This window comes from Rhinoderma darwinii, chromosome 2 (assembly GCF_050947455.1).
Source record: "Rhinoderma darwinii isolate aRhiDar2 chromosome 2, aRhiDar2.hap1, whole genome shotgun sequence".
NCBI classification, from domain to species: domain Eukaryota; kingdom Metazoa; phylum Chordata; class Amphibia; order Anura; family Rhinodermatidae; genus Rhinoderma; species Rhinoderma darwinii.
This window is the reverse complement of record NC_134688.1, coordinates 77,749,983-77,822,071: the sequence shown is the minus strand read 5'-3', so window position 1 is coordinate 77,822,071 and position 72,089 is coordinate 77,749,983. Positions and strand designations below refer to the sequence as shown.

Genomic DNA, 72,089 nt, shown 5'->3' with positions numbered 1-72,089 from the left:
TGGCAGAGCGGGGAGATACCTCCCTGCTCTGCCGTACTGTTCAGTGGCGTCCCGCTGTAGCAGCCATAGCGGCTGCCAGCGGAGCCTCCGGCCATGGTGGAGGCCCGTGCCGGCGGGCGACACGGGCCCCCTCATGCCGCGGGCCCCGTAGCAGCCGCTACGGCTGCTACGGCGGTAGTTACGCCACTGCTCAGTACATATATACAACACCCAAAAAAATCTCAGTGTTATGACTGCGGACCTCTGTCGCTCCCCCTGTGATGAACGACCACGACCGCAACTTCCTGGCCAACTCCCCAGAGACCACGGCTGGCGCGGCCTTCCCTTCCTGGATTGTGCGAGGAGTGCCTTAAAGGGCCAGCGTGCGCACTTCCTAAAAGTTTTCTATCCTACCCCAGTGCACCCTGGATTATAAAAAGGTCTCTGCCCTTCCACTCCTTGCTTGAGCGTTGTTTGTACTTTTCCCATGTTTGTATTGCAAAGGGTCCCTTAGTATTTTCCTGCTTAATCCCAGAGTTCCCGTTCCCTGCATCCTATTTCCTGTATCCCTTGCTGTTTCCTAACTGTGCCTGCCTTTTATCAGAGTCGTGTGGTACCGCCGGCTGGATATGCCACGTCTGTGTGTCATCTACCATTCCTGGTGCCATCCGCTTCCACTGGCACAACCTGCCACACCTAGCCCTATCTGAGCCGGAGCCCACGGCCTAGTGGGTCCACATACGGATGTAGCCATCTTTAACTTGACTCTGATAACTTGTTGCAGCGTGATATCACACAAAAATAACCATTGAGAAGTCATTGAAAAGGTCAAGATAAGGGATCTCTCCACTGTGTATTTAATGCGTTATTAGTCAAGCTAAAGTCAGCTACATATGTTCCCTAGATTGTGACAGTACGCTCAGGCCATGGAACCCGCTGGCCAGCCTAAGACCACAGTTCAGGTCATACAGACGGATATGCGTGACCTATATGCACGTCAGCAATTACTAAGGGGTGGACCCCAATAGTATATATTGTGTCTATATGCACGTCAGGAACAACTCGTCGTGGCTGTAAACTCCATCATCGCCCGACTGGATCAACTCCATGTTCCTTCCCCAGAGACTGCTGCCGATCCACTGCCTAATACTCCTACTGTCTGTTTTCCGGATCCACAGTTGCACTGCCTCTTTTTCCTCGCTATGACTGCGTGCTCACCATTTCTCCTCTGATGAGGCCAAGGTAGCGTTCATTATTTCCCTCCTCGCTGGCAAGTCCCTCGCATGGGCGAACCCCATCCTGGAATGACAGGGGCCCAAATTTTCGGACTTAGCCCTGTTCTTACAGACTTTTTGTGACGTGTTCAAGAAGCCGGGTCGAACATCCTTAGCAGCAGCCACTCTGCTAACCCTCAAGCAAGGGGGTCCACAGCAGGAGAGTATGCCATCTCCTTCCGTACCCTGGCAGCAGAGTTGTCATGGAACAATGAAGCATTGGTGGCGACCTATGGCATGGACTGTCCTCACACACCATGGACGAGCTGGCAGCCCGCGACCTCCCACCTACCTTGGATGCCCATATCCTGTTGGCTACCCGGGTCAACATGAGGATCCAGGAACGCGATGAGGAGGTTCGGTGGAGAGACGTTTTCACAGATTAGCACCATCGTTCCAGAGACCACTACTGCCCCCTCTTGTTGCTCTACCTGAGGAACCAATGCAGGTAGACAGAGTCAAGTTGTCCGAGCAGGAGAAACAGCGCTGACGCTCTTCAGGTCTGTGTTTGTATTGCGGCCTTAAAGGCCCTTTCGTGCGCCAATGTCCACAAAAGCCGGGAAACTCCAGTTCCTAGAGAGGCAACTCTAGGTGGGATGATGCCAAACATCAAAACCTCTTCCAAATTATCTATTCCTGTGACCATCATCTCGGGAGAGACATCACACTTCTCCTCTGCCTATTTTGACTCCAGGGCAGCTGCAGATTTCATCCAGCAGGATTTAGTAGACCGACTACATCTACCCACAGTTCTTCTAGTGAGATCCCTTGCTGTTGCTTCTGTAAATGGACTACCATTGCCCGATCCTATTGTGGCTATCATGAAACCACTTACGTTACAAATCGGACTCCTTCACTCAGAACAGATCAACTTCCTCGTCCTGCCTAAAGCCATCAACCCGGTTCTGCTGGGTCTGCCTTGGCTTCGTCTACACGCCCAGGTCCTTCACTGGAGTTCTGGAGAGGTCCCCCAATGGGGGCCAAGATGCCTTAGCCGCTGCCTGCAACAGGTCCGCCCTGTTTTGCCTCCACTGCCTCAGTCACTCTCCGATCTACCATCTCATTAAGCCAGTTTTGAGGACATCTTCAGTAAGAGCAGGTAGATAAAAACAGTGGGAACCAGGTGGGATCCACTGTAAAAAAGAGACACCATACAGGCGCAATACTTTTTTGAGAAAAAATATATATATAATTAATTGTCTAAAACAATAGATCATAATAAAACATACATAAAAAAGAGAGATAGAGGGTCTCTTGAGGTACAACGCGTTTAGTGGAAAGAGAACCACTTTATCAAGTAAACATGAGACCATAAAGTTTTTTCCAGAGAACCCCTTTAATGACCACCGTGAAAAGGCGTATTGTCATTAAGGGGTTAAATTCGCAGTGTTGGACGGTCATCTCCAGTTTACTGTTGTATCATTATTATACCGAAATTTATATTATATAATATAATATAATAATATATTATATAATATATATATTATTATATTATACCTGTTAGGAGATGATGTCACCCCCAGATGAAGGCTGTGCCGAAACGTGCGTCGTGGTTGGCGCCATCCCGGTTGTGTCATATAGATGGGTATATATTGAGGCATGTTATTTCATATGCTGTACTCTTTTGAACATGTGTTGCACCTATCCTAGGACCATCACTACTTGTATTTAGCTTCTTGTCCATGTCCTTGTCCATCCTGCAGTATTGTAAAGACAATTTATATTATATATGGTATATATATCCTTATTTCATATATTGCTTAGCACTATACACTTTATAAATAAGATGTATCCGTATTGTTATGGGCATGTGTTCACCCTGTGTATTTCACTCCGGAGATGTTGCTATATCTATTGTGTGACACTTTTTATTCATTTGTCCTCTATATTTAATAACGTTTTTTGATATTTTTCAAAAGCATCACTATTGGTGCTTGGTGCCATTATTGTTTAGGTCAGGTTTGCCCCCTGCCGCTAGGGGCTGTGGGGTAACACAGCAGGAGGCGTGTGCAGATGCCTGAGGGACTCAGTGGTGTGCCTGCTGAACATGGTGGGCGGTTCCCTGGTGAAGGGTGCGGGTCCATCCCAGGTTTTCGCGTGGGCGGTCCTGTAAAACATTTTCCCTTGTTAACCCTCTTCCGGTGAGTTATGAGGTGGTTGCGGTCTCAGTCCAGACTGAGACACCTAATTAGGTAAACAGGGATAACTTGGCTGTGTATGTCTGCTTCGAGGGATCGGTGCCCATCTTAAGCAGGAGGTCAGGAAACAAATAGGAGAAGTTCTATCTGGATCAGGGGAAGAGGGGTTAGAGCATAAAAGAAGGAGGAGGAGAAAAGGCGTTATCTCCTGATTCCGCAAATGTTTACCAATAGGTTAATATGGTGAACGTTTTCATTTCGATTCTAGCTAGAGTGATTTGCGAAAAGACCCCGGAGCACTGCTCGGCCCTTTTATGTTTTATGGATTCTATTGGGGAAGCATATAGGGTGTATAAGGGCCTGGTATGGCTCCGTTATGATAAAGAAGTCACAGTACAGCTGACACTAAGCTTTATGCAGAACATAATGGAATGTCAAAAACAGCAAAAAAAATCAAGAGAATCAAAAGAAATGTAATAAAACAACACCAGTCCCAAGTGAATATAATTCGTAATGTTGTAGGGGGGTAAGGGAATGATAATGCTGGGAACTCTCTCTGTTATACTCTACTTAAACCCTATACACACACAAGAAACAGAGTATAGAGCCAAGTGTATATGAAAAGAATAACAAATTTTATTAAATACATATAAAAACATACATGTTAAAAAGGTACATGAGTGGAGAGACTCTATATGATATGAACACAGGTAAGTAGGAAAACCAAGTGTATGGTGTGTTTAAAGTCCTTATATTAAGGACATATGAATAGGGCAGTGTGCTATCGTATATAACGTTAGTTGTTTGAGTGTGAGCTGTTTTGTTAAGGACAGAAGTGTCCAAAGGGTGTTTTCTAGAGTAAAATACTCCCAACATTAATAACTCAGATAGCCTTACCCATAATAGTAGTCCTGGTAGCCTGGATACCTGTGTGTAGAACAATAAGATGTCATTTTTTATCAAAATTTCTTATTTTCACAGGAAACAAAATACCCCATTTTGTTGCCCAATTTGTCCTTGGTGCGGCAATACCCCATTTGTGGTGATAAACTGCCGTTTGGGCCCATGGGAGGGCTCAGAAGGAAAGGACCACCATTTGGCCTACTGGAGTTTTTCTGGTGCTAAGTCATGTATGCAGAAGCCCCTGAGGTACCAGTACAGTTGGAAACACTGAGAAGTGACCCCATTTTAAAAACTACACCCCTTAAGACATTCATCTAGAGGTGTAGTGAGCCTTTTGACCCCACAGGTACTGTGTAAAAGATAATGCGCAGCAGATGGGGCAGAGTGAGATTTGCAATTTTCTATATAAATATGGCATGTCCGTGCCCAATATAGTGTGCCCAGCATGTGCCACTGGAGATATACACACCATAAGATGTAATGTGGGTTCTCCCGGGTACGGCAATACCCTACATGTGGCTGTTATTAGCTGCCTGGGCACACGGCAGGGCTCAGAAGGGAAAGATGAGGGGCATAGGCTGTGCGGAGTGTATCAGGGTAAATTAAAAATTAAGGGATGTATGATAAATTCGAAAACAATCTTTCATACAGAGCCCTGGTTTTTCGGGACACGTGTCGCATTCGTATATTGTTTACCTCCTTATCCCCCTCTTTGAGCAGACTCTGCACCTCTTTTGACTTTTTCCCTTCTTGCCAGTTTGGGGAACTTCTCCTGGAAAGTGTTGCCCTGGTACGATGCGTGTGGCCTCGCTTCCGGAAGTACTGGATGCTCCCTATTCTTGGTACTAAAGATTAGGTTCTTGATAATCACCTCTTGAAATTCCAGGAAAGTTCCCGTCTGGCCTGCACATCGACGTAGCACATACGCATTGTACAATGCCAACTGTATGATGTGCACGGCCAGCTTCTTATACCACACCCTCGATTTCCGCATGGCGCTGTAGGGCTTAAGGACTTGATCTGACAAGTCAACCCCTCTCATGTACCTATTGTAGTCCAGGATGCAGTCTGGTTTGGGGGTCTCTATACTGGTACCTCGTACAGGTACATGGGTACTGGTGTGGCCATGTATTGTTGTTAATACAAGGACATCTCTCTTGTCCTTGTACTTGACACACAATATGTTGCTGCTAGATTGTGCCCTGCTCTCACCCCTTCTGAGTGTTTGCCCAAGCAGAATCTTAGGGAGGCCTCTCAGATTTTTTCTAGCAGTGCCGCATGCCGCAGGACTTCTGGAAGTGAGGCACTTGAAGAGTGGGACGCTGGTATAAAAATTATCCAAGTAGAGGTGGTAACCCTGGTCCAGCAGTGGGTGCACCAAATCCCACACAATTTTTGCATTAATTCCCAGTAAGGGGGGGCATTCTGGGGGCTGAATACTGCTGTCCTTCCCTTCATACATCCTAAATTTGTAGGTATACCCTGATGCACTCTTGCACAGCTTATACATCTTTACGCCATACCTTGCCCTCTTACTCGGCAGGTACTGGCGGAATTGAAGCCTCCCTTTAAAATGTACCAGGGACTCATCAATAGAAATACACTTCTCGGGGGTGTATGCTTGGGCAAACCGAGCACTGAAATGGTCTAATAGGGGTCTCAGTTTGTACAAACGGTCAAAACTGGGGTGTAACGTCCGTGGCTGCGGGCTGTCAGCTCCAGCCTCCCGCTGACAGCCGCAGCCACGAGTCGGCAAGCGCTGGCCCCAGCCTCCTCCTCAGGAGATGCCAGCGCTTGCATCCACTCACCTTCGCCGGAACCCGCAGGGTGCGCGCGCACGCTCGTCCCCGCTCTTAAAGGGGCAGCGCGCGCACTGGACATCTTGAACGACCTTTGACCCGTGAGTACCCTGGGCTATAAGAGGGGTCCAGCCCCCTAGTTTCAATGCCTGAGCGTTGTTAGTTTTCCCAGTCTGTCTTGCAAATGGTCCCTTAGTGTTTCCCGTTCCTGTTGTTACCCGTACCTTGTTCCCCGTTCCTGTTTCCCGTGCTTTGCCCTAGTATCTAGTCATGCCACGTCCAGAGGAATCTGCCACGTCCTGTGTCATCTGCCACGTCCTGTGTCATCTGCCACGTCCTGTGTCATCTGCCACGTCCAGAGGAATCTGCCACGTCCTGTGTCATCTGCCACGTCCAGAGGAATCTGCCACGTCTGGAGGAATCCGCTACGTTCTGTGTCATCTGCCACGTCTGGAGGAGTCTGCCACGTCTGGAGGAATCCGCCACGTCTGGAGGAACTTGCGGCTCCTGTGTCATCCGCCACGTTTGGCGCCATCTGCTTCACCCATCTCATCTGTGCCAGAGCTGCGGCCACCATCTGGACTATTCAGGTACCCTTGTGCGGGACATTGTATTTCTGGGGTGTCCTGTTTGGCCAGCTGCCTCTCCGCTGCGGCGGTACGGCCTAGTGGGTCCACTAACCCGCTTCGTGACAGTACGCTCAGGCCATGGACCCCGCTGGTCAACCTGCGACGTTGTCTACACAAGCCATGCTGGCTGAGATGGAGGATCTCCAGTCACGACAAGACCAGCTCCCCCTGTCGGTGAACGCCATAGCCCATCGGCTGCTTGCTCCGTCCACAGTCATCAACGCACCCGTTCCTGCGGTTCCGCCTGCTACACTTCCTTTCTGTACTGGTACCAACCCCCTGTGTTTCTTGCCGCTACATCCACGCTATGACGGAGATCCGAGGTCCTGCAGGGGATTTTTAATCAGTGCCTGATCCATTTCAGACTACATGCCAGGTCCTTCTGTTCGGATGACGTCAGGATCGCCTTTATCATCTCTCTCCTTACCGGCAAAGCCGTGGCATGGGCCAATCCTCTGTGGGAACATCAGGGACCAGAGACCCGGGACTTGCAGTGCTTCTTACAGACCTTCCGCTCGATCTTTGAGGAACCTGGGAGAGTTTCTTCGGCTGCTGCATCCTTGCTGACCCTACACCAGTGAGACCTCTCCGTGGGCGAGTATGCCATTCAGTTCCGTATCCTGGCTGCTGAATTGACCTGGAACAACGAGGCTTTAGTGGCTACATTCTGGCAGGGACTGTCTTCAGGGATCAAGGACGAGCTGGCTGCTCGCAATTCTGCCATCTACCTTGGACGATCTTATCCTACTCGCCTCACGTGTCGACATGAGGATCCGGGAACGTTCCCAAGAGGTTCTCCGGGGGAGAGAAATTCCCAGGCTGGATTCTGCTGTCCCGCAATCCTCCTCAGTCGTCCCACCAGAGGACCCGATGCAGAGTAATTATGTTAAATTGTCTACCCAGGAGAGACAACGCAGACGCACTTCTGGACTTTGTTTGTATTGCGGCCATGGAGGCCATGTTGTGCGTCTGTGCCCCCAGAGGCCGGAGAGACCCCATTGCCTGGGATTGGTTGGAGAGACAACACTAGGTGGAACAGAATCTAACAGAGGATTCGCTTCCAAACTGACTATTCCTGTGACCCTGGTATCCGGCGACAGGACGCATCAAGTCTCTGCATATCTTGACTCTGGCTCTGCTGCAAATTTCATCCAGAAAGAGCTTGTGGATCATCTTCAGCTGCCCACAGTTCCCCTGGAGACATCTTTGGCTGTTGCCTCAGTTAATGGACTGCCTCTGCCTGATCCCATTACCTCTAGAACCAAGCCGTTGAAGCTCCAGGTTGGAGTACTTCATTCTGAATTTATTTCGTTCCTGGTTTTGCCCAAAGCCATCAATCCTGTTCTGCTGGGCCTGCCTTGGCTTCGACTAAATGCCCCAGTCCTGGACTGGAATTCTGGAGAGGTTCTCCAATGGGGCTCCAAGTGCCATGGTCGTTGTCTGCTGCAGATCCATCCTGTCAAGCCTTCTCTGCCTCAGTCGCTGTCGGGACTGCCTCCCCATTTTGCTCAGTATGCAGATGTTTTCAGCAAAAAGGAGGCTGAGACGCTGCCTCCACATCGCACCTATGACTGCCCCATTGAACTGGTTCCTAATGCCTCTCTTCCCCGTGAACGGGTATATCCTCTCTCCCTGCCTGAGTCTCTATCCATGTCGGCCTATATAAAGGAGAATCTGGAGAGGGGTTTTATACGAAAATCTTCCTCCCTGGCCGGGGCTGGATTCTTCTTCGTTAAAAAGAAGGATGTATCCCTTCGTCCCTGCATTGACTACAGGGGCCTCAACCTAATCACAGTCAAGAACAAATACCCGTTGCCACTCATCTCTGAGCTATTTGATCGCATACGAGGGGCCAACATTTTTTCTAAGCTAGACCTGCGTGGGGCTTACAATCTAGTCCGGATTCGCCGGCGTGACGAATGGAAGACGGCATTTAACACCCGGGACGGGCACTACGAATACCTGGTGATGCCCTTCGGACTGTGTAACGCTCCCGCAGTGTTTCAGGAGTTCGTTAACGACATCTTCCGAGATCTACTCTATGTCTGTGTTGTTTTTTATCTCGATGATATTTTAATTTTCTCCCCAGATCAAACGACTCATCGAAGGCATGTTCGTCAGGTTCTACTACGATTGAGGGAGAATCATTTATACGCCAAGCTGGAGAAGTGCGTCTTTGAGAAGAGTTCTCTGCCCTTCCTGGGCTACATCATCTCGGATCAAGGCCTCAAGATGGATCCTGAGAAAGTGAAGGCTGTCCTGGAGTGGCCACGTCCCCAAGGCTTAAGGGCCATACAGCGGTTCCTGGGATTCGCCAATTTCTACCGGCAGTTTATTCCTAACTTCTCTTCTCTGACGTCTCCCATCTCGACCCTTACCAAGAAGGGTGTGAACGCCAAAGTGTGGACTCCAGAGGCAGAGTCTGCATTTAATAGCCTGAAGAGTGCCTTCACTTCAGCCTCGATCCTCCATCATCCTGACGTATCTCGGCAGTTCTCACTGAAAGTGGACGCTTCCTCTGTTGGTGCAGGCGCACTTCTGTTCCAGAGGAGCTCCAAAGGAAAGGCTGTAGTGTGTGGCTACTACTCTAGACTGTTTTCCTCTGCTGAGCGCAATTACTCCATTGGAGATCGGGAGCTGCTGGCCATCAAATTGGCTCTGGAGGAGTGGAGACATCTTCTGGAGGGTGCTGCTCACCCCATCCTGATCTTTACCGACCACAAGAACCTCACTTACCTTCAGTCCGCTCAAAGACTTAATCCTCATCAAGCCAGGTGGTCGCTGTTCTTCACCCGTTTTCTGTTTGCGCTCCACTACCGTCCCGCGGACAAGAATGTGAGGGCCGATGCCCTGTCCAGATCGTTTGAGACGGAAGACACGGTGGAGTCCCTCCAGACCATCATAGACCCGTCCTGCATCGTCTCTGCTAATCCTCTGCAGGTTAGAGACATCCCTCCTGGGAGGACTTTTGTTCGGTTGGCGGACAGGAGTAGAATTCTCCGCTGGGGACATAGTTCGAAACTTGCTGGGCACGCCGGTGTCCGTAAAACCAGAGACCTAATTGCTCGTCACTTTTGGTGGTCCACGCTGCCTAAGGATGTTCTGGACTTTGTCTCTGCTTGCACGGTGTGTGCCTCTAACAAAGTGACTCACTCCAAGCCTGCCGGCCTGCTTCAACCTCTGCCTGTACCCAATGCCCCCTGGCAGCACATTGCGATGGACTTCGTCACTGACCTTCCCCCCTCAGCAGGATGTAACACTGTCTGGGTGGTGGTGGACCGGTTCTCTAAGATGTCTCATTTTATCCCGCTGACCGGCCTACCTTCTGCTCCTCGTCTGGCAAGTCTCTTCATTCAGCACATCTTCCGCTTGCATGGCTTGCCTCTTCACATTGTGTCCGACCGGGGGGTTCAGTTTACCTCCAAGTTCTGGAGAGCCCTCTGTAAACTCCTGGATGTGAGATTGGACTTTTCCTCTGCCTTTCACCCTCAATCCAATGGGCAAGTTGAGAGGATCAACCAGATCATGGAAAATTATCTCTGCCATTTCATCTCTTCACAGCACGATAACTGGGTACAGCTTCTACCATGGGCCGAATTTTCTTACAACAGCCACACAAGTGAGTCCACCACTTCCACACCGTTTCACATCGTGTACAGTCAACATCCCAGAGTTCCTCTCCCTGTGTCGACTTCATCTCAGGTTCCCGCTGTTGACTCTGCATATGGGGACTTCCTGCAAATCTGGCAACAGACCCGGTCCTCTATTTTGCTGGCAGTAGATCGCATGAAGCGAAAGGCATATATTAAGAGAAAAGAGCCGCCTCAGTATCTTCCGGGGACTAAAGTCTGGCTGTCCTCTCGGAACATTCGCTTGAAGGTGCCTTCATACAAATTCGCTCCCAGGTTTCTTGGACCATTCGAGGTCCTGCAGCAGATCAACCCTGTCGCCTACAAGCTTCGGCTGCCTCCTACCCTCAGGATTCCCAACTCCTTCCACGTCTCCCTCCTGAAGCCTGTGATCTTAAACCGCTATTCCAAGACTCCCAGCCCTGCGGTTGCTCCCAGCGGCTCCTCGGACATCTTTGAGGTAAAGGAGATCTTGGACACCAAGAGAGGAAAGACCTTGTATTTGGTGGATTGGAGGGGGTTTGGTCCCGAAGAGAGGTCCTGGGAGCCAGAGGAGAACCTCAATGCCCCTACTCTTCTAAAGAAGTTTCTCTCTTGCTCCGGTCCCAAGAAGAGGGGGCGTAAGAGGGGGGATACTGTAACGTCCGTGGCTGCGGGCTGTCAGCTCCAACCTCCCGCTGACACCCGCAGCCACGAGTCGGCAAGCGCTGGCCCCAGCCTCCTCCTCAGGAGACGCCAGCGCTTGCATCCACTCACCTTCGCTCGTCCCCGCTCTTAAAGGGGCAGCGCGCGCACCGGACATCTTGAACGACCTTTGACCCGTGAGTACCCTGGGCTATAAGAGGGGTCCAGCCCCCTAGTTCGATGCCTGAGCGTTGTTAGTTTTCCCAGTCTGTCTTGCAAATGGTCCCTTAGTGTTTCCCGTTCCTGTTGTTACCCGTACCTTGTTCCCCGTTCCTGTTTCCCGTGCTTTGCCCTAGTATCTAGCGGTGCCACGTCCAGAGGAATGTGCCACGTCCTGTGTCATCTGCCACGTCCAGAGGAATCTGCCACGTCCTGTGTCATCTGCCACGTCCAGAGGAATCTGCCACGTCCTGTGTCATCTGCCACGTCCAGAGGAATCTGCCACGTCTGGAGGAATCCGCCACGTCCTGTGTCATCTGCCACGTCTGGAGGAGTCTGCCACGTCTGGAGGAATCCGCCACGTCTGGAGGAACTTGCGGCTCCTGTGTCATCCGCCACGTTTGGCGCCATCTGCTGCACCCATCTCATCTGTGCCAGAGCTGCGGCCACCATCTGGACTATTCAGGTACCCTTGTGCGGGACATTGTATTTCTGGGGTGTCCTGTTTGGCCAGCTGCCTCCCCGCTGCGGCGGTACGGCCTAGTGGGTCCACTAACCCGCTTCGTGACATGGGGTCATATCGGGGTGGGCACTGCTCATTATCCTTATAATTTAAGAAGCAAAATATTGCCTCATAATGCATCCTGGACATGGCCATATGGTACATTGGGGGTATGGTATAAGATGTCCATGCTCCAGTAGGTCCTAATGGATGGCTTTTTCAGAAGCCCCATGTTCAAGTGAAGTCCCCAGAACTTGCCCAACTCTGCTACATCTACAGGGGTCCACCTGTAGGATTGGGCATAAAATGATGTAGGGTTCTTAGTAATATACTGTTGGACATATAAATTTGTCTGGGAGACCATAAGATCTATAAAGTCATCAGTGAAGAAGAACTTGAAAAAGCCCATTTCACTGAGCCCTGCCGTATTAAATTTTAACTCTGGGATTTTGGGCTCATAAATGTCTGGTGTGGGGGTCCAAATGGGGGCTTGAACTGCGGCGGGGTCATTTCGCTCGGGGGCTTCAACTGCACTGGTGGTCAAGGGGCATCTCCTAGGAGGTTCCTCTTCTTCATCACTGGATGAGGAGGTGGATAAATAAAACAGAGTCTCACCATCCGACGACTCTGTGTCGGAGGCAAGAAATGAATATGCCTCTTCGGCACTAAATGTCCGTTGGGACATGTTTGATTGCTTTCCTAACTAGGAGCAATAGGCTGCTATCTAAACCAGCTCAAAAAATTGGTGTTTTTATAGAACGAGTGGGCTTCCCTGAGACTAAACCTAACAAAGGGGGTTCCTAACACTAAACCTAACTAGATTTTATTTGAACTTCCATGAGACTAAATCTAACTACGGCGACTATTCTCTGACACTAAACCTAACTAGATTATTCTGAGCTTCCCTAACACTAAACCTAACTACGGTGATGGGTGCCTGACACTAAACCTATCTAGATTATTCCGAGCTTCCCTGACGCTAAACCTAACTACTGTGATGGACCCCTAACGCTAGATCTAACTATGGTGATGGATTCCTGACGCTATACCTAACTATGCTTTTTGACGGTTCCCTGACACTAACTAACACTAATACTAAACTAACTAGATAAATTGTCTAAATTAACAGGGGTTTTTTTCGTTTTTTTTTTTTAATATATATTTTTTTATTTTATATGTTTTATAAAGAAAAAAATAATCCCCAGGGACCAAGAAATTGGTCCTGAAGACTAAGAAGTGGTCAGTGATAGGAGATCACTGACCAAAAATGTGGGGGGAACACAAGGAGGAAGGGTAAAGGACTGGGTAGTGGATTGGGGAGGTGGGAAGCAGAAAAAAGTTGTCTTTTTTTCACTCTTTTTCTCCTCTCCCTCTACTCACAACCGCTCTGAACGCCTCGCTATCTCCATCTCAGGGCGGGTGCGGCAGGATGTGATGTCAGGGAGAGGAAGTGAAGAGACCGATCGCCACTATTGGACAGTTACTCACTGACTGACCAATAGTGGCGATTGTGGAGGCGGGACCATCGCAATAGGTCCCGGCGTATTGAGCTGTGATAGCCTGCTGTCGGAAACAGCAGCTGTCACAGCTCGTGCACGCGCCGGTGGAAAATGGCGATGCATTTTCCCTGCGACATAATATTGCGTCGTTGAGCGCGAACGGGGCGGTCAGCGCGACGGAATATTACGTTGCTGAGCTCGAAGGGGTTAAATACATTGAATACACAGTGTCAAGAAACTTTAATTTCACTTTTTCAATGGTTTTCAGTGACTTAAGTGATAAATTATCACGCTGCAGCAAGTTATCAGAGTCAGGATAAGGATTGCTATATCTGTACATGACTCCAAACAAAGAAACAAGAAGTTCATCTGCTCACCAGGCCGTCCATGTGTCCAATAAACTCTCGGTGGGCGGATAATTGTCCGGTAACTTTATCCATTAAAATGGAGACGATCCAGAACTTAGGCTACATTCACACAACAGTGAAAAAAAATGGCCATTAAAAACTGATCAACTGTCAGTTTTTCATGGCCGTTTTGCATCATTGTGTCTGCAAATTTTTATACACTTCCAGTCCGTCTGTCCGTTTTTAATGGCCGTTTGACATCCATTTTGCATCCGTTTTTCATAGCCGATAAAAAAACAGATGAATTTCATTTGTCTGGCTTCTTTTGTCCCAACCCCCTGAAAACACCCAATCAAAGGTCATTGTCATGATTGTTTCACAGCCCCCCTGTAGATGATGCCACACAGCCCCCCTGTAGATGATGGCACACGGACCCCCTGTAGATGATGGCACACAGACCCCCTGTAGATGATGGCTCACAGCCTCCCTGTAGATGATGTCACACAGCCCCCCTGTATATGATGGCACACAGCCCCCCTGTAGATGATGGCACACCGCCCCATGTAGATGATGGCACACAGCCCCCTTGTAGACGATGGCACACAGCCCCCTGTAGACGATGGCACACAGCCCCCCTGTAGATTTTGACACAGACACCTCTCCGGAGAAAGCACCACACCCCCCCCCTCCCTGTGGTAATCTTCCGGGACTCTCTCTGTAAATTCAGGACCGTGCCGAAAAATTTGCTACAGTAGACAACAATGTCCCCTGTACTAGCGCCATGCTACCATAGTAGTGAGCGCAACAATATCCGTAATTTTTGTCCGCCTGAATGCCCTACATACTCACCGATGCATGACCGTCCACGTCACGAGTGATCTCTAGTCTCACTGGTTCTGCGAAGGCGACGCGAGGACGTCATCTCGTCACCTTCGCAGAACCCATGAGACTAGAGACCACACCTGTAGAGGACGGCGCTGCATCGGTGAGTATGTGTCATTGCGCCGCCGATTACCAGCAAGGGAGCCAATAGTTCCCTTGGCTCTTGATTCCCCAAATCACAGAGCTGTTTTTAACGGCTGTTACATGTATTGACGGCCGTTAAAAATTGATCCATTGACTTCTATGGGGGCCGTCTGGCCGTGAAAGCGGCCAAAAATAGGACATGTTCTATTTTTTGACGGCCAATATTCACGGGTGGTTAAAAAAAGGCCGTGTGAATATACCCATACAACATCATTGTTCTGAAAGCGGACGTTTTTTACTGTTGTGTGAATTTAGCCTAAAACGAAATTCAATAAAATGTATCCTTTATTAGTTCAGATGTTGCCGTCTTTACCTTGACTTTTAACGCATTAAATAAACAATCCCTTATCTTGACTTTTTCAATGGCTTTTGTTGTGTGATATCACGCTGCAACAAATGATATTTTATTTCACATATAGCGAAAAGTAGTAATCCAAAATTAGGTTTTTAACGTTTCGGTCTATACATTCAACCTTCTTTAGACACGGATATGCGGCGCTTGTGACCTCGGTCGCTGTTGGGTAATGGCGCCATTATTTTTGGATTACTACTTTTCGCTATATGTGAAATCAAATATCACTTATTGCATAATACCTTGGAGTGCTGAGTTCCCATTTTTTACACATTGGCGTGGAAGCCTACTCACGCACACTTGAAACACGGAGTGCTGCGGGATCAAGAAAGTATCACGCTGCAACAAGTTATCAGAGTCAAGTTAAAGATGGCTACATCTGTATTACAGTATAAAATCCATCTAGTAACAGATTACACGTTTCATACATTACATGTTCTTAGTCGTAGCCCCTATAACCACACACTTATCTTTCTTCCATGTTTATAAACAGCAGTCCCATGTAACGCCTATATCCAGTGTATGCACAGACAGTCTATCCAGGCAGTAGGAGATAATTAGATGATGTAACAGATACTGCAGCCGCTTATGATGTCACTGATGATGTCATAGACAGTACTAGCCATTAGGTTCTATGTGCAGCTGGATTACATATTTTTTACAATTTCTGCCAATGACGTCTGGACCGGGACTGTGATTGACTGTGTGATTGACAGGTAAGATGCAGCATTTTATCATTAATTCTACATGTTACTGGACACATGAAATATATACGCTCTAGAATTCTCATATAAGGCCAGATTCACACTGGACATTACTGCAGCAATTTCTAACCACACCAACACCTCACCACAACTATATGATTGTAGAAGTATTTTTTTCTGGTGATTGTCGGGGGTTGTTTTTTTTTTTTAGACAAACAGTTCAAGTTCCAGTAAAATGTTTCTATTAATGCAAGTAACAACTGAACATTTTACATTCAGATTTCAATGTTTCATATTTTCTCATTAAAGTTACAACTCAGTACAACAGAGTATGTTCACACAGCCTATTTTCAGCCGTTTTCCTGGCCGTAAACACCCCGAAAAACAGCCGAAAATACGGAGGCTGGACGCCTCCAAACAACTGCCCATTGATTTCAATGGGAAAAACTGTTTTTTTTTTTCCGATGGTGCATTTTACATGGGCGTTTGATAAAGCGGCGCATAAAAAACACCCTGTAAAAAGAAGTGCATTTCACTCCTTCGGCCGTTTTTGGAGCCGTTTTTCAATGTCTCAATAGAAAAACAGCTCCAAGAACGTTGGTAAAAATGCCTCAAAAAATGTTTGTGTTTTAAAAAATGGCTGAAAATCAGAGGCTGTTTTCCCTTGAAAAGAGCTCTGTATTTTAGAGACGTTTTTTAGTTAAGTGTGTGAACATACCCTTACCATTGTCTGAGAATTGCAGCTGTCAGTAATGTGGAATGTGACTTCTCAATCGTTTTCAATATGATGTTTAATTTAATTTAATTAAATAGTCTTAAAAAGCTACCGTATATTATCCTAATAAGGCTCAGCAGTAGCCAGGGCCGGCCTTAGGGGTGTGCGACCTGTGCCATTACATAGGGCGCATCCCTCCAGCATGTGGAACGGGGCGCTGCGCTGGCTCCCTTCCACTGCTTGTGTTTTAGAAGCGGCCGGGCAACTCAGCAGCTGCCTTTCTGCCTGGGTGCTTCTCTCACTGACATCGCGTTTCTAGCAGCGAAAATCGGGATTCCTCTAGGAGATGGGGGCATTGGGGATTGGCATTTGTAAATTGCCCACATTGTGACCCCCCCTAATGTCAGTCATGGACACCTGGGCCTGGGTGTGACTGCAACCTCTTCACCCCTATAGTTATGTTCCCTGGGTTTACACTAACATTACAAAATGTTTTCAATGTCTGACTCGTCCTGTGATAGAAAATGAAATGTGTGAAAGCAAATATATTATTATTCATTCTAGATATGGGGTTATTTTATGTTTATTCCATTATGTATTTTACAGACATTTATGACATCTGAATATGTGGCACCAGTGACAGCCGACATGCTAGGACATACACTGTATATATGTAAGTATTATAGCAAATGACAACCTATAGCAATTCTATAATCTGATGTCATCCAGAATGTTCCTATAGAGACACATGACAAGACTGTGGGAACAAATTCCCCAATGTTGTTCATCCAGGGCCTGTCTTTGGGGTGTGCGACCTGCGTGGTTACACTGGGTGCATCACCTGTCACTAATGAATGGGGCGCCACTGGTCTTGATGTCTGGGGCACCCATTGCTTGAACACTCAATCCCACTCTTCATGTAAAAAAAGTAAAGGGCACTGCTCAGGATGCAGATACAATTCCTTGATAATGGATTACATTACAGTGTGGCAGACAATACTTGTCTGGCAGTGTTATTTGGGCACTGTATGATTGCAGTATTTGAGTACTATATTCTACGCCATAAAGCTGAATTCAGACGCTGCAGATTTGCTGCTTGGCAAAATTCACAAGTGTTACAGGTGAATAGTTACAGTCTCAAAAACTCATCCACATGTAGCAAAAGTAAACGCTGGGAATTTTGCTGCAGCTTTATATTATTATTATTATAGAAATGCTCCATAAAGAAGATATTATGGTATTAGTAATATATAAGGGACTTGTTATTTATGTAATTTCCTAATACACATTTGGCTTATGGGGGAGCACACAGCGCACACAGAGTGTCTACATTACCAGTACTGCAGTTTGTGCGCCACCATACAGGTCCGTCCACATGAAGTTGCTGTGTACATGAGCCCTAATGTACATTTCCTTCATTGTTACGTGGTCTATACTGAGCACACGTCTGTCTGGAGAAATAAAACTACACAATTATTGTTTTTTCCAGAACACCTTAAGATCGGCTGCCTGCTGCCAGGGGGACTCTCTGAAGCAATATTTCATCTATGCAAGGTGCGTCTCTTATTAGTTACTATATGCAGTATCCACCAATACCCTCCACAGCTAGAATGACACTTTTTGTATGTCCTAGGTCAGAATGCCCCTTTTGTATGGCCCCACAGTAATGAAGCCCCCTTTTCTAAGCCCCGACTCAGTCCTTTTATCCCCCATATTAATAGTGCCCCCTTTGCTCCTATAAAATAAAAAATTATACTCACCTAATAGACGACCAACCGGGTCAGACATTTCGCTTCCTCCCTGGGCCGTTATTGTTTGTCCAATTTCAGGGGCGTATGGAGCCCCAGAGCTGTGGGCCGCCCCAAATCCCTGGACCCCAGCCGGTCATCCTATGTATTACCCCTTTGGTAATTTTACACTGGTTGGGGACTGGACTCTGTTCTAGATAGAAATGTTGCCATAGATTGAGATTTGTCCTAATACATTGTCTTTCTTTCTCCTAGAATTAATTCCTCATAAGAGTTAATGATAACCACACGTCCCAGGAGGGCAGATCAAAGATTAAGCAGAGCCCTCCACCTCACATCACATAACGTTCTACATTCAGTCGGATGTATTCAGTAGGAGAGTCCAAGGTCAGTGTATTTTATTAACTGCATCTCTAAATGATCACATAGTGTGTATTACTGGTCAATACTGAAGAGGGCACTACCACCATAGATGGCCTGGGCACCCTCAACTTACACTGCCGATCCGGCATTTAGGGCCCAAACCTATAATATAAAAAAAACAGAAAGATACCCCTGGTTTATTGACTGGGTGATGTTATTTGGGCACTGTATGATTAAATTATTTGGACACTACATGGTGCATCATAAGGGGGAGGACGTCACAGATACTGCACATGCCACCAATAAACCTAAGGCCGGCCCTGGATGTGACACAATAGCTGCCACGTGACATGCCATCCACACGGCCATGACCGCTGTGGCCTAGCAACTAAAGACAACAGAACCACCAGCGCAGGAGCCACAGGGAATTTAAAAAATGAGTAGGGACAATTTGTTATTTTTAGCCATATGCGGCTTAGACTAAGGTTTATGAAACTGTCAGAAAACCCCTTTAATAATTATTTTGTCTGTTGAATCCAGAAATCCAATTTACCATTTTCTACTCTCTCTACTCCAGTCCAAAAGACTCCACAAAAGACAAATTTGCAGTTTTCCATTAAGGATAAGATTATATAGAAGAATAACAATAAGCTCCTGGTCCCTGATACAAAATCTATACCAGGGTCCTCCAACTATTATGTGCCATTATACTGCTGGTGTTATTTGTGTGGCAGAGGGGCATTGGACTCGCCCTGTGATAGAAAATGAAATGTGTGAAAGTAAATATATTATTATTCATTATAGATATGGGGTTATTTTATGTATGTGCATTAAACCCATTATGTATTTTACAGACATTTATAACATCTGAATATGTGGCACCAGTGACAGCCGACATGCTAGAAGATCCACTGTATATATGTAAGTATTATAGCAAATAACAACCTATAGAAATTCTATAATTTGATGTCATCCAGAATGTTCCTATAGAGACACATGACAAGACTGTGGGAACAATCTCCCTGATGTTTTCAATAGGCTGAACATATATTTGTTGATATGATGAACCATACTAAGCGCACGTCATAATATCTTCACAGTTTATACTTTTTGTTCCAGAATTTCTTGAGATCGGCTGCCTGCTGCCAGGGGGACTCTCTGAAGTAATATTTCATCTATATGCGGTATGTCCATCATTAGTTACTATATACAGTATCCACCAGTAGCTCTGTACATTGAAAAAGTAATGAGTGGGCAAAATGCCAAGAAAGGCGTAGTAGTGGGGAACCTCGGATAGTTGGTAGGAATAGGCATAATGTAAGTTAGGGGTATCTTTGTCCAAAATGCTGGCCACATGGCTCGGTTTGGGACTGAACGTAGGTGTAAGGTAATTGGGTGAGGGAGTGTAGGGGGATTTTAGACAGCTTTGGTCTGCCAAGAACATTTGCGATGTGTCAAGGCCTGGATGCAATAGACAAGGACTTAAGTGAGTTTCATTACACAGTCATAATCTGCAGGCATAGGTGATAATGGACACTGGCAGAATGTTTTTATATTTACAGCACTCAAGCGGAAAGCAATGGAAGGTGCCAGGATATTGCCACGTATAGAGCCCCCACAAGTCATGCAGCACAAGGACCTGGACTTGGGGTGTACTGGATTGTTTGGAGCAAATGGCATCAAGGAAGCAAGGCAGGTATCCTCAATGGTATCATTCTAGCAAAAATTTGAGGGAACATGGCACGATGATGGGCCAAGTGCCAGGATCCTTGCGCAGGGATCCAGGGTCGATGAAGGCAGCAATATCCCAGTAGAGCCTCATAATCTCAACATGGGAGAGGGACACCTTGGGGTTGCCAAAATGTTTAGAACACGGGGTACTGGCACAATGTTTGGAATTACAGGAGCAGCGCATCTGGATGTAAAGAGAAGCAGAAGAAGGCAACAGTAGCTGGTTGAGTCTGATTCTGATCTGTCAGATGATAATAAGTGGTCTGATGTTGGGGATAGATGGGCTAATGGGCAAGACGTTTAAGATGCTGAAAAAAATGTTTACGCAGGATAAAGTAAAAAGGTAAAAGCGAGGAGGCGTGATACCGAAAGCCAATCCTTTACTGGAAAGAGGGGGTAAAGTTTGGGGCCAGGAAACATGTTTGTTGATTTCTACCTACACACACTTGTCCCAGGAAATGTTGGGAAACATAAGGGAGGAAAGGCTTGTCTAGTTTTTGTGATGTCTATGGAAGATTTTGTTTAGTATTGCAGTGTTATGGTGGTGGAGCAGGACCCCCTTATTGATCAGGTGCCAATAAAAAGGGATGGTGCCTGTGAAGCAGGCTGGTAAGTATAAAAAAAATACATCTGTCGCATCTAAAAGAGGCATCAGTAAACGATGAAATAGACAAGGAGTTGAGTGAGTTGCATCATTAAAGCAGAATCTGCAGGCACGGATGACAATGGATACTTGCAGAATGATTTTTGTGCCTACAGGACTCAAGTGAGAAGCAGTGGAAAGGACACGGATATCGCCACGGATAGGGCGTCCACGAGTCATGCAGCACAAGGAACTGGACTTCTGATGTAATTGACTGTTTGGAGGAGATGGCGTACATTTGCGAAGAATGTAGTTGGCTTTCGAAGCGCGTAAGCAGTCTTGTATCATCACTTCAACATGCCGTGTGGTTTATAAAATGTTTTTCTAATAAAGTCATCGCATTGTCATGAGGATTGCTGGACCGTATTTTCTTCTGTTTACTTTATATTTATTGGACAGTGCTAACGCCATACAGCCCTCCCTGTAGAGAACGCCATACAGCCCTCCTGTAGAGAACGCCATACAGTCCCCCTGCAGAGAATGCCATACAACCCCCCCCTGTAGAGAACGCCATACAGCCCCCCCTGTAGAGAACGCCATACAGCCCCCCCCTGTAGGGAACGCCATACATCCCCCCCTGTAGAGAACGCCATAGAGCCCCCCCTGTAGGGAATGCCATACAGGCCCCCCCTGTAGGGAACGCCATACAGCCCCCCCCTGTAGGGAACGCCATACAGCGTCCCCCCTCCCAAAAAAATGCGACCTACAGTGTGTCCTACAAAATACATGTATCCCCTATCCACAGGATAGGGGATACATGTGTGATCGCTGGTAGCGAAAGCTGCTTCTATCCTCTCCTCAGGGTCCCCGGCAGTCACTGACAGCCGGAGACCCGACATTCAGCAGCCCGATCGTGCGGGCAGTAAGTTAAAACCGGAGTCGTAAAAAGTCTATGGCTCGGGTTTTAAGGACCCTGACCGCTGGCCGTAAAAATACAGCCAGCGGTCGGGAACCAGTTAATGGCAGAGCGGGGAGATACCTCCCTGCTCTGCCGTAGTGTTCAGTGGCGTCCCGCTGTAGCAGCCATAGCGGCTGCCAGCGGAGCCTCTGGCCATGGTGGGGGCCTGTGCCGGCGGGCGACACGGGCCCCCTCATGCCGCAGGCCCCGTAGCAGCCACTACGGCGGTAGTTACGCCACTGCTCAGTACATATATACAACACCAAAAAAAATCTCAGTGTTATGACTGCGGACCTCTGTCGCTCACCCTGTGATGAACGGCCGCGACCGCAACTTCCTGGCCACCTCCCCAGAGACCACGGCTGGTGCGGCCTTCCCTTCCTGGAGTGTGCGAGGAGTGCCTTAAAGGGCCAGCGTGCGCACTTCCTAAAAGTTTTCTATCCCACCCCAGTGCACCCTGGATTATAAAATGGTCTCTGCCCTTCCACTCCTTGCTTGAGCGTTGTTTGTACTTTTCCCATGTTTGTATTGCAAAGGGTCCCTTAGTATTTTCCTGCTTGATCCCAGAGTTCCCGTTCCCTGCATCCTATTTCCTGTATCCCTTGCTGTTTCCTAACTGTGCCTGCCTTTTATCAGAGTCGTGTGGTACCGCCGGCTGGATATGCCACGTCTGTGTGTCATCTACCATTCCTGGTGCCATCCGCTTCGTCTGGCGCAACCTGCCACACCTAGCCCTATCTGAGTCGGAGCCCACGGCCTAGTGGGTCCACATACGGATGTAGCCATCTTTAACTTGACTCTGATAACTTGTTGCAGCGTGATATGACACAAAAATAACCATTGAGAAGTCATTGAAAAGGTCAAGATAAGGGATCTTTCCACTGTGTATTTAATGCGTTATTAGTCAAGCTAAAGTCAGCTACATATGTTCCCTAGATTGTGACAGTACGCTCATGGAACCCGCTGGCCAGCCTAAGACCACAGTTCAGGTCATACAGACGGATATGCGTGACCTATATGCACGTCAGCAATTACTAAGGGGTGGACCCCAATAGTATATATTGTATCTATATGCACGTCAGGATCAACTCCTCGTGGCTGTAAACTCCATCATCGCCCGACTGGATCAACTCCCTGTTCCTCCCCCAGAGACTGCTGCCGTTCCACTGCCTAATACTCCTACTGTCTGTTTTCCGGATCCACAGTTGCACTGCCTATTTTTCCTCGCTATATCTGCGTGCTCACCATTTCTCCTCTGATGAGGCCAAGGTAGTGTTCATTATTTCCCTCCTCGCTGGCAAGTCCCTCGCATGGGCGAACCCCATCCTGGAATGACAGGGGCCCAAATTTTCGGACTTAGCCCTGTTCTTACAGACTTTTTGTGACGTGTTCAAGAAGCCGGGTCGAACATCCATAGCAGCAGCCACTCTGCTAACCCTCAAGCAAGGGGGTCCACAGCAGGAGAGTATGCCATCTCCTTCCGTACCCTGGCAGCAGAGTTGGCATGGAACAATGAAGCATTGGTGGCGACCTATGGCATGGACTGTCCTCACACACCATGGACGAGCTGGCAGCCCGCGACCTCCCACCTACCTTGGATGCCCATATCCTGTTGGCTACCCGGGTCAACATGAGGATCCAGGAACGCGATGAGGAGGTTCGGTGGAGAGACGTTTTCACAGATTAGCACCCTCGTTCTAGAGACCACTACTGCCCCCTCTTGTTGCTCTACCTGAGGAACCAATGCAGGTAGACAGAGTCAAGTTGTCCGAGCAGGAGAAACAGCGCTCACGCTCTTCAGGTCTGTGTTTGTATTGCGGCCTTAAAGGCCCTTTCGTGCGCCAATGTCCACAAAAGCCGGGAAACTCCAGCTCCTAGAGAGGCAACTCTAGGTGGGATGATGCCAAACATCAAAACCTCTTCCAAATTATCTATTCCTGTGACCATCATCTCGGGAGAGACATTACACTACTCCTCTGCCTATTTTGACTCCAGGGCAGCTGCAGATTTCATCCAGCAGGATTTAGTAGACCGACTACATCTACCCACAGTTCTTCTAGAGAGATCCCTTGCTGTTGCTTCTGTAAATGGACTACCATTGCCCGATCCTATTGTGGCTATCATGAAACCACTTACGTTACAAATCGGACTCCTTCACTCAGAACAGATCAACTTCCTCGTCCTGCCTAAAGCCATCAACCCGGTTCTGCTGGGTCTGCCTTGGCTTCGTCTACACGCCCAGGTCCTTCACTGAAGTTCTGGAGAGGTCCCCCAATGGGGGCCAAGATGCCTTAGCCGCTGCCTGCAACAGGTCCGCCCTGTTTTGCCTCCACTGCCTCAGTCACTCTCCGATCTACCATCTCATTAAGCCAGTTTTGAGGACATCTTCAGTAAGAGCAGGTAGATAAAAACAGTGGGAACCAGGTGGGATCCACTGTAAAAAAGAGACACCATCCAGGCGCAATACTTTTTTGAGAAAAAAAATATATATAATTAATTGTCTAAAACAATAGATCATAATAAAACATACATAAAAAAGAGAGATAGAGGGTCTCTTGAGGTACAACGCGTTTAGTGGAAACAGAACCACTTTATCAAGTAAACATGAGACCATAAAGTTTTTTCCAGAGAACCCCTTTAATGACCACCGTGAAAAGGCGTATTGTCATTAAGGGGTTAAATTCGCAGTGTTGGACGGTCATCTCCAGTTTACTGTTGTATCATTATTATACCGAAATTTATATTATATTATATAATATAATAATATATTATATAATATATATATTATTATATTATACCTGTTAGGAGATGATGTCACCCCCAGATGAAGGCTGTGCCGAAACGTGCGTCGTGGTTGGCGCCATCCCGGTTGTGTCATATAGATGGGTATATATTGAGGCATGTTATTTCATATGCTGTACTATTTTGAACATGTGTTGCACCAATCCTAGGACCATCACTACTTGTATTTAGCTTCTTGTCCATGTCCTTGTCCATCCTGCAGTATTGTAAAGACAATTTATATTATATATGGTATATATATCCTTATTTCATATATATTGCTTAGCACTATACACTTTATAAATAAGATGTATCCGTATTGTTATGGGCATGTGTTCACCCTGTGTATTTCACTCCGGAGATGTTGCTATATCTATTGTGTGACACTTTTTATTCATTTGTCCTCTATATTTAATAAAGTTTTTTGATACTTTTCAAAAGCATCACTATTGGTGCTTGGTGCCATTATTGTTTAGGTCAGGTTTGTCCCCTGCCGCTAGGGGCTGTGGGGTAACACAGCAGGAGGCGTGTGCAGATGCCTGAGGGACTCAGTGGTGTGCCTGCTGAACATGGTAGGCGGTTCCCTGGTGAAGGGTGCGGGTCCATCCCAGGTTTTCGCGTGGGCGGTCCTGTAAAACATTTTCCCTTGTTAACCCTCTACCGGTGAGTTATGAGGCGGTTGCGGTCTCAGTCCAGACTGAGACACCTAATTAGGTAAACAGGGATAACTTGGCTGTGTATGTCTGCTTCGAGGGATCGGTGCCCATCTTAAGCAGGAGGTCAGGAAACAAATAGGGAAGGATGAGTATGTGGAGATGTTCTCCCTCCTCCCTTGGAGAAGTTCTATCTGGATCAGGGGAAGAGGGGCTAGAGCATAAAAGAAGGAGGAGGAGAAAAGGCGTTATCTCCTGATTCCGCAAATGTTTACCAATTGGTTAATAAGGTAAACGTTTTCATTTGCGATTCTAGCTAGAGTGATTTGCGAAAAGACCCCGGAGCACTGCTCGGCCCTTTTATGTTTTATGGATTCTATTGGGGAAGCATATAGGGTGTATAAGGGCCTGGTATGGCTCCGTTAAGATAAAGAAGTCACAGTACAGCTGACACTAAGCTTTATGCAGAACATAGTGGAATGTCAAAAACAGCAAAAAAAATCAAGAGAATCAAAAGAAATTTAATAAAACAACACCAGTCCCAAGTGAATATAATTTGTAATGTTGTAGGGGGGTAAGGGAATGATAATGCTGGGAACTCTCTCTGTTATACTCTACTTAAACCCTATACACACACAAGAAACAGAGTATAGAGCCAAGTATATATGAAAAGAATAACACATTTTATTAAATACATATAAAAACATACATGTTAAAAAGGTACATGAGTGGAGAGACTCTATATGATATGAACACAGGTAAGTAGGAAAACCAAGTGTATGGTGTGTTTAAAGTCCTTATATTAAGGACATATGAATAGGGCAGTGTGCTATCGTATATAACGTTAGTTGTTTGAGTGTGAGCTGTTTTGTTAAGGACAGAAGTGTCCAAAGGGTGTTTTCTAGAGTAAAATACTCCCAACATTAATAACTCAGATAGCCTTACCCATAATAGTAGTCCTGGTAGCCTGGATACCTGTGTGTAGAACAATAAGATGTCATTTTTTATCAAAATTTCTTATTTTCACAGGAAACAAAATACCCCATTTTGTTGCCCAATTTGTCCTTGGTGCGGCAATACCCCATTTGTGGTGATAAACTGCCGTTTGGGCCCATGGGAGGGCTCAGAAGGAAAGGACCACCATTTGGCCTACTGGAGTTTTTCTGGTGCTAAGTCATGTATGCAGAAGCCCCTGAGGTACCAGTACAGTTGAAACCCCTGAGAAGTGACCCCATTTTAAAAACGACACCCCTTAAGACATTCATCTAGAGGTGTAGTGAGCCTTTTGACCCCACAGGTACTGTGTAAAAGATAATGCGCAGCAGATGGGGCAGAGTGAGATTTGCAATTTTCTATATATATATATGGCATGTCCGTGCCCGATATAGTGTGCCCAGCATGTGCCACTGGAGATATACACACCATAAGATGTAATGTGGGTTCTCCCGGGTACGGCAATACCCTACATGTGGCTGTTATTAGCTGCCTGGGCACACGGCAGGGCTCAGAAGGGAAAGATGAGGGGCATAGGCTGTGCGGAGTGTATCAGGGTAAATTAAAAATTAAGGGATGTATGATAAATTCGAAAACAATCTTTCATACAGAGCCCTGGTTTTTCGGGACACGTGTCGCATTCGTATATTGTTTACCTCCTTATCCCCCTCTTTGAGCAGACTCTGCACCTCTTTTGACTTTTTCCCTTCTTGCCAGTTTGGGGAACTTCTCCTGGAAAGTGTTGCCCTGGTACGATGCGTGTGGCCTCGCTTCCGGAAGTACTGGATGCTCCCTATTCTTGGTACTAAAGATTAGGTTCTTGATAATCACCTCTTGAAATTCCAGGAAAGTTCCCGTCTGGCCTGCACATCGACGTAGCACATACGCATTGTACAATGCCAACTGTATGATGTGCACGGCCAGCTTCTTATACCACACCCTCGATTTCCGCATGGCGCTGTAGGGCTTAAGGACTTGATCTGACAAGTCAACCCCTCTCATGTACCTATTGTAGTCCAGGATGCAGTCTGGTTTGGGGGTCTCTATACTGGTACCTCGTACAGGTACATGGGTACTGGTGTGGCCATGTATTGTTGTTAATACAAGGACATCTCTCTTGTCCTTGTACTTGACACACAATATGTTGCTGCTAGATTGTGCCCTGCTCTCACCCCTTCTGAGTGTTTGCCCAAGCAGAATCTTAGGGAGGCCTCTCAGATTTTTTCTAGCAGTGCCGCATGCCGCAGGACTTCTGGAAGTGAGGCACTTGAAGAGTGGGACGCTGGTATAAAAATTATCCAAGTAGAGGTGGTAACCCTGGTCCAGCAGTGGGTGCACCAAATCCCACACAATTTTTGCATTAATTCCCAGTAAGGGGGGGCATTCTGGGGGCTGAATACTGCTGTCCTTCCCTTCATACATCCTAAATTTGTAGGTATACCCTGATGCACTCTTGCACAGCTTATACATCTTTACGCCATACCTTGCCCTCTTACTCGGCAGGTACTGGCGGAATTGAAGCCTCCCTTTAAAATGTACCAGGGACTCATCAATAGAAATACACTTCTCGGGGGTGTATGCTTGGGCAAACCGAGCACTGAAATGGTCTAATAGGGGTCTCAGTTTGTACAAACGGTCAAAACTGGGGTGTAACGTCCGTGGCTGCGGGCTGTCAGCTCCAGCCTCCCGCTGACAGCCGCAGCCACGAGTCGGCAAGCGCTGGCCCCAGCCTCCTCCTCAGGAGATGCCAGCGCTTGCATCCACTCACCTTCGCCGGAACCCGCAGGGTGCGCGCGCACGCTCGTCCCCGCTCTTAAAGGGGCAGCGCGCGCACTGGACATCTTGAACGACCTTTGACCCGTGAGTACCCTGGGCTATAAGAGGGGTCCAGCCCCCTAGTTTCAATGCCTGAGCGTTGTTAGTTTTCCCAGTCTGTCTTGCAAATGGTCCCTTAGTGTTTCCCGTTCCTGTTGTTACCCGTACCTTGTTCCCCGTTCCTGTTTCCCGTGCTTTGCCCTAGTATCTAGTCATGCCACGTCCAGAGGAATCTGCCACGTCCTGTGTCATCTGCCACGTCCTGTGTCATCTGCCACGTCCTGTGTCATCTGCCACGTCCAGAGGAATCTGCCACGTCCTGTGTCATCTGCCACGTCCAGAGGAATCTGCCACGTCTGGAGGAATCCGCTACGTTCTGTGTCATCTGCCACGTCTGGAGGAGTCTGCCACGTCTGGAGGAATCCGCCACGTCTGGAGGAACTTGCGGCTCCTGTGTCATCCGCCACGTTTGGCGCCATCTGCTTCACCCATCTCATCTGTGCCAGAGCTGCGGCCACCATCTGGACTATTCAGGTACCCTTGTGCGGGACATTGTATTTCTGGGGTGTCCTGTTTGGCCAGCTGCCTCTCCGCTGCGGCGGTACGGCCTAGTGGGTCCACTAACCCGCTTCGTGACAGTACGCTCAGGCCATGGACCCCGCTGGTCAACCTGCGACGTTGTCTACACAAGCCATGCTGGCTGAGATGGAGGATCTCCAGTCACGACAAGACCAGCTCCCCCTGTCGGTGAACGCCATAGCCCATCGGCTGCTTGCTCCGTCCACAGTCATCAACGCACCCGTTTCTGCGGTTCCGCCTGCTACACTTCCTTTCTGTACTGGTACCAACCCCCTGTGTTTCTTGCCGCTACATCCACGCTATGACGGAGATCCGAGGTCCTGCAGGGGATTTTTGAATCAGTGCCTGATCCATTTCAGACTACATGCCAGGTCCTTCTGTTCGGATGACGTCAGGATCGCCTTTATCATCTCTCTCCTTACCGGCAAAGCCGTGGCATGGGCCAATCCTCTGTGGGAACATCAGGGACCAGAGACCCGGGACTTGCAGTGCTTCTTACAGACCTTCCGCTCGATCTTTGAGGAACCTGGGAGAGTTTCTTCGGCTGCTGCATCCTTGCTGACCCTACACCAGTGAGACCTCTCCGTGGGCGAGTATGCCATTCAGTTCCGTATCCTGGCTGCTGAATTGACCTGGAACAACGAGGCTTTAGTGGCTACATTCTGGCAGGGACTGTCTTCAGGGATCAAGGACGAGCTGGCTGCTCGCAATTCTGCCATCTACCTTGGACGATCTTATCCTACTCGCCTCACGTGTCGACATGAGGATCCGGGAACGTTCCCAAGAGGTTCTCCGGGGGAGAGAAATTCCCAGGCTGGATTCTGCTGTCCCGCAATCCTCCTCAGTCGTCCCACCAGAGGACCCGATGCAGAGTAATTATGTTAAATTGTCTACCCAGGAGAGACAACGCAGACGCACTTCTGGACTTTGTTTGTATTGCGGCCATGGAGGCCATGTTGTGCATCTGTGCCCCCAGAGGCCGGAGAGACCCCATTGCCTGGGATTGGTTGGAGAGACAACACTAGGTGGAACAGAATCTAACAGAGGATTCGCTTCCAAACTGACTATTCCTGTGACCCTGGTATCCGGCGACAGGACGCATCAAGTCTCTGCATATCTTGACTCTGGCTCTGCTGCAAATTTCATCCAGAAAGAGCTTGTGGATCATCTTCAGCTGCCCACAGTTCCCCTGGAGACATCTTTGGCTGTTGCCTCAGTTAATGGACTGCCTCTGCCTGATCCCATTACCTCTAGAACCAAGCCGTTGAAGCTCCAGGTTGGAGTACTTCATTCTGAATTTATTTCGTTCCTTGTTTTGCCCAAAGCCATCAATCCTGTTCTGCTGGGCCTGCCTTGGCTTCGACTAAATGCCCCAGTCCTGGACTGGAATTCTGGAGAGGTTCTCCAATGGGGCTCCAAGTGCCATGGTCGTTGTCTGCTGCAGATCCATCCTGTCAAGCCTTCTCTGCCTCAGTCGCTGTCGGGACTGCCTCCCCATTTTGCTCAGTATGCAGATGTTTTCAGCAAAAAGGAGGCTGAGACGCTGCCTCCACATCGCACCTATGACTGCCCCATTGAACTGGTTCCTAATGCCTCTCTTCCCCGTGAACGGGTATATCCTCTCTCCCTGCCTGAGTCTCTATCCATGTCGGCCTATATAAAGGAGAATCTGGAGAGGGGTTTTATACGAAAATCTTCCTCCCTGGCCGGGGCTGGATTCTTCTTCGTTAAAAAGAAGGATGTATCCCTTCGTCCCTGCATTGACTACAGGGGCCTCAACCTAATCACAGTCAAGAACAAATACCCGTTGCCACTCATCTCTGAGCTATTTGATCGCATACGAGGGGCCAACATTTTTTCTAAGCTAGACCTGCGTGGGGCTTACAATCTAGTCCGGATTCGCCGGCGTGACGAATGGAAGACGGCATTTAACACCCGGGACGGGCACTACGAATACCTGGTGATGCCCTTCGGACTGTGTAACGCTCCCGCAGTGTTTCAGGAGTTCGTTAACGACATCTTCCGAGATCTACTCTATGTCTGTGTTGTTTTTTATCTCGATGATATTTTAATTTTCTCCCCAGATCAAACGACTCATCGAAGGCATGTTCGTCAGGTTCTACTACGATTGAGGGAGAATCATTTATACGCCAAGCTGGAGAAGTGCGTCTTTGAGAAGAGTTCTCTGCCCTTCCTGGGCTACATCATCTCGGATCAAGGCCTCAAGATGGATCCTGAGAAAGTGAAGGCTGTCCTGGAGTGGCCACGTCCCCAAGGCTTAAGGGCCATACAGCGGTTCCTGGGATTCGCCAATTTCTACCGGCAGTTTATTCCTAACTTCTCTTCTCTGACGTCTCCCATCTCGACCCTTACCAAGAAGGGTGTGAACGCCAAAGTGTGGACTCCAGAGGCAGAGTCTGCATTTAATAGCCTGAAGAGTGCCTTCACTTCAGCCTCGATCCTCCATCATCCTGACGTATCTCGGCAGTTCTCACTGAAAGTGGACGCTTCCTCTGTTGGTGCAGGCGCACTTCTGTTCCAGAGGAGCTCCAAAGGAAAGGCTGTAGTGTGTGGCTACTACTCTAGACTGTTTTCCTCTGCTGAGCGCAATTACTCCATTGGAGATCGGGAGCTGCTGGCCATCAAATTGGCTCTGGAGGAGTGGAGACATCTTCTGGAGGGTGCTGCTCACCCCATCCTGATCTTCACCGACCACAAGAACCTCACTTACCTTCAGTCCGCTCAAAGACTTAATCCTCATCAAGCCAGGTGGTCGCTGTTCTTCACCCGTTTTCTGTTTGCGCTCCACTACCGTCCCGCGGACAAGAATGTGAGGGCCGATGCCCTGTCCAGATCGTTTGAGATGGAAGACACGGTGGAGTCCCTCCAGACCATCATAGACCCGTCCTGCATCGTCTCTGCTAATCCTCTGCAGGTTAGAGACATCCCTCCTGGGAGGACTTTTGTTCGGTTGGCGGACAGGAGTAGAATTCTCCGCTGGGGACATAGTTCGAAACTTGCTGGGCACGCCGGTGTCCGTAAAACCAGAGACCTAATTGCTCGTCACTTTTGGTGGTCCACGCTGCCTAAGGATGTTCTGGACTTTGTCTCTGCTTGCACGGTGTGTGCCTCTAACAAAGTGACTCACTCCAAGCCTGCCGGCCTGCTTCAACCTCTGCCTGTACCCAATGCCCCCTGGCAGCACATTGCGATGGACTTCGTCACTGACCTTCCCCCCTCAGCAGGATGTAACACTGTCTGGGTGGTGGTGGACCGGTTCTCTAAGATGTCTCATTTTATCCCGCTGACCGGCCTACCTTCTGCTCCTCGTCTGGCAAGTCTCTTCATTCAGCACATCTTCCGCTTGCATGGCTTGCCTCTTCACATTGTGTCCGACCGGGGGGTTCAGTTTACCTCCAAGTTCTGGAGAGCCCTCTGTAAACTCCTGGATGTGAGATTGGACTTTTCCTCTGCCTATCACCCTCAATCCAAAGGGGAAGTTGAGAGGATCAACCAGATCATGGAAAATTATCTCTGCCATTTCATCTCTTCACAGCACGATAACTGGGTACAGCTTCTACCATGGGCCGAATTTTCTTACAACAGCCACACAAGTGAGTCCACCACTTCCACACCGTTTCACATCGTGTACAGTCAACATCCCAGAGTTCCTCTCCCTGTGTCGACTTCATCTCAGGTTCCCGCTGTTGACTCTGCATATGGGGACTTCTTGCAAATCTGGCAACAGACCCGGTCCTCTATTTTGCTGGCAGTAGATCGCATGAAGCGAAAGGCATATATTAAGAGAAAAGAGCCGCCTCAGTATCTTCCGGGGACTAAAGTCTGGCTGTCCTCTCGGAACATTCGCTTGAAGGTGCCTTCATACAAATTCGCTCCCAGGTTTCTTGGACCATTCGAGGTCCTGCAGCAGATCAACCCTGTCGCCCACAAGCTTCGGCTGCCTCCTACCCTCAGGATTCCCAACTCCTTCCACGTCTCCCTCCTGAAGCCTGTGATCTTAAACCGCTATTCCAAGACTCCCAGCCCTGCGGTTGCTCCCAGCGGCTCCTCGGACATCTTTGAGGTAAAGGAGATCTTGGACACCAAGAGAGGAAAGACCTTGTATTTGGTGGATTGGAGGGGGTTTGGTCCCGAAGAGAGGTCCTGGGAGCCAGAGGAGAACCTCAATGCCCCTACTCTTCTAAAGAAGTTTCTCTCTTGCTCCGGTCCCAAGAAGAGGGGGCGTAAGAGGGGGGATACTGTAACGTCCGTGGCTGCGGGCTGTCAGCTCCAACCTCCCGCTGACACCCGCAGCCACGAGTCGGCAAGCGCTGGCCCCAGCCTCCTCCTCAGGAGACGCCAGCGCTTGCATCCACTCACCTTCGCTCGTCCCCGCTCTTAAAGGGGCAGCGCGCGCACCGGACATCTTGAACGACCGTTGACCCGTGAGTACCCTGGGCTATAAGAGGGGTCCAGCCCCCTAGTTCGATGCCTGAGCGTTGTTAGTTTTCCCAGTCTGTCTTGCAAATGGTCCCTTAGTGTTTCCCGTTCCTGTTGTTACCCGTACCTTGTTCCCCGTTCCTGTTTCCCGTGCTTTGCCCTAGTATCTAGTGGTGCCACGTCCAGAGGAATCTGCCACGTCCTGTGTCATCTGCCACGTCCAGAGGAATCTGCCACGTCCTGTGTCATCTGCCACGTCCAGAGGAATCTGCCACGTCCTGTGTCATCTGCCACGTCCAGAGGAATCTGCCACGTCTGGAGGAATCCGCCACGTCCTGTGTCATCTGCCACGTCTGGAGGAGTCTGCCACGTCTGGAGGAATCCGCCACGTCTGGAGGAACTTGCGGCTCCTGTGTCATCCGCCACGTTTGGCGCCATCTGCTGCACCCATCTCATCTGTGCCAGAGCTGCGGCCACCATCTGGACTATTCAGGTACCCTTGTGCGGGACATTGTATTTCTGGGGTGTCCTGTTTGGCCAGCTGCCTCCCCGCTGCGGCGGTACGGCCTAGTGGGTCCACTAACCCGCTTCGTGACATGGGGTCATATCGGGGTGGGCACTGCTCATTATCCTTATAATTTAAGAAGCAAAATATTGCCTCATAATGCATCCTGGACATGGCCATATGGTACATTGGGGGTATGGTATAAGATGTCCATGCTCCAGTAGGTCCTAATGGATGGCTTTTTCAGAAGCCCCATGTTCAAGTGAAGTCCCCAGAACTTGCCCAACTCTGCTACATCTACAGGGGTCCACCTGTAGGATTGGGCATAAAATGATGTAGGGTTCTTAGTAATATACTGTTGGACATATAAATTTGTCTGGGAGACCATAAGATCTATAAAGTCATCAGTGAAGAAGAACTTGAAAAAGCCCATTTCACTGAGCCCTGCCGTATTAAATTTTAACTCTGGGATTTTGGGCTCATAAATGTCTGGTGTGGGGGTCCAAATGGGGGCTTGAACTGCGGCGGGGTCATTTCGCTCGGGGGCTTCAACTGCACTGGTGGTCAAGGGGCATCTCCTAGGAGGTTCCTCTTCTTCATCACTGGATGAGGAGGTGGATAAATAAAACAGAGTCTCACCATCCGACGACTCTGTGTCGGAGGCAAGAAATGAATATGCCTCTTCGGCACTAAATGTCCGTTGGGACATGTTTCATTGCTTTCCTAACTAGGAGCAATAGGCTGCTACCTAAACCAGCTCAAAAAATTGGTGTTTTTATAGAACGAGTGGGCTTCCCTGAGACTAAACCTAACAAAGGCGAGGGTTCCTAACACTAAACCTAACTAGATTTTATTTGAACTTCCATGAGACTAAATCTAACTACGGCGACTATTCTCTGACACTAAACCTAACTAGATTATTCTGAGCTTCCCTAACACTAAACCTAACTACGGTGATGGGTGCCTGACACTAAACCTATCTAGATTATTCCGAGCTTCCCTGACGCTAAACCTAACTACTGTGATGGACCCCTAACGCTAGATCTAACTATGGTGATGGATTCCTGACGCTATACCTAACTATGCTTTTTGACGGTTCCCTGACACTAACTAACACTAATACTAAACTAACTAGATAAATTGTCTAAATTAACAGGGGTTTTTTTCGTTTTTTTTTTTTTTAATATATTTTTTTATTTTATATGTTTTATAAAGAAAAAAAGAATCCCCAGGGACCAAGAAATTGGTCCTGAAGACTAAGAAGTGGTCAGTGATAGGAGATCACTGACCAAAAATGTGGGGGGAACACAAGGAGGAAGGGTAAAGGACTGGGTAGTGGATTGGGGAGGTGGGAAGCAGAAAAAAGTTGTCTTTTTTTCACTCTTTTTCTCCTCTCCCTCTACTCACAACCGCTCTGAACGCCTCGCTATCTCCATCTCAGGGCGGGTGCGGCAGGATGTGATGTCAGGGAGAGGAAGTGAAGAGACCGATCGCCACTATTGGACAGTTACTCACTGACTGACCAATAGTGGCGATTGTGGAGGCGGGACCATCGCAATAGGTCCCGGCGTATTGAGCTGTGATAGCCTGCTGTCGGAAACAGCAGCTGTCACAGCTCGTGCACGCGCCGGTGGAAAATGGCGATGCATTTTCCCTGCGACATAATATTGCGTCGCTGAGCGCGAACGGGGCGGTCAGCGCGACGGAATATTACGTTGCTGAGCTCGAAGGGGTTAAATACATTGAATACACAGTGTCAAGAAACTTTAATTTCACTTTTTCAATGGTTTTCAGTGACTTAAGTGATAAATTATCACGCTGCAGCAAGTTATCAGAGTCAGGATAAGGATTGCTATATCTGTACATGACTCCAAACAAAGAAACAAGAAGTTCATCTGCTCACCAGGCCGTCCATGTGTCCAATAAACTCTCGGTGGGCGGATAATTGTCCGGTAACTTTATCCATTAAAATGGAGACGATCCAGAACTTAGGCTACATTCACACAACAGTGAAAAAAAATGGCCATTAAAAACTGATCAACTGTCAGTTTTTCATGGCCGTTTTGCATCATTGTGTCTGCAAATTTTTATACACTTCCAGTCCGTCTGTCCGTTTTTAATGGCCGTTTGACATCCATTTTGCATCCGTTTTTCATAGCCGATAAAAAAACAGATGAATTTCATTTGTCTGGCTTCTTTTGTCCCAACCCCCTGAAAACACCCAATCAAAGGTCATTGTCATGATTGTTTCACAGCCCCCCTGTAGATGATGCCACACAGCCCCCCTGTAGATGATGGCACACGGACCCCCTGTAGATGATGGCACACAGACCCCCTGTAGATGATGGCTCACAGCCTCCCTGTAGATGATGTCACACAGCCCCCCTGTATATGATGGCACACAGCCCCCCTGTAGATGATGGCACACCGCCCCATGTAGATGATGGCACACAGCCCCCTTGTAGACGATGGCACACAGCCCCCTGTAGACGATGGCACACAGCCCCCCTGTAGATTTTGACACAGACACCTCTCCGGAGAAAGCACCACACCCCCCCCCCCCTCCCTGTGGTAATCTTCCGGGACTCTCTCTGTAAATTCAGGACCGTGCCGAAAAATTTGCTACAGTAGACAACAATGTCCCCTGTACTAGCGCCATGCTACCATAGTAGTGAGCGCAACAATATCCGTAATTTTTGTCCGCCTGAATGCCCTACATACTCACCGATGCATGACCGTCCACGTCACGAGTGATCTCTAGTCTCACTGGTTCTGCGAAGGCGACGCGAGGACGTCATCTCGTCACCTTCGCAGAACCCATGAGACTAGAGACCACACCTGTAGAGGACGGCGCTGCATCGGTGAGTATGTGTCATTGCGCCGCCGATTACCAGCAAGGGAGCCAATAGTTCCCTTGGCTCTTGATTCCCCAAATCACAGAACTGTTTTTAACGGCTGTTACATGTATTGACGGCCGTTAAAAATTGATCCATTGACTTCTATGGGGGCCGTCTGGCCGTGAAAGCGGCCAAAAATAGGACATGTTCTATTTTTTGACGGCCAATATTCACGGGTGGTTAAAAAAAGGCCGTGTGAATATACCCATACAACATCATTGTTCTGAAAGCGGACGTTTTTTACTGTTGTGTGAATTTAGCCTAAAACGAAATTCAATAAAATGTATCCTTTATTAGTTCAGATGTTGCCGTCTTTACCTTGACTTTTAACGCATTAAATAAACAATCCCTTATCTTGACTTTTTCAATGGCTTTTGTTGTGTGATATCACGCTGCAACAAATGATATTTTATTTCACATATAGCGAAAAGTAGTAATCCAAAATTAGGTTTTTAACGTTTCGGTCTATACATTCAACCTTCTTTAGACACGGATATGCGGCGCTTGTGACCTCGGTCGCTGTTGGGTAATGGCGCCATTATTTTTGGATTACTACTTTTCGCTATATGTGAAATCAAATATCACTTATTGCATAATACCTTGGAGTGCTGAGTTCCCATTTTTTACACATTGGCGTGGAAGCCTACTCACGCACACTTGAAACACGGAGTGCTGCGGGATCAAGAAAGTATCACGCTGCAACAAGTTATCAGAGTCAAGTTAAAGATGGCTACATCTGTATTACAGTATAAAATCCATCTAGTAACAGATTACACGTTTCATACATTACATGTTCTTAGTCGTAGCCCCTATAACCACACACTTATCTTTCTTCCATGTTTATAAACAGCAGTCCCATGTAACGCCTATATCCAGTGTATGCACAGACAGTCTATCCAGGCAGTAGGAGATAATTAGATGATGTAACAGATACTGCAGCCGCTTATGATGTCACTGATGATGTCATAGACAATACTAGCCATTAGGTTCTATGTGCAGCTGGATTACATATTTTTTACAATTTCTGCCAATGACGTCTGGACCGGGACTGTGATTGACTGTGTGATTGACAGGTAAGATGCAGCATTTTATCATTAATTCTACATGTTACTGGACACATGAAATATATACGCTCTAGAATTCTCATATAAGGCCAGATTCACACTGGACATTACTGCAGCAATTTCTAACCACACCAACACCTCACCACAACTATATGATTGTAGAAGGATTTTTTTTTGGTGATTGTCGGGGGTTGTTTTTTTTTTTTAGACAAACAGTTCAAGTTCCAGTAAAATGTTTCTATTAATGCAAGTAACAACTGAACATTTTACATTCAGATTTCAATGTTTCATATTTTCTCATTAAAGTTACAACTCAGTACAACAGAGTATGTTCACACAGCCTATTTTCAGCCGTTTTCCTGGCCGTAAACACCCCGAAAAACAGCCGAAAATACGGAGGCTGGACGCCTCCAAACATCTGCCCATTGATTTCAATGGGAAAAACTGTTTTTTTTTTCCGATGGTGCATTTTACATGGGCGTTTGATAAAGCGGCGCATAAAAAACACCCTGTAAAAAGAAGTGCATTTCACTCCTTCGGCCGTTTTTGGAGCCGTTTTTCATTGTCTCAATAGAAAAACAGCTCCAAGAACGTTGGTAAAAATGCCTCAAAAAATGTTTGTGTTTTAAAAAATGGCTGAAAATCAGAGGCTGTTTTCCCTTGAAAAGAGCTCTGTATTTTAGAGACGTTTTTTAGTTAAGTGTGTGAACATACCCTTACCATTGTCTGAGAATTGCAGCTGTCAGTAATGTGGAATGTGACTTCTCAATCGTTTTCAATATGATGTCTAATTTAATTTAATTAAATAGTCTTAAAAAGCTACCGTATATTATCCTAATAAGGCTCAGCAGTAGCCAGGGCCGGCCTTAGGGGTGTGCGACCTGTGCCATTACATAGGGCGCATCCCTCCAGCAGGTGGAACGGGGCGCTGCGCTGGCTCCCTTCCACTGCTTGTGTTTTAGAAGCGGCCGGGCAACTCAGCAGCTGCCTTTCCGCCTGGGTGCTTCTCTCACTGACATCGCGTTTCTAGCAGCGAAAATCGGGATTCCTCTAGGAGATGAGGGCATTGGGGATTGGCATTTGTAAATTGCCCACATTGTGACCCCCCCTAATGTCAGTCATGGACACCTGGGCCTGGGTGTGACTGCAACCTCTTCACCCCTATAGTTATGTTCCCTGGGTTTACACTAACATTACAAAATGTTTTCAATGTCTGACTCGTCCTGTGATAGAAAATGAAATGTGTGAAAGCAAATATATTATTATTCATTCTAGATATGGGGTTATTTTATGTTTATTCCATTATGTATTTTACAGACATTTATGACATCTGAATATGTGGCACCAGTGACAGCCGACATGCTAGGACATACACTGTATATATGTAAGTATTATAGCAAATGACAACCTATAGCAATTCTATAATCTGATGTCATCCAGAATGTTCCTATAGAGACACATGACAAGACTGTGGGAACAAATTCCCCAATGTTGTTCATCCAGGGCCTGTCTTTGGGGTGTGCGACCTGCGTGGTTACACTGGGTGCATCACCTGTCACTAATGAATGGGGCGCCACTGGTCTTGATGTCTGGGGCACCCATTGCTTGAACACTCAATCCCACTCTTCATGTAAAAAAAGTAAAAGGCACTGCTCAGGATGCAGATACAATTCCTTGATAATGGATTACATTACAGTGTGGCAGACAATACTTGTCTGGCAGTGTTATTTGGGCACTGTATGATTGCAGTATTTGAGTACTATATTCTACGCCATAAAGCTGAATTCAGACGCTGCAGATTTGCTGCTTGGCAAAATTCACAAGTGTTACAGGTGAATAGTTACAGTCTCAAAAACTCATCCACATGTAGCAAAAGTAAACGCTGGGAATTTTGCTGCAGCTTTATATTATTATTATTATAGAAATGCTCCATAAAGAAGATATTATGGTATTAGTAATATATAAGGGACTTGTTATTTATGTAATTTCCTAATACACATTTGGCTTATGGGGGAGCACACAGCGCACACAGAGTGTCTACATTACCAGTACTGCAGTTTGTGCGCCACCATACAGGTCCGTCCACATGAAGTTGCTGTGTACATGAGCCCTAATGTACATTTCCTTCATTGAAGGGTGGTCTATACTGAGCACACGTCTGTCTGGAGAAATAAAACTACACAATTATTGTTTTTTCCAGAACACCTTAAGATCGGCTGCCTGCTGCCAGGGGGACTCTCTGAAGCAATATTTCATCTATGCAAGGTGCGTCTCTTATTAGTTACTATATGCAGTATCCACCAATACCCTCCACAGCTAGAATGACAGTTTTTGTATGTCCTAGGTCAGAATGCCCCTTTTGTATGGCCCCACAGTAATGAAGCCCCCTTTTCTAAGCCCCGACTCAGTCCTTTTATCCCCCATATTAATAGTGCCCCCTTTGCTCCTATAAAATAAAAAATTATACTCACCTAATAGACGACCAACCGGGTCAGACATTTCGCTTCCTCCCTGGGCCGTTATTGTTTGTCCAATTTCAGGGGCGTATGGAGCCCCAGAGCTGTGGGCCACCCCAAATCCCTGGACCCCAGCCGGTCATCCTATGTATTACCCCTTTGGTAATTTTACACTGGTTGGGGACTGGACTCTGTTCTAGATAGAAATGTTGCCATAGATTGAGATTTGTCCTAATACATTGTCTTTCTCCTAGAATTAATTCCTCATAAGAGTTAATGATAACCACACGTCCCAGGAGGGCAGATCAAAGATTAAGCAGAGCCCTCCACCTCACATCACATAACGTTCTACATTCAGTCGGATGTATTCAGTAGGAGAGTCCAAGGTCAGTGTATTTTATTAACTGCATCTCTAAATGATCACATAGTGTGTATTACTGGTCAATACTGAAGAGGGCACTACCACCATAGATGGCCTGGGCACCCTCAACTTACACTGCCGATCCGGCATTTAGGGCCCAAACCTATAATATAAAAAAAACAGAAAGATACAATCCCTGGTTTATTGACTGGGTGATGTTATTTGGGCACTGTATGATTAAATTATTTGGACACTACATGGTGCATCATAAGGGGGAGGACGTCACAGATACTGCACATGCCACCAATAAACCTAAGGCCGGCCCTGGATGTGACACAATAGCTGCCACGTGACATGCCATCCACACGGCCATGACCGCTGTGGCCTAGCAACTAAAGACAACAGAACCACTAGCGCAGGAGCCATAGGGAATTTAAAAAATGAGTAGGGACAATTTATTATTTTTAGCCATATGCGGCTTAGACTAAGGTTTATGAAACTGTCAGAAAACCCCTTTAATAATTATTTTGTCTGTTGAATCCAGAAATCCAATTTACCATTTTCTACTCTCTCTACTCCAGTCCAAAAGACTCCACAAAAGACAAATTTGCAGTTTTCCATTAAGGATAAGATTATATAGAAGAATAACAATAAGCTCCTGGTCCCTGATACAAAATCTATACCAGGGTCCTCCAACTATTATGTGCCATTATACTGCTGGTGTTATTTGTGTGGCAGAGGGGCATTGGACTCGCCCTGTGATAGAAAATGAAATGTGTGAAAGTAAATATATTATTATTCATTATAGATATGGGGTTATTTTATGTATGTGCATTAAACCCATTATGTATTTTACAGACATTTATAACATCTGAATATGTGGCACCAGTGACAGCCGACATGCTAGAAGATCCACTGTATATATGTAAGTATTATAGCAAATAACCTATAGAAATTCTATAATGTGATGTCATCCAGAATGTTCCTATAGAGACACATGACAAGACTGTGGGAACAATCTCCCTGATGTTTTCAATAGGCTGAACATATATTTGTTGATATGATGAACCATACTAAGCGCACGTCATAATATCTTCACAGTTTATACTTTTTGTTCCAGAATTTCTTGAGATCGGCTGCCTGCTGCCAGGGGGACTCTCTGAAGTAATATTTCATCTATATGCGGTATGTCCATCATTAGTTACTATATACAGTATCCACCAGTAGCTCTGTACATTGAAAAAGTAATGAGCGGGCAAAATGCCAAGAAAGGCGTAGTAGTGGGGAACCTTGGATAGTTGGTAGGAATAGGCATAATGTAAGTTAGGGGTATCTTTGTCAAAAATGCTGGCCACATGGCTCGGTTTGGGACTGAACGTAGGTGTAAGGTAATTGGGTGAGGGAGTGTAGGGGGATTTTAGACAGCTTTGGTCTGCCAAGAACATTTGCGGTGTGTCAAGGCCTGGATGCAATAGACAAGGACTTAAGTGAGTTTCATTACACAGTCATAATCTGCAGGCATAGGTGATAATGGACACTGGCAGAATGTTTTTATATTTACAGCACTCAAGCGGAAAGCAATGGAAGGTGCCAGGATATTGCCACGTATAGAGCCCCCACAAGTCATGCAGCACAAGGACCTGGACTTGGGGTGTACTGGATTGTTTGGAGCAAATGGCATCAAGGAAGCAAGGCAGGTATCCTCAATGTTATCATTCTAGCAAAAATTTGAGGGAACATGGCACGATGATGGGCCAAGTGCCAGGATCCTTGCGCAGGGATCCAGGGTCGATGAAGGCAGCAATATCCCAGTAGGGCCTCATAATCACAACATGGGAGAGGGACACTTTGGGGTTGCCAAAATGTTTAGAACACGGGGTACTGGCACAATGTTTGGAATTACAGGAGCAGTGCATCTGGATGTAAAGAGAAGCAGAAGAAGGCAACAGTAGCTGGTTGAGTCTGATTCTGATCTGTCAGATGATAATAAGTGGTCTGATGTTGGGGATAGATGGGCTAATGGGCAAGACGTTTAAGATGCTGAAAAAAATGTTTACGCAGGATAAAGTAAAAAGGTAAAAGCGAGGAGGCGTGATACCGAAAGCCAATCCTTTACTGGAAAGAGGGGGTAAAGTTTGGGGCCAGGAAACATGTTTGTTGATTTCTACCTACACACACTTGTCCCAGGAAATGTTGGGAAACATAAGGGAGGAAAGGCTTGTCTAGTTTTTGTGATGTCTATGGAAGATTTTGTTTAGTATTGCAGTGTTATGGTGGTGGAGCAGGACCCCCTTATTGATCAGGTGCCAATAAAAAGGGATGGTGCCTGTGAAGCAGGCTGGTAAGTATAAAAAAAATACATCTGTCGCATCTAAAAGAGGCATCAGTAAACGATGAAATAGACAAGGAGTTGAGTGAGTTGCATCATTAAAGCAGAATCTGCAGGGACGGATGACAATGGATACTTGCAGAATGTTTTTTGTGCCTACAGGACTCAAGTGAGAAGCAGTGGAAAGGACACGGATATCGCCACGGATAGGGCGTCCACGAGTCATGCAGCACAAGGAACTGGACTTCTGATGTAATTGACTGTTTGGAGGAGATGGCGTACATTTGCGAAGAATGTAGTTGGCTTTCGAAGCGCGTAAGCAGTCTTGTATCATCACTTCAACATGCCGTGTGGTATATAAAATGTTTTTCTAATAAAGTCATCACATTGTCATGAGGATTGCTGGACCGTATTTTCTTCTGTTTACTGTATATTTATTGGACAGTGCTAACGCCATACAGCCCTCCCTGTAGAGAACGCCATACAGCCCTCCTGTAGAGAACGCCATACAGTCCCCCTGTAGAGAACGCCATACAGCCCCCCCTGTAGAGAACGCCATACAGCCCCCCCTGTAGAGAACGCCATACAGCCCCCCCCTGTAGTGAACGCCATACAGCCCCCCCCTGTAGGGAACGCCATATGTAGTCTATTACATGGGCCCCAGTTACTATAGTAACTTTTCATTGATGTTGTGCGGGGGGCCCGGTCGCAATTGCGACCCCTATAGTTACGCCACTGTCTGATCCCCTAATGTTTCTCTTCAAAAGTTTCCCCAATCATCTGATCTGACCATTTATTTTTTCAAGTCTACCCTGAATTTATATTATATATTTTACAGCCGAGGACCATCTAGAACAGTATACCGTATACTACTCAGAGAGGAAGGGGCACGGCAGCAGTATCTCTCCCTCAGTGTCTGTGTGAGACTCATGTTGTGGAGGGGGAGCAGCAACAAGGAGACATTTTTTGTTTGTTTTTTGCCATTTTTTTATTTTTACATTATAGTTTTATATAGGTAAATATTGTAATCCTAGCACTATATCAAGTTGTTATTTTACGCTTTATGTTAATGCATTCTTCAAAATTTTGTCCACAATGTTCCATTGTAAAGTTTATGACGGTTATCGTTCATCACTCACTGACAGCAGCACTTGAAGCATACCCCAAAAATGGAAAAACCCTTGATTTGATCAAAAAAACATTACATTGAAGACATGCTTTCTTTTCAGCAAATCTGTTGGAATTTTAGGGGGCTTTAGTGAATGCAGTTACAGTATACGAGTTTAACTATTTTAGGGTATCACACTGATCCTCTAACTTAAAGAAGTCTGTGACTACTAATATTTATACTAATACCTTAATACTAATTAATACTAATATTCGAAAATTTTAGATCAGCGGTCCCCAACCTTTTATACCTTGTGAGCCACATTCAATTTTGAGTAATGGCCGGGAGCCACATTTAAGTAAAAATGTTAACATATTAAACATAGAGAAACACAACATTATGACATTTTAATTTGCAGGTAAATATTTCAAGGAACAGTGTCATCACAATTTTTTTTTTCATATGTTAAAGATGTTAGTGCTTTATTAAAAACGTTTATATTTATTTGTGTGTTTGTGTTTTACTTTTTCTTATTTTTACACTTTTTCTTCCCTATGGGGGCTGCCATTTTTTGTTCCATTTCTGTATGTGTCGATTAACGACACATACAGACATGGAATACGGCAGCCACAGTCCCATAGGGACTGCGAACGGCTCCCGTCCCATCCACTTCTGTGTACGCCGTCTGTGTGGGAACTGCGCATGCGCCGCTCCCACACAGTCCAATTTGAAATTGGCGCCGTCCGGCGCCATTTTCCTGTGGACCGGAAGTCGCGGCCGGACAGTAAGATTACTACTTCCGGTCGCGGCTTCCGGACTTGTGCACTTGGACCAGCGGCAGCAGACGGAGCGGACGGGCCGGAGGGAGCCGCGGCGGCAGGAGCAGGTAAGAGATTTCAATGTATGTTCGTGTTTGTGTACGTTTACTCCGGTATGTAAACCTACTACACTGTGTGTTAGCTCAAAAAATGGCGACACACAGTGTCGGAGGTTAGACCGTTCAAACCCCTCGTTTATCCCGGCACTAGCCAGGATAAAGGAGGGGGGGATGCTGAGAGCTCACTAGAGCGAGTGCTTTTTACCCAATTTTGCAATGCTGCAATTTTGGGAATAGCTCCATCTAGTGACCAGCAATGGGAAATATTATAAATTAGAATCTAATTTATAATATTTCCTGACTCGTGAAAAAAATAAAAAAAATTTGAACAATGTTTAATCACCTACACACTAAATGTTTAATTAAAAAAAACAAACATGTTTTTCTGGCAACACATACCCTTTAAGTTTGAAACTAAACACACTACAGTAGTATTCCACCATCCAAATTGCCACTTTTCTGGGGATAGGATATGTTTGTAATATTGTTTATGTGAATATCATATTGTAGCAAGAGCACATAGTTATAACTCAAGGTTCCTATGGCGAGCCACACACCATGGGCTTGCGAGCCACATGTGTCTCCCGAGCCACTGATTGGTGACCAGTTTTAAATTAATCCTTTTATTTTGTATTTTAAATTGATGAGCAACAAATAACCCTCTTGACTGTATTAATACTAAAAACCATACTGTGTATACTAAATGGGGTCTGCCATTAATCAGAATGATAGCTGAAGAAATTTAACGCATATATTCCTCCTAGGTAAATCTAATGGAAATTAGTTCAACATTCACACTGTGAGCCCAACAATATACAAGAAAGAGCAATGTAAATGCTGCTTAATAAATCAGTATCCCCCAAAGTTGAATATTTCTAATCAACAAGTTAAGAGTCTTTCTACAACATTACTCTTTTATTAACCCCTTAGTGACCAGCCCATTTTAGGCCCTAATGACCAAGCTATTTTATTCGTGTTAGGGATCTGCCAGGTACTACGTCTAGGTATACTCCTGGGATTAATCAATCCACACCTGAGGCCAGACCTGTTCGACTGACACCATCTCCCACCAACCAGGATGGCAGGCTTAGGAGTGGGAGAGCCTATCGCGGCCTGGTCAGTCGGAGTTAGCTCCGCCCCCTGTCCTTTATTACCTGCCTTGTTCTCCTCAGTGCTTGTAATTCTTCTGGATTCCTGGCCTCACTGCTGCTTGCTCCAGCCTGCTTCTGCCGTGCTTCTGCCTTGCTGCAGTTCCGCTTAACCTGCTTTGCTTTGCCCCTGGCTTGCTTCCTTCTCCGTGCTCACTTTGGTATACTCCACTTCATCCTGGTCCGGACTACTCATTCACCGCTCCGTTTCCTCGCGGCGTTCCGTGGGCTACTGCCCCTTCCCTTGCGTGTTCCCTGTTTGTTCTCCCGTGCACTTAGACAGTGTAGGGACCGCCGCCCAGTTGTACCCCGTCGCCTAGGGCGGGTCGTTGCAAGGGACAGGGCGGTGGGTAGATTAGGGCTCACTTTCCCTTCACCTCCTTCCTGCCATTACAATTTTATTCGTTTTTCTATAGTCGCATTCAAAGAGCTATAACTTTTTTATTTTTTCGTCTACATAGCTGTATGAGGACTTGTTTTTTGCGGGATTAGTTGTGCTTTTTAATAGCACCATTTTTGGGTACATATAATTTTTATATTAACTTTTATTAACCTTTTTGGGGGGGATTATAAAAAAAAACTGAAATTCTGCCATTGTTCTATGCGTTTTTAAATTGACGCCGTTCACTATGCGACGTAAATAACATGTTACCTTTATTCTATGGGTCGGTACGATTACGGCAATACCACATATGTAGAGGTTTTTTTATGTTTTACGACTTTTGCACAATAAAAACACTTTTGAACTAAAATTATTTGCTTTTGCATCGTCGCTTTCCAAGAGCCGTAATTTTTTTATTTTTCCATCAATGTAGTGATTTTTTGGGCTTGTTTTCTGCGGGACAAGACGTAGTTTTGAATGGTACTGTTTTGTGGTACATGGGACTTATTGATTCATTTTTATTATGACTTTTTTGGGGGGCAGTGGAAAAAAATTGCAATTTCGCCATGGTTTTTTGCGGTTTTTTTTTACGTTGTTCACTTTGCGGTTTAAATTACATATTAACTTTATTAATGGAGTCATTACGGTCGCGGCGATACCACATATGTGTACTTTTTTTTTTACACTTTTACTAAATAAAACCACTTTTTATGGAAAAAAATGGTTTTATTTATTTTTTTACTGTACTTTTTATTAATAATCTTTATTTCACTTTGATGACTTATTTTATTAGTCCCACTAGGGGACTTTACTGTGCGATGTTCCGATCGCTGCTATAATGCTCTGGTATATTTCGTATACCAGAGCATTATTGCCTGTCAGTGTAAATCTGACAGTTAATCTGTTAGGACGTGCCTCCGGCGCGTCCTAACAGGAATATGTCCAGGGCAGACCTGGGGGCTTTTATCAAGCCCCCGGCTGCCATGACACCCCATCGGAGACCCGCGATTTCATTCGCGGGCCGCCGATGGGTGACAGAGGGAGCTCACTCCCTCTGTAAACAAAGTTAAATGCCGCGGTCGCTATTGACGGCGGCATTTAACGGGTTAAACGGCCGCGATCTAAGTAAACTTCGATCGCGGGCGTTGGAGCAGGAGCTCAGCTGTCATCAGACAGCAGAGCCCCGGCTCCTGCCTGCACGGGAGACCCGTGCAGGACTTAGACTAGGCTGACGTGAAAAGGCGTCAGCCTAGCCTAAAGCCCATTAGTGACCGACGTAAAAAGGTGTATTAGTGGTCACTAAGGGGTTAACATTATAGCTAGTGAATTATATATATATATATATATATATTTTCTCCAAAATAATTTTTATTAGATTTATAGTAAGCATAAATATACAAAACATTGTACATAGGGGGCGGAGTTTGGCTGCTGAAGGAAATGGCCGCTTGATCTCGGGGCTCCTGCCACATCATACATATACAGCGGCACACAGCGTAGCTAAGTACTTTTAAGTACTTCACCACAGCATATTACCTGCAGGATTCCTCGGGGCACTTGTCGGGTGCGTGCGGTGAGCAGAACGGGACCCGCGGCTGGAAAAAACAGCCTCTTGGAGCGGCGGCCGGACTGAGGGAGCGTTGGGCCGGAGCTGCCACGTGGTGAGGAGGACGGCAGTGTGAGGACATCGCTGAACGCAGCTGAGACACAGATCACGGAGCAGGATAACTCCGGTAACGGGGCTGGTGTGCCTTGGGTGTGAGGAGGATCAGGGAGCAGGAAAAGAAGGTGTGTGAGAGCTGGGACCGGAGTGAGAGAGAGCTGGACCTGGACTGACCACGAGGAGAGCAGTGTGAGGTACTTATCGTCAGCCATCGGTGGCTGGGTCTCTACATAGCTGGATATCTCCCTCTGTAGAGGCTTTAACTCGTCCTTGGCCTCATAAAGTTTTGCATTTTGACTGTTTTGTTGGAGGTCACATATTCAGGCCTGGGTAGGCCAGAGAAGCCACGGCCTAAAGTTGTGCAACGACCCAGGAGGTGTATGCCCTGCTCTTCACATTTAAAGTTGGCACTTATTTTGCTGCTGGGCTGGTGTCTGGAGACTATCCTCAAACAGAGGCTCCTCTGGAATAGGGGGTCTGTCTACTCTAGTGTATAACACTGCTAAGTAGCCTGTATTCCTTTGCATACTTACCTGCTGGTGTCTGGTACTTGTAGTTCTTATCATCATGACAAAAAGGAAAAGCAAGGCAGCTCCTAGAAAACTCACAGAATATTTTGGAAACCCTGCTTTGGGGCCTGCAGAAGAATTGGCTTCACCGACTCCTCTATTACAACCGCATGTACGCACTCCCTCACCTCGGGGTTCTCCCCTGAGGGCAGAGGTCCTTACAGAAGATAGAGTCTCTTCGTGGGATTCGGAGCAAACTGGGACTGGGTGCTTGAGAAGGTCCTCATCCTCTCCTACAGCTTCGCCTACACATGCAGGCCCAGATCAGAGGGAATGTTTGCAAGCGGATAATCTGCTTGTCTCTCCAGTTGTGATGGCTGCTCAATGTGATCTTCAGCAGTTCCCTTCCTCTACTGACCCGCTTACAGTGGACACCCTGAAAAATATGCTTGTTATGCTCCAGAATGGCATTAATCAAAACGTCTCTTCTTTGGTCCGGAAGCTTCAATCTAATGTAAATGCCTTGGGGGATCGCACTGATCATCTTGAGCGCAAAATGGAAGATGTCACTACAGCGCACAATGAATTAGTGGATGCGCACACGGCACTAGAAGAAGAGGTTAAATGGCTCAAAACCAAGGCTACAGATGCTGAGGATAGGTCCAGACGGAATAATATAAAAATCAGAGGTATTTCAGAAGATGTGGCTCCATCAGATATCCAAGCATTCCTCAAACGTCTCTTTCTCACTGTCGTACCCTCCCTTTCGGAACTGGATCTTACTATAGATCGGGCTCATAGGGTGCCCAAATCTAAAGCTGCTCCTGAAAAGGCGCCGAGAGATATGCTGGCCAGGATTCACTTCTACCATGTCAAGGAATGCATAATGTTCCAATCCAGGAACCTTAAGGTGCTGGCGGCGCCGTATTCTTCTATCTCCCTGTTTCCGGATCTCTCCGCAGCTACTCTGCAGGCACGCAGAGAATTTTTCCCGGTGACGAAGCTGTTAAGGGATCACAACATCAAGTATAAATGGGGATTTCCAATCAAGCTTCTGATTAACCGCAATGGTACCTCGATTACAGTGTCTTCGGTGGAAGAAGGATTGCGGTGGCTGCAGAAGTGGGATATCGGCTCAGCTGGTTCTGTGGGACTGGCGGACAAACGCAGATCTCCGTCGCACGTTACTAAGGAGTGGGACACTGTGAGATCTAAAAATAACTGAACTGTTTACTTCCCTGTAAGCTCTTCTCTATATGACCCGAGTATCTAATCTAATATGACATGCTAAAGTGGTTATACGCTAATATGGTATTATATTCTTATTGAGTATTGTATGATGTGTTCTATCCCCCAGGAAATTCGGTGCTCACAGAGCATTATGTCTTTGGGTTCATTTGTTTTTATTCTTTATATTTGTCCTTTTTTGTTCAGCTGTTTGTATTCCAGGAACACCAAGCACTACATAGCAGATCGGAGATCCAGGATTGTGGATCGGATGGATTTATGGAATGGGTTCCATTACGGTACACTTGTTTGTCGACTCTGCATGTCTTCACAGCACTTGATTTTCTACCAGAAACATGGTACTGCGTATTTCTTCCATTAATGCTAGAGGACTTAATAGTCCATTTAAACGCAGTCTCTTATGGCGAGGTGCTTTTCGTGCAAGAAACGCAGTTTCATTCGGACAAAACTCCCAAATTTTCTAATAAATTTTTCCCTCACATGTTCACCTCCTCCTGCCCAGCTAAGCGTAAGGGGGTTATGATTGCCATTAATTCCTCAGTTGCTTTCAATATGAAGTCCCTCATTCAGGACCCACGGGGTCGATATTTGGGACTTGTCTGTGAGATTAATAATATGTTATATACCTTTGTTAATGTTTACTTCCCTAACAAACGTCAACAACACTATTTCCGTTCGCTGTTAACTAAAATTAGGTAATTTGCCCAGGGTCTTTTGGTCTTAGGAGGGGATTTTAACTCAATAGGTGATCCTAGTATGGATACCACTAATAAAAATAGACTCACGGTGCCATTGTCCCAGGTTATGGTGGAGGAAGGCCTGTATGATGTGTGGAGGTGTCAGCATGGAATGGAAAGGGACTATACTTATTTTTCGCAATCTCATTGTAATGACGGGGTAGGGAGACAGACAAGTGAGCCCTAATCTACCCGCCACTCAGTCCCTGCCTACTTGCAACGACCCGCCCTAGACGACGGGGTACAACTGGGCGACGGTCCCTACACTCAATAGGTGCACGACAGACAGACAAGGGTACAAAGAAGCAGGGAAATGGGGAAGTTGCCCACGGGAACACCGTGAGCAACAAGCGAAGTGAACGAGCCGAGTCAAACCAGGAGATGAGCGAGGTACAAAAACGCAGAGCAGAAGAGTGGTCAGTAAAGCCAAGGTCAATCACAAGCAGAGGATCAGTAGTTCAAGAAGCTGCAGCAGGGCCAGGAAACCAGCAGAGAAGAATCACAAGCAAAGGAGGAACAGGAAAGGCAGGTATAAATAGACAGAGGGCGGGAGCTAGCTCCGTCTGGCCAGGCTGTGATAGGCTCTCCCACTCCTACTGCCATCCTGGGTGGTGGAAGATGGAGTCAGTCTCACAGACATAGAAGCAGGTGCAGACTGATTAACTATGGGCGTCGACACAGAAGTTGTGTCTGGCAGATCCTTTACAGTACCCCCCCTTTTATGAGGGGCCACCGGACCCTTTCTAGGTGGACCTGGTTTATTGGGGAAACGAAGGTGGAACCTCCTAAGCAATACCCCAGCGTGAACATCCCGGGCGGGTACCCAAGTCCTCTCCTCAGGCCCGTATCCCCTCCAATGGACCAGGTACTGGAGGGAGCCTTGGACCATCCTGCTTGTCCACAATCTTGGCCACTTCGAATTCTACCCCCTCAGGGGTGAGAACAGGGACCGGAGGTTTCCTCAAGGGAGCCAAGGACGGGGAGCAGCGTTTAAGGAGGGAGGCATGAAACACGTCGTGTACTCGAAAAGACGGGGGCAACTCCAGTCGGAAGGAGACAGGGTTAAGGACTTCAATGACCTTGTATGGCCCTATAAACCGGGGAGCAAACTTCTTGGACGGGACTTTAAGGCGCAAATTTTTTGACGATAGCCACACCAGATCCCCGACCACAAACAAGGGGTTAGCAGAACGTCTTCTATCTGCCTGAGTCTTTTGTATGCTCTGGGACGCCTCTAGGTTCTTCTGAACCTGGGCCCAGACTGTGCACAGTTCCCGATGAACAACATCTACCTCGGGATTGTTGGAACTACCAGGTGAAACGGAGGAGAACCGTGGATTAAACCCAAAATTACAGAAAAAGGGGGAGACCCCTGACGAGTTACTGACCCGGTTATTAAGGGAAAATTCGGCGAGGGGAATGAATGAGACCCAATCATATTGACAGTCAGAGATAAAACACCTTAAATATTGTTCTAGAGGCTGATTAGTCCTCTCAGTTTGGCCATTAGTTTCAGGATGGAAAGCAGAAGAGAAGGAGAGATCAATCTTCAACTTTTTACAGAAGGCTCTCCAAAACAATGAAACAAATTGTACCCCTCTGTCAGAAACAATATTGACAGGGACCCCATGGAGACGCAGGATGTGTTTGACAAACAAGGTAGCTAACGTCTTAGCATTGGGTAGTATCTTGAGGGGCACAAAGTGGCACATCTTACTGAAGCAGTCTACTACAACCCACACCACCGACTTGCCTTGAGATGGAGGCAAATCGGTGATGAAATCCATGGAGATATGGGTCCAAGGTCTCTGGGGAACGGGCAAAAAACATAGTAAGCCCGCTGGTCGGGACCTGGGAGTCTTGGACCTAGCACAAACTTCACAAGCGGCGACGTAGGCCTTAACGTCTTTGAGCAACCCAGGCCACCAATAGTTTCTGGCAATGAGGTGCTTGGTACCCAGGATGCCTGGATGGCCAGATAGTGCAGAGTCATGATTTTCCCTAAGTACCCATAGCCGGAGTTGCAGGGGAACAAACAGCTTGTTCTCAGGAAGGTTCCCGGGAGCTGAACCTTGATCAGCCGCAATTTCAGAGACTAAATCAGAATCAATAGAGGAAATGATTATACCTGGAGGCAAAACACAAGCAGGATCTTCCTCCGAAGGAGGGCTGGCCATGAAGCTACGCGACAGTGCATCAGCCTTAATATTTTTAGACCCAGCCCTATAGGTGACCAAAAAGTTGAATCTGGTAAAAAATAACGCCCATCGAGCTTGTCTCGGGTTTAGCCTCCGGGCAGATTCTAGGAAAACCAGATTCTTGTGGTCGGTAAGGACCGTTACCTGGTGCCTAGCCCCCTCCAGGAAGTGGCGCCACTCTTCAAATGCCCATTTAATGGCTAAGAGTTCGCGGTTGCCAATATCATAGTTACTCTCAGTGGGCGAAAACTTCCTGGAGAAGTAGGCACAGGGGCGGAGATGGGTGAGGGACCTGGTACCCTGGGACAAGACAGCCCCCACTCCCACCTCGGACGCGTCAACCTCCACGATAAATGGCTCCATTTGGTTGGGCTGAACCAGCACTGGGGCCGAGATAAAGCACTTCTTAAAGGAATAGTGTCACGAAAAAAAAATTTTAACATCAGTTTGATTTTAGTCTTTTATTAAAAACTTTTATATTTATTTGTGTGTTTGTGTTTTACTTTTTTTTATTTTTCCACTTTTTCTTCCCTATGTGGGCTGCCATTTTTTACTCCATTTCTGTATGTGTCGATTAACGACACATACAGACATGGAATACGGCACATACAGTCCAATAGTGAATGCGAACGGGGCCCGTTCCATCCACTATGCTGTACGCCGTCTGTGTGGGAACGGCGCATGCGCCACTCCCACACAGTCCAAGTTGAACTGCGCGCCGTCCGGCGGCATTTTCCTGTGGACCGGAAGTCGCGGCCGGACAGTAATATTACTACTTCCGGTTGCGGCTTCCGGACTTGTGCACATGGAGCAGCGGCAAGCAGACAGAGCGGACGGACCGGAGGGAGCGGCGGCGACTGGAGCAGGCAAGTGATTTCTATGTATGTTCGTGTTTCAGTGTGTGTTTACTACTGTATGTAAACCTACTACACTGTGTGTTAGCTCAAAAAATGGTGACACACAGTGTAGGAGATTTGACCGTTCAATCCCCTCGTTTCTCCCGGCACTAGCCAGGATAAAGGAGGGGGGATTCTGAGAGCTCACTAGAGCGAGTGAGTTTTTCCCAATTTTGCAGCATAAAGCAATGTGGTTGCTTTACCACATGCAATGCTGCAATTTTGGGAATTGCTACATCTAGTGACCAGCACTGGGAAATATTATAAATTAGAATCTAATTTATAATATTTCCTGACTCGTGAAAAAAATAAAAAAAATTAGAACAATGTTTAATCACCCACACACTAATTGTTTAACTAAAAAAAAAAAGGCCTTTATGCAGACGACGTTCTTATCTCTATAATTGACCCTCTTACGTCATTGCCTGCGTTACAAGACTCTTTAGCGGAGTTTGGAAGAGTTTCTTATTCGGTTAATGCTTCTAAGTCCCAGATATTGAACTTGGGGGTTGATTCTCAGACTAAAAATAGGCTGACTTCGCAGTATCCATATAGATGGCAAGAGGGCAGTATTATGTATTTGGGGGTGTATATCACTAGCCCCAGCTCCGCACTTTTCTCTAAAAACTATATGCCTTTGTTGTCTAGAATATCTAAAATGTTGGAGGGGTTTTCAAAGCCAATGATCTCGTGGGCAGGGAGAGTGGCGGTGGTGAAAATGATGGTGTTATCAATTGTGTTTTATCTATTTCGTACTGTTGTTATTCCTGTGCCCATTAATTATCTCACTAACTTACAAAGGATTATCACTAATTTTATTTGGGCAGGACGGAAACCCAGAATTTGTGTTTCCACTATGACTAGGCACTGTTCTAATGGAGGTATGGGAGTCCCGGATGTCAAGAAATATTATCACGCAACAGTTCTTTCTCATCTTAAACACTGGTGGAGTGGGCATACAGATCTCAGATGGGTGGAGATAGAGCGGGCTGCTGCAGCTAAACCCTTGACTTCCTTGTTGTCTATGGGTAGACCCTCTCGGTGGGTGCCGTCTGTCCGCCTTTCCTCACTGCATCCTTGTCTTCATGGCAATTTTTAGTGGCTTCCACACCTATAACGGAATGCGTGGCTCTGAAACTATTACCGCTGGGATATACTTCCACGTTAGTGCCGGACCTTCATGTCGAAAACTGGGTACTAGCTGGGTTGAGCACTATAGGTTCTCTTTACGATTCCGCCATTTTATTTTCATTCCAACAACTGGTCCTCAAGTATGGACTCCCTCGGAGCGATTTTTATAAATATTTACAACTCCGTCATGTTTTACACTCTCTAAAAATAGACGCTCCCTATTTTCCAGCTACTGCATATAGATTCTTTACTAATGCGAACCAGAAGCTTAGGGGCATATCGTTGTTTTATTTTGGGTTTAGTAGTACAGTGTCCTCATCAAAACCCGGCTATTTCCTGAAATGGGAATCGGATTTAGATCAAGTTGTTCCGCTCAAAGATTGGTATACGGCTATTCATTGGGTTAGGAAAATTTCCAGCTAGCCATTGGGAGACTGCGCATAAAATTCTCTTACGTTGGTATAGAACTCCCTCCCAGATAGCTAAAATTAACCCCTTGTATTCTCCCCTGGGTTGGCGGCAATGTGGTTCCCCGGGGAACTATATGCATGTGTGGTGGCAGTGTCCCTTGGTGTTTATCTTTTGGAAGGTAGTGTTTAACCTTATTAGCTCTATAACAGCTACTCAGATCTCTCCCTCACCTGCCTTAGCCTTATGTTTCATAGGCTTGTCTGATATCCCTGCACAAATCCGACATGTAGTAGGTCATATTATCCTAGCCGCTAGGCTGATAATTGCTAGGTCGTGGAAGTCTTCTGCTCCCTTAACGGTGGCAGAATTGGTAAACTTGGTTAAGTTTGATTATGTTATGGAAAAGATGGTGGCGGTACGACTCAACCAGGTTGCAAAGTACACTGTAAATTGGTCTATATGGTGTGACTACATGACCTCCGGGGCTCTCCCTTCCTAAGATGTTATAAGAGGGAGGATTCTCTATTAACAAGATTTGAAGTTGGGTGGGAGGGTGCCTTGCAAATGGGGATAGGAACTTAACCCTCAACCCTGAATTTGTTTGAATTTAATCGATTTTCGGAATCTCTGATACTTATGACTCTGTATGTACAGTGAAGGAAATAAGTATTTGATCCCTTGCTGATTTTGTACGTTTGCCCACTGTCAAAGACATGAAAAGTCTAGAATTTTTAGGCTAGGTTAATTTTACCAGTGAGAGATAGATTATATAAAAATAAAAAAAAGAAAATCACATAGTCAAAATTATATATATTTATTTGCATAGTGCACTGAGAAATAAGTATTTGATCCCCTACCAACCATTAAGAGTTCAGCCTCTTCCAGACCAGTTACACGCTCCAAATCAACTTGGTGCCTGCATTAAAGATAGCTGTCTTAAATGGTCACCTGTATAAAAGACTCCTGTCCACAGATTCAATTAATCAGTCTGACTCTTTACTCTACAACATGGGCAAGACCAAAGAGCTTTCTAAGGATGTCAGGGACAAGATAATAGACCTTCACAAGGCTGGAATGGGCTACAAAACCATAAGTAAGACGCTGGGTGAGAAGGAGACAACTGTTGGTGCAATGGTAAGAAAATGGAAGACATACAAAATGACTGTCAATCGACATCGATCTGGGGCTCCATGCAAAATCTCACCTCGTGGGGTATCCTTGATCCTGAGTAAGGTGAGAGCTCAGCCGAAAACTACACGGGGGTAACTTGTTAATGATCTCAAGGCAGCTGGGACCACAGTCACCAATAAAACCATTGGTAACACATTACGCCGTAAAGGATTCAAATCCTGCAGTGCCCGCAAGGTCCACCTGCTCAAGAAGGCACATGTACAGGCCCATCTGAAGTTTGCAAATGAACATCTGGATGATTCTGAGAGTGATTGGGAGAAGGTGCTGTGGTCAGATGAGACTAAAATTGAGCTCTTTGGCATTAACTCAACTCGCCGTGTTTGGAGGAAGAGAAATGCTGCCTATGACCCAAAGAACACCATCCCCACTGTCAAGCATGGAGGTGGAAACATTATGTTTTGGGGGTGTTTCTCTGCTAAGGGCACAGAACTACTTTACCGCATCATTGGGAGAATGGATGGAGCCATGTACCGTCAAATCCTGAGTGACAACCTCCTTCCCTCCACCAGGACATTAAAAATGGCTCGTGGCTGGGTCTTCCAGCACGACAATGACCCGAAACATACAGCCAAGGCAACAAAGGAGTGGCTCAAAAAGAAGCACATTAAGGTCATGGAGTGGCCTAGCCAGTTTCCAGACCTTAATCCCATCGAAAACTTATGGAAGAAGCTGAAGATCCGAGTTGCCAAGCGACAGCCTCGAAATCTTAATGATTTACAGATGATCTGCAAGGAGGAGTGGGCCAAAATTCCATCTAACCTGTGTGCAAACCTCATCATCAACTACAAAAAACGTCTGACTGCTGTGCTTGCCAACAAGGGTTTTGCCACCAAGTATTAAGTCTTGTTTGCCAAAGGGATCAAATACTTATTTCTCTGTGTAAAATGCAAATAAATATATAGAATTTTGACAATGTTATTTTCTGTTTTTTTTTAAAATATAATCTATCTCTCACTGGTAAAATTAACCTAGCCTAAAAATTCTAGACAGTTCATGTCTGTGACAGTGGGCAAACTTACAAAATCAGCAAGGGATCAAATACTTATTTCCTTCACTGTATGGAATTGTGCCCTGGAATACTGTTTGGTTAATAGGTTGTAATTTTCCTAAGATCGTATGTTACTATGATCGTATGTCAACAGTGTAATGCATAATATTTTGTGACTTTTATGTACGGCCATGTTGGCCTCACTGTTTGCAATGTATTCTATGATTTACAAAAACTTTGAATAAAGATTGAAATTTAAAAAAAAAACGAAAAAAACAAAACAAAACATTGTACAGAAAACAATTTGTACAACAATATAGAAGAACATACTGAAAAGTGCAGTAAACACAAAGTACACACTGTAGATAAGTAGAAAATGTCACGGTATGTGGACACACTAGGCCGTACCGCCGTAGCGGGGAGGCAGCTGTCCAAACAACAGAGCACCCCAGCAATACAAAGTACTGCACTAGGGTTCCTGAATAGTCCAGACAGTGGCCGAGGCTTTGGCATGGATGGAGGTGGGTGCAGCAGGTTACGCCAGATGTGGCGGATGACAGCAGGTGCAGCAGGTTGCACCAGACGTGGCGGATCACACTGGACGTGGCAGATTACACTGGATGTGGCAGATGACAGCAGATGCAGTGGGACGCGACTCCAACACTAACAGGCTCACTAACAAGAACACAGCACGGGATACAGGTAACAGGGCACGGGTAACAACAAGAACGGGATAACACTAAGGGACCATTTGCAAAACTGGCATGGGAATACTAACAACACTCAGGCAAGGATAAGAAGGGCAGGGCCCTTTTTATAGTTCAGGGAATCATGGGCAGTTGATGATGATGATTCTATTTGTATGCTCGCTGGCTCTTCAAGGCAGGGCACGAGCATGCGCATGCACCCTACGGGACACAGCGAACTGGAGCGGAAGTGAGCGCTGGCGTCTCCTGGGAAGGTGATGCTAGCCAGCGCTCACTGATCCATGGCTGCGGCTGCGTGGGGGTGAGTAAACAAGACCGTCCGCGACCACGGACGCTACTGAAAACACTTAGTTACAATGCTAAACTGAAGCAGTTCGTCAGATCCATTATCACAAGCGGTAATCAATAAGATGAGAGCGAATATACCATAACATGAAGTAGTGTAGAGGTACATTGGTTCTGTTGTGGAATCAAAAAGGGGAAGAAGGGTAGGAGCAATAGGTAGACATATTTACTGCATAGTGTGTTATTGATCCAGTCGTCAAACAGTAGATTCCTGTGGCCGAGCATGCTTCAGCGCATCAACCAAACATCTTACAAAGTATAGTAGTCATGTATATAGAAACAATATTGACAGATAACAACAGGGCCTATGAGTAGTGCTTGACGATATAAATTCTGAATTCCAAGAACCCCAACGCTTTTTGACTCTCCCAGAAGATAAAGTGTATCCTGCATACTATAATTCCAATCTATAGGCTGTCACGATCTGTGGGTATGTGGACCCACTAGGCCGCACCGCCGTAGCAGAATAGCAGCTGGCCAAACAACAGTGTACCAAGTCTCTACAAATTCCAAGCACAAGGGTACCTGTAATAGTCCAGACAGTAGCAAGGCTAGGCACAGATGGTACTTTGACGGCAGGTCATGCAAAACGTGGCAGGAAGTACCAGGCGTGGCAGATGACACCAGACGTGGTGAATGACAACAGGCGTAGCAAGAAAAACACAACACGATTCCAACACTAGAGAGCGCACAGGAAAAAATACAGCACGGGATACAGGATACAGATAGCAGGGCATGGGAACACTGGGAAAATGATACGACTAAGGGACCATTTGCAAGACTAACATAGGAATACAAACAACGCTCAGGCAAGGAGTGAAAGGGCAGAGCCCTTTTTATAGTCCATAGTGATTAGGGTTAATTACCAATATTTTACATGTGCGTGCGCTGGCCCTCTAAGGTCGGGCACGAGCGTGTGCGCGCACCCTACGAGACACTGCAGAGCAGAGCGTAAGTGAGTGCTGGCGTCTCCTAGGAAGAAGATGCCGGCCAGCAGTTACAAGTCCATGGCCACGGCTGTCGGAGGGTGAGTAGGAACGACGGTCTGCGGCCGTGGACGTTACATACACCATGATTACGGGCACGGCTGGCCGCTGACAGACACCTGCATTTGCGGGCCGTGCTCCCATATAAAGTATGGGAGCACGGTCCAAAAAAAGTAAAAAAATAGGACAATGCCCTATCTTTTTACAGTTGTATACATCTGTATAAAAAAATAAAAGAGTATACAGACATGTACTGTATTGTACCCGTATATGCCTGGATACATTCTTTACAATACATAGGTACATATTAATAGAAATTAATATTTCACAAAAATCTAATAATATTTTTCATTAATTATGATTAAAGTTAGAGATCAGATATGTAGGAGAGGCAACATCTGTCTCTCTGACCTTTTCCCTTTACATAGATACTGCCATTTTCTGGGCTGTAATCTAGAAATTCAAGGGATCTACGTGCTTCATTCTTACAGAACTAAGTTCTTTAAGGGGTTTTCCAAGTTATTTCAGAAATTGGCTACGGTAGGAGGGATGCAAGAAAAAAAAAAAAAGATCCTTTGCTCACCTCACGGAACCCCATCGTTCCAGCCAGCCGCTTCTGTTTCTCCCCGCCACTCTGTATTGAAGTAGCTGCAGTCATGATGTGCTTGTATACCCACATGATCCCTGCAGCCAATCACGGTCCTCAGTGGGTATTCGGCACAGGCCAGTGCTTGGCTGCAGCAAACACATGGGTATGTGGGCACATCATTGCTGCAACTATGTCAATAAACAGCGGTGGAGAGGAATGAAGCGGCGGCGCTGGAACGACGGGGATCTTTGAGGTAAGTAATGGCTCTTTTTTTCTGCATCCCTCCTACATTGACCAATTTTTTAAATAACTTGGAAAACCACTTTAATGTTTAACAGTTGTGGACCCTCTGGGCTATGGCCAGGTTGATGCAGGATAGCCTAAGGAACCCCTGTTTTTCACCCTCTACTCCCACAAGAAGGACTGGTCTTTGCTGCAAGGGCATTCCCCAGAATGGTGTCTGATTGGTAGAGCTAATTTATTCGGCACCTCTCTGTGGGACCTAGTACTTTTTTGTATTACATGAACAGACTGTTGATTTCAGTGAGCACGTTGTAATGCTTTGTTTCGCCTGTGGAGGTGTTGAAGGGGAATTGAACACTTGCTGCCAGGTTTCCCCAGGATTCCAGATAATCGCTGGAGGACCCAGCACGCGGACGGACTCCCTGTAATAAGCTGATTTCTGGGGGACCATTCTAACAAAAAGGGATTGTCTAAAGAAGCCAACCTCTTCATTTAAAGCCTTATTTCCCTCAAAACCTCAAAGTCAGGTTCACCCCGTCCTTCACCTAACCTTCCACTGCCTAAAATCGTGGAGTCCTCACAGTGGGAAGAAACTCCCTGTGTCCATAGAACTGATATAGGGGATGAGACCTAGAGGGAAATGTATAAAACACATTGCTAGATATGGAAAATTCTCTTTAATTGTGTTGATTCCCAAAGAATATTTCATTTCCTTCTTTTCTATGCTTGACTAACACTAAGGCCCTGTTCACACAGAGTTTTTTGACTAGTTTTTTGGCGCGGAAACCGCTCCGCAAAACTCAGCCGAAAATGGCTCCCATTGATTTAAATTGGAGACGGAGGCAGTTTTTTACCGCGAGCGGAAAAACCGCCTCGCGGTAAAAAGAAGCGACATGACCTATCTTGAGGCGGTTTCCACCTCCAAAACCCCATTTCAATCAGTGGGAGACGGAAAAAAAAGCCTTGACAAGTGTTTTGACACGTTTTGTCAAACCATTGTGCAAAAAAAAAACGCCTGGAGCAGATTTTGCAGGAGGAATTTTCCTCCTGCAAAAAACTCTGTGTGAACTAGCACGTACCTAGGTTGAAAAGATATGTACATTTTGATTTCATTTTTTGCACTTTACAATGGATCCTTTCTAATCCTTTAGGAACACTCCTATTTTTGGATTACAAAAAAACAAAAACAATAGGGATAAATCCTCCTATGCCAGTATTATACAGAAATAGAAACCATTTATAAGATGCATGTATATAACATATAATACAAAAAATACTGTTGTTATGTGACATCAAACACAATTCGTGGAACTGAACACTTAAACTCTGTGCCCTTTAATGTTAAAAGAAGAATATTTTTAGAACGGACTAGGGTTGTCATTATCATGTTTTTCTCTCTTATCATCAGAGAGTTGAGTCCACTCCTATAATTGTCATGTTGTTCACTAAAAAGGCTTATACACAACAAAGAGGAATATACTCTACGAAGGGAGAATACTCTTGGCGTGTTGATGAAACCATGACCATTGTATAAAAGGTTTAACTCTGATAATGGCCCCTAGTACTGAAGGGTAATTGGGATCTGATTGCTATTGTCCTTTGGCTCTACATGAAAATAGATCAACATACTTGTGATACCCACGAATAATGTAGCTTTTAGTCCAGCAAAGGTTTTTGCAGTATACAGTAAACTAGTATTATGCTTGTTGCTGAATCTACATTAGTAACTTAAGGGGGGATATGCCCAATTTAGCCAATTGGGCCCCTGGGCAGAAATCACGTCTGTATGTGCATGTGGTTATCTCAGATAAGTCACACAGGGTGGGATTTTCCTAATGGTATAGAAGATCTTTGTCTATAGGTGGTTCTGCTCGGTGGGCATCTGCTCTTCAGGTTGAGTTACATCACATATTCATATGTAAATTATTTTCTGCAAATGCCTGATGCCAGAAACAAAACCTAGACACAAAATGAAAATTTAGTTATACATGAACTGTTAAGCCTCCCAGATGTGTAAATACATATATGCATGTGTGTACGTATATATGTTGTGATCGGGAATGTGAGAGAGCTGATGAATATGGGGCTAAATGTTCCTGTGTAGTGTTTATTTGAGCACAGTATTGTGTTATTAATTGTGCACTTATCACGGAATTATTGTTGTATAGGGGGCACTGTTTGGTGGTATTCTGTGAGCAATAAGTACTGGTATGGTAATATCCTGATATTATTTGGGCACTTCTGAGAGCATAATAATGGTCATTGGGCTTAGGGCATTAATATGTAAGTATTTGACACCAGTTTTATTTGGACAATGTATAACAATATTTTGTTGGTATTACTGTCCATTTTTTAATAGTGTAGTATTTGGATATTGTGTAATAGTAAGGAGCAGCCAGCACCCACCTTTAAAAAACGGCTGTTCCAAGAGCTGCTACAAAGACATTTCACTCCGCAAACCAGAACCCTGCTCTGTACTGATGAGGAGCACCAACTTGAAACAGTGCTGTCTACAGCTGAGTGTCATTGTTTTGGCTATTAATCTGCGTTGTGGATGTTGATGTACAGAGTAGTCTCCTATAGGTGGCACTAGAGAGACAGTTTTCTTCCTTCTGGAGGAGATTTATTTTGCGATTTGATTTATTTAATCTAAATAAGGCTGTATTCACATGACCGTTGCCCTTCCCTTGAGGGGCTCCGTCAAAGTTTTCTGTTGTATTATCCCTTTAACGGCAAGGCAAACGGAAGCCTAAGCTTCCGTTTGCTTTACCATTGATGTAAATGGTGATGGAAACATTGCTAAAGGTTTCAGTTTGTCACCGCTGTGACAGGGTTCCATCACTTTTGACAGAATCAATAGCGCAGATCATTAGATCCGGCTCGACCTCACTTAGACCGCGCTGCCGCCACATCATTTGCTACTCGGCTCTGTCCGCCCTACTCACTCGCATTAAGAAGCAGGAGAAGGGCAGACGGAGCCAAGTATGGCGGCGGCGGTCTGAGTGAGGTCGGTGCGTGCAGGCCCAAGAATGGACCAGTCCGGTCACCTGATCTGAGTCAGTGACGTGAGGTCAGGTGACCGGACTGGTCCACTCACGGGCCGGCACAGTCCAGTCATCTGACCTCACGTCAGCGACGCAAGGTCAGGTGACTGGACTGGTCCACTCCCGTCACAGAATGCTCCGACCTCACTCTGACCACCGTTTCCGCCGTGTCATTCCCTCCTTGGCTCCGTCCACCCACTCTACTCAGTTGAAGTGAGGTCAGATGACTTAAAGGTTTTATTTTTCATCAAGGGCATTTATGATATATCCACAGGATATGTCATAAATGTCAGTTAGATGCGAGTCCCAACTCTGGGTCCCAGATCTATCTCTAGAACAGGGCCCCCTAAACCCCGTTCTACCTCTTTGTGTTGTGGCTGACTAGTGTGATTTCCGTCCATGAAGAAGAAAACGGCATAGCTTGCTGAGCTACGCTGTTTCCGTAAGTCCCATAGAATTGAATGATCGTTACGGAAACAGCGTAACTCGCATGCTACGCTTCTTCCGTAACTGCCATTCCTTACTATGGGAGTTACGGAAACAGCGCAGCTGAGCGAGCTACGCTGTTTTTTCTTCATGGTCGGAAATCAGCTGGAACACAGAGGTAGAACAGGGTTTAGGGGGCCCCTATCTAGAGATCGGTGCGGATCCCAGAGATGGGACCTGCATCTATCTGACATTTATGTCATATCCTGTGGATATGTCATAAATGTCCCTTATGGGAAGACCCCTTTAAGTAATAAGTCGGAACAACTTACTGCTGCGAGTTCTTTTCAAAACTTACCATAGAGTCGACCGCTCCAGATTCACCTACGCATCATCAATACCGGCTAACACAACACGCCCCACCAAAGAGTAGCAGTTCCAGCCATCACATTAAGGCCTTATTTACACGAGCGTCTTTCACGTCCGTGATACGCGCGTGAAAATCACGCACATCGCACGGACCTATGCAAGTCAATGGGGCCATTCAGACATTCCGTGTTTTTCACGCAGCGTGTGTCCGCTGTGTGAAACTCACTGCATGTCCTATACTTGAGCACTTTTTGCGCATCATGCACCCATTGAAGTCAATGGGTGCGTGAAAATCATGGACATCACACGGACGCACATCCGTGTGCTGTGCGTGATTTGCGCAACAGTTGCTCAAAAAATGATGATCAAAAGAAAACCACCATCTTCATTTCATTTTGCATACGTCAAAACCACGTGACATAAGGATGCCATACATGCAAAAATAACGCAGACACGCACCAAACACTGATGACACCCGGAACTGCAACGCGCGCAAAACGCAGCACGAGGCGCAAAACGCACACGTTCGTGTAAATAAGGCCTAAGGCCCCATGCACACGAACGTAAAAACGCCTGTAATTACGGCCCGTAATTATGGGCCCATAGACTTCTATTGGCCACGTGTACCTCCCCGTATGCTTACGGGAAGGTGCCCGTGCCGTTAAAAAAAAATAGAACATGTCCTATTTCAGGCCGTAATAACGGCACGGGCAAGCCCATAGAAGTCTATGGGGCTCCCGTAATTACGGGTGACTACATGTGTACACCCGTAATTACGGGAGGGTTGCTTGCCTACGTCAGGGGATAGTCACTGTCCAGGGTGCTGAAAGAGTTAACTGATCGGCAGTAACTCTTTCAGCCCGCTGAACAGTGACTACCGATCACAATATAGATCAACCTGTAAAAAAAATAGAAGTTCATACTTACCCAGAACTCCCTGCTTCTTCCTCCAGTCCGGCCTCCCGGGATGACGTTTCAGCCCATGTGACCGCTGCAGCCAATCACAGGCTGCAGCGGTCACATGGACTGCCGCGTCATCCAGGGAGGTCGGGCTGGATGTCGAAAGAGGGACGCGTCACCAAGACAACGGCCGGTAAGTATGAATTTCTTTTACTTTTACTACAGAAAGGGCTGCCCCTTCTCTCTATCCTGCACTGATAGAGAGAAGGGGCTGCCAATTACTGCAGTGCAATTTTGCAGTGAAAACGTTCCCGTAAATACGGGTGGAATACTGGTGACACCAGACCCATATTTACGGGCACGGGTCCGTAAATACTGGTGCAATACGGGTCGAATACGTGTGACCAAAGCCCCGTATTTACGCCAGTATTTACGGGAGGACAAAAATATGTTCGTGTGTATGAGGCCTAAGGCCTCATTTACACGAGCGTATTATACGCGCGTGCGACGCACGTGCTTTGCACGCATGTCGTACGCACCTATATTAGTCAATGGGGCTGTTTAGACGATGCGTGAATTGCGCTCAGCGCGTGTGCGCAGAAAAAAACTCACGACATGTTCTATAATCGTGCGTTTTTCGCGCACTCACGCACCCATTGAAGTCAATGGGTGCGTGAAAACCACGCATGCCGCGCGGAAGCACTTCCGTGCGAACTGCGTGATTCGCGCAAGAGCTGTCAAACTCCTGAATGTAAACAGAAAAGCACCACGTGCTTTTCTGTTTACAAACATCCAAACGGAGTGTCAAATTCGAGATGAGCGCACCGAACTTCACCGGCTTCGGCCAAACTCGTTTTGACCGAAACCGGTAAAAAATGTTCGGGTACGCGACGTCAGGAGACAGTCACTGTCCACGGTGCTGAAAGCGTTAAACTGGTTCAGCACCATGGACAGTGACTTCCGCTCCGAAAATCCATGAACCTGTAAAAAAAAAAAGACGTTCTGACTTACCGATAACTCCGGTCCGACCTCCCGGGATGACAGTAAAGTCCAAGTGACAGCTGCAGCCAATCACAGGCCAAGCACAGGCTGCAGCCAATCACAGGCTGCAGCGGTCTCATGGACTGCGGCGTCATCCTGGGAGGTGGGGCCGGATGACAAGAGAGGGACGCGTCACCAAGGCAACGGCCGGGAGCCCGGACTGGGGGAAGCAGGAAGTTCTTGGTAAGTATGAAAGTCTTTTTTTATTCACAGGTTGGTGTATATTGTGTTCGGCATTCACTGTCGAGGGTGCTGAAAGAGTTACTGCCGATCAGTTAGCTCTTTCAGCACCTTGGACAGTGACGGGCGTCGACTAGCCTCATCTCTATGATGGCGGCTGCGCGAAAATCACGCAGCCGCGCATCATACACGGATGACACACGGAGCTGCCAAGTGCCTTTTGCGCGCGCAAAACGCAGCGTTTTTTGCGCGCGCAAAACGCACACGCTCGTGTAAATGAGGCCTAAGGGTGAGTTAATTATATGTTTGACCAAATATAGCAAGCTCATTTTTAAGCTGATAATTTTGTATGGCCCACAAATGATGTTATAAATATCCAAATGGCCCTTGGCAGAAAAAAGGTTCCCCACCACAGCCTTAGGGTATGTTCACACGTAGAGTAAATACTGCGGACTTTCCACAGCGTATTACAGTAGCATCAGAATGGATGAGATTTAAACCTGCAGAAAAAATGCTCGTAAATTGACCTGCAATACTTTTTTTTAATCCGCAGCATGTAAATTTATGTTTCAGAATAGTTGCTTTTTTTTTTTTTTACCGGTTTTCACCATTGAATTCAATGGGAGATAAAACTCACAACAAATAGAAAATGTTGGAATCTCTGCAGCGGGAAAGCTGCGATACCGTTGCAAAAATCGCAACTCAAAACAAACACCCTTTTTTATATAAAATTACTAAAAAAGTTTATACTGGCAATTACAGGCTACAGTGGTCACATGGGCTGGAGCGTCATCTCAAGAGGGCGGCCTGGAAGAGAACAGAAGAAAGCGTCGCTATGACAACAGAGAGCAGGGTAAGTAATTTATTTTTTCAACCACTGTTTTACGCAGCAGAGATTTTGCCTGAAAAACTGCACCACAATTTCATGCATTTTTTTGGGCTGGAATTCCCTGCGGGTTCCAAGGCGGATACGCTTTGTACTTTTATGCAGCGTATGCGCCCTCTGTGAACATGGCCTTACTGTGCATAGAAATAAATGTGTTATTCAGCAGCGAGAGGGTAAGGGGGAGTTGGGATTAGCGCGAATATCATTCATATCACAGGACCCACGTGCTGCATCGCTGGACGCCGGCCACAAGTATATTATGTAAATCCTCTTGAGATCAGCATGTCTGTCATTATTATATGCTGCCCTCAGACATGGCAGCATAAATATCTGACAGATCACCTTGAAATGACCAAATTCAAAATGCCTGCAGCCACCACTAGGGGGAGCTTAATACGCAAGGATTTATACATTGAACTCTATATCAAATGAGTATGTAGTGACAGGTGACAAAAATAATTTTATCATTTAACTCAAAAGGGGCTATACGTCAGCATTCTGGCATTAAAAAGTCGCAAATTATCGTGCACTCCATATTTGCGCAATAATTTGAGACATTTTGCTACTACTGAGAGGGGGGTTTTCCGCTGCTCATGCCACTTTTAAGAAAGCAGACAGGGCTTAGCGGAAAGTTGCGAAGCCACCCACGGCCCGACTAATTTAGTATAATTTATGCCAAAAACTGGCGTATAGCTGGCGTGGATTTCACTTTGTGGCGCACATACTGTACAGCTCAATATGCAACAGTTTTATTCAGGATGGTGTTAATACATTTTTCGCATCTTACTCTTGCGGGCTTCAGACTAAGACTGGCATATAAAACGCCAGTCTTAGTAAATCTGCCCCATTCTTTTCTCTTGAACTACTGAGAGGGGGGTTTCCAGGTACTAAGAAACCAACCGAACATCACCCCAAGTTTGCCCGCGGGAGCGACATTCAGAATCGAAACAAAATCTATACAAAATCTATTTTTCATTTAGGAAACACAATGTAGTTTAGGTTACACAATACATCCTGAATGATATTAGTCTGTGTTGTGTTGACTTGCTAAACATCTACATTAAAGCAAACCTTTTTGAATATTCCACAGCCACATCCATGGTGCGGGGAGCTGTTTTGACTTTGGTTTCTATGCAGATGGAAGTTATGCAGCTGACTGTGGCATGACGTCAATAACTCAGGCCTGCGGGCATTAGCTGCCATCGAGTAATGAATGTTTTTATGTTTTATTTTATATATGCAGCAGGATAAATGACTAAAATAAAGAGGATTTACGTGCTTTGTGCCTGTTTTGTTGATGCCCCAAAATGCCCAAATGTGAGTATTTTTATATTATGTCTCAAGATACAAAAAATAAATAAAAAAAGACCTTATAGGACAGTGTTCATATGAGAGAATGGTCTTAAATTCTTTAGTAAAAGAAAATCTGGTTTGACTTTCTGTATTTGACACTTCTGTGATATCCATTAAATGCTCATCATGGGGACAACATCTATACACATTTAAAGGGAATGTGTTGCTAGCAAAAAAATTTTTTTTTTTTTTTAGTTAAACAATTAGTGTGTAGGGGATTAAACATTGTTCTAATTTTTTTTATTTTTTTCACTAGTCAGGAAATATTATAAATTAGATTCTAATTTATAATATTTCCCAGCACTGGTCACTAGATGGAGCAATTCCCAAAATTGCAGCATTGCATGTGGTAAAGCAACCACATTGCTTTATGCTGCAAAATTGGAAAAAAATCCCTCGCTCTAGTGAGCTCTCAGAATCCCCCCTCCTTTATCCTGGCTAGTGCCGGGAGAAACGAGGGGATTGAACGGTCAAACCTCCTACACTGTGTGTTGCCATTTTTTGAGCTAACACACAGTGTAGAAGGTTTACATACAGTAGTAAACACACACTGAAGCACGAACATACATAGAAATCACTTACCTGCTCCTGCCGCCGCCGCTCCCTCCGGTCCGTCCGCTCCGTCTGCTGCCGCTGCTCCAAGTGCACAAGTCCGGAAGCCGCGACCGGAAGTAGTAATCTTACTGTCCGGTCTACAGGAAAATGGCGCCGGACGCGCTCAGTTCAACTTGGACTGTGTGGGGGCGGCGCATGTGCCGTTCCCACACACACGGCGTACACCATAGTGGATGGAACGGGCCCCGTTCGCATTCACTATGGGACTGTAGCTGCCGTATTCCATGTCTGTATGTGTCGTTAATCGACACATACAGAAATGGAAAAAAAAATGGCAGCCCCCATAGGGAAGAAAAAGTAAAAAAATAAAAAAAAGTAACACACAAACACACAAATAAATACAAAAGTTTTTTATAAAACACTAACATCAAACTGATATAAAAAATTTTTTTTGGGCTACACTATTCCTTTAAGACAACCTTCCTCCATTGCACTGTCTGCAATAGATGACAAATAATTAAGCCCCACCCCCTTGGCCATATTCCTCCCCCTCAATTGTCTGGCAGCCAAAAATGGAAGGGATTAGTGGGAAATTAACCCCTTTGTTCTCTACAGGATTACTACAAGTATATTTGTTTCAGGAAATGCATAGAATCCTGCAGACTTTTTCTCTCTCTACATTATACTCTTCACCCCCTCTTTTAGTTCCTTAAAGGCAGAAAACCTGTTTGCTCACCTGACTTTTCCAGAAATTTCACCCTCTGACATAGCTGTGTAAGGTCTTGTTTTTCGCGGGACAAGTTGTATTTTTTTTAATAACACCATTTTGGGGTACATATAATTTATTGATTAACTTTTATTAACTTTTTTGGGGGGGGTAATGGAAAAAAACCCCATAAATTTTTCCACTCTTTTTTGCATCTTAGATTTACGCGGTTTACTTTGTGGCATAAATAACATAATATCTTTATTCAGTGGGTCATTATGATTGTGGCGATACCAAATTTATATAGATTTTGTATGTTTTACTACTTTTACACAGTAAAAACACTTTTTTTCAAAATGATTTGTTTTTGTGTCGCCATGTTTTAAGAGCCATAATTGTTTTGTTTTTACGCCGATGCAGCTGTATGAGGGCTTGTTTTTTGCGGGACAACTTCTAGTTTTTATTGGTAGCATTTTGGAGTACATGCAAGTTTTTGATCACTTTTTATCAAATTTTTTAAGACAGGATGAACAGAAAACAACAATTCCGGCATTGTTTTTTATTTTATTTTTTACGGTGTTCACTGTGCGGGTTAAATAACATAATAGTTTTATAAGTGGGGTCGTAACAGGTGCGGCGATACCAAATATGTGTAATGTTTTATTTATTTTTTTCATATTAAAGTATTTTATCAGGGAAAACGAGGGTTTTTTAATTTTTTTTTATTTGGGATTTTTATTTATTTATTATTAACTTTATTAAACTTTTTGATAACTTTATTTTTTGTCCCACTAGGGGACTTCACTATGCAATATTCTGATCGCTTTTATAATACACTGCAATACTTCAGTATTGCAGCGTATTATTGCAAGTCAGTGTAAAACTCAGGCATGACCTAGCAGGCATCCACTATAGGCAGACCTGGGGGCCCCTGTTGGGTCCCGGCTGCCATAGAAGCCATCGGCACCCTGCGATTGCAATTGCAGGATGCCGATGGGGTGACAGATGGAGTACCCTCCCTCCAAAACCACTTGGATGCGGCGCCTGCTATTGAGCACCGCATCCAAGGGGTTAAATGGATGAGATCGATGTTGAAATCGATCCTGCCCGTTAGAGCAGGTGCCCGGCTGTCTTTAGACCGCCCGACATCCGCTTTAGTCGGCACAGGACACCCGTGACGGGCTTATGTCACAGCGCTGTTAAAATGTGGCACTCTGGCATAAGTACCCTTAACAGCCGCCGTGAAAAGGCGTATTGGCGGTCGTTAAGGGGTTAATACTCTAAGAACTAAATTAACCCAAGTCCCACATAGCAATGGTACCTACACCATAGAAAGACTCTTAACCCCGTCACGCTGCAGCCACTTTTGACCTTTCTGACAGAGCCTTATTTTTCAGATCTGACATGTGTTTCTTTATGTGGTAATAACTTTGGAATGTAGCAAAAAATGGCCAAAATTACCATTTTTCTAAATTTTAATGTATCTGCTTGTAAATAATAGATAGTTATACCACACAAAATATTTGCTAATTAACACTTCCCATATGTCTACTTTAGATTGGCTTAGTTTTTGGAACATCCTTTTATTTTTCTAGGACGTTACAAGGCTTAGAACTTTAGCAGAAATTTCTCACATTTTCAAGAAAATTTCAAAAGCCTATTTTTACAGGGATCAGTTCAGTTGTGAAGTGTCTTTGATGGGCCCATAAAATACAAAACCCCATAAATCGCCACATTTAAAAAACTGCACCCCTCAAAGTATTCAAAACAGCATTTAGAAAGTTTCTTAACCCTTTAGGAGTTTCACAAGAATTAAAGCAATGTAGAGGTAAAATGTACAAATTAATTTAATCAATTTTTTTCTGGTTTTACCAGAGAAACGCAACTCAATTTATTTATTGCCCAGATTCTGCAGTTATTAGAAATATCGCACATGTGACCCTAGTGCGCTAATGTACTGAAACATAAGACTCAGAAGCAAAGGAGCACCTAGTGGATTTTGGGGCCTTCTTTTTATTAGAATATATTTTAGGCACCATGTCAGGTTTGAAGAGGTCTTGTGATGTCAAAACAAAGGAAGACCCCATTTTGGAAACTACACCCCACAAGGAATTCATCTAGGGGTGTAGTGAGCATTTTGACCCCACCTATGTTTCATAGATTTTATTAGAATTTGGACATGAAAATGACAATTTATTTTTTTCCAAGATGAATAGATAGATACTTTATTTATCCCCAAAGTGAAATTGGTTTACAGTTGTAACTCCCATTTACAGTACATATTATACAAAACAATACAACATACAACGTCAACATTTAATAAATATATAATAAAAAAGCATTATGACACACTATAAAGACATATTATAAAGTGCAATAGCCTTTGGCATAAAAGTTCTTTTAAATTGTTCTTTACTACATAGAAATTGTAGCAATCGATCACTAAAACAGCTTTGTTTATCGATTAAAATATTATGTAACGGATGCAACTCCTCTACTTTAATTGCACTAATCTTCCTTAATAACCTTTTATTCAATACCTCCTCAAATAAAGGCACCTCACTAACCATCGCTTTTCCCTTTTTGATCACCTTATTTCATTTATTCTTTTCCGCTTCTCTGATATTACCTCCCCAACAAACAGCACCATAAAATATAACGCTAGCGACGACACAGT

General features: G+C 45.9%; 2 long non-coding RNA genes across 2 annotated transcripts; both read left to right on the top strand.

Annotated features, from left to right (window-relative positions):
• Nucleotides 1-15,555: 15,555 nt before the first annotated feature.
• Nucleotides 15,556-19,363, top strand: LOC142740641 (uncharacterized). The gene is made up of 5 exons (XR_012880829.1): nucleotides 15,556-15,636; nucleotides 16,946-17,012; nucleotides 17,829-17,893; nucleotides 18,343-18,474; nucleotides 19,305-19,363. It is a non-coding gene; the product is annotated as an uncharacterized LOC142740641 (long non-coding RNA).
• An 18,014-nt stretch (nucleotides 19,364-37,377) lies between these two features.
• Nucleotides 37,378-41,182, top strand: LOC142740640 (uncharacterized). The gene is made up of 5 exons (XR_012880828.1): nucleotides 37,378-37,458; nucleotides 38,767-38,833; nucleotides 39,650-39,714; nucleotides 40,160-40,291; nucleotides 41,125-41,182. It is a non-coding gene; the product is annotated as an uncharacterized LOC142740640 (long non-coding RNA).
• The last annotated feature ends 30,907 nt before the right edge of the window (nucleotides 41,183-72,089 follow it).